Source organism: Schistocerca gregaria, chromosome 3 (genome assembly GCF_023897955.1).
Source record: "Schistocerca gregaria isolate iqSchGreg1 chromosome 3, iqSchGreg1.2, whole genome shotgun sequence".
NCBI classification, from domain to species: domain Eukaryota; kingdom Metazoa; phylum Arthropoda; class Insecta; order Orthoptera; family Acrididae; genus Schistocerca; species Schistocerca gregaria.
In genome coordinates this window covers 524,372,727-524,435,355 of record NC_064922.1, presented here as the reverse complement: position 1 = coordinate 524,435,355, position 62,629 = coordinate 524,372,727, and the positions used below count along the sequence as shown (strand labels likewise).

The 62,629-nt window shown below is 37.7% G+C and overlaps 1 protein-coding gene across 1 annotated transcript; it reads right to left on the bottom strand.

The window, feature by feature from the left end:
* Positions 1-2,167: 2,167 nt before the first annotated feature.
* On the bottom strand, positions 2,168-46,034 carry LOC126353990 (uncharacterized). The gene is made up of 9 exons (XM_050003293.1): positions 45,902-46,034; positions 43,858-44,007; positions 34,673-34,786; positions 34,417-34,582; positions 33,010-33,215; positions 22,577-22,781; positions 13,355-13,448; positions 8,893-9,060; positions 2,168-2,458 (listed from the first exon to the last, which is right to left on the bottom strand). The coding sequence occupies exons 1-9, from the start codon at positions 45,987-45,989 to the stop codon at positions 2,297-2,299; spliced, it is 1,353 nt and encodes a 450-aa protein (XP_049859250.1). The 5' UTR covers positions 45,990-46,034; the 3' UTR covers positions 2,168-2,296.
* Between the last annotated feature and the right edge of the window lie 16,595 nt (positions 46,035-62,629).

Here is a 62,629-nt window from a genome sequence, read left to right as displayed (position 1 = left end):
AGGAAGTCCGTCTGCTTACCTGACTGGTGACGTGCTTGCCTCCCATGCAGTGGGCCAGGTTTGATTCTCGGACAGGTTGGAGATTTTCTCTGCTTGTCATCATCATTTCTCTGCCTGTTCTCATCATCATTTCATCCTCATCACTGGCATGTGAGTTGCCCAATGTAGCATCAACTGAAATAAGATTTGCACTTGGTGGCCAAACTTCCCAGGATGGAGACTCCCAGCCAGCAATGCCTTATGAGTATTATTCAGTTCATTTTTTCAGAAGAAAACAGGTTTGGTTTGCCTCTTACAATTACAAAAGGAGTGAAGTGGAAAAACAGTTTCTTGAATAGTCTTCCTACAAAAGCAGTTACCAACACTGCCATAATTTATTATGCTAAAAAATTAGGACTACCTCATTTTCTTGTAGTGTTTATAAGAGATTTTTCACTGTGTAGCAAGCATAGAAGAAAATAAAGAGTGCATAATTTCATGACTTTTTCCATTATTAATGTAATGAAAATTGCATATATGTAGGTGCAAACTGAGCAATATTGATAACAATTATGAAAATTACTATGGAAGTATTAAAGAGAAAAGATTTGCTATGGAAGACACACCCACAAGTTTCAAATAAGAACACTTCAGTGATGTGAAAATTCTAAATCTATGTATTTCCATAAATGGTGTTGTTTGATACAACTCTATTCTACACAAACATTAGACAGAAGTAAATAACTCCCATTGCTCCACATGTTTGATGCAAATTGCACATTTGCAATTGATATTTCATTTGCTATCTATTATTGATGACAGGCACTGTGTAATTTATGTTATGCTACAATTTTTCGTATGATCACTATTGTTTATTTAAATTAACTTAGTGATTGATACTTAAATAAGCAAAATTGTGATGGCAGTCCATAACCAAATACAACTTCCTTCAATCTTACATACTAATATGTTACCTCTTCTTCAAGATTATACAGGTTGTTCAAAAATTACCATTACATACTTCTAGGACTTGTAGTGAGCAGTGAGTACAGCACATTTTGAATAGGAACCCATGTCTGGAAACATCATCCATCGATGCTATAGAGCATCCAAGTTATAGGTGCCAGCACCTGTAGATGTATGTATATATGGGGTTATTCTGTGATGCTGTTACAAACGTTGTAAGATGATGGAGAAGGATAAAATTATCAGTTTGAGGCAAGAGTCCCTGCTCTGGAAATGAATGAGTTGAAAGTTATATACAAAAACCATTGTGATACATCTGACAGTGGAAGAGATGTACCAGTACTGTTGCTGACTGTAGGGTAGGCAACTGTCAGAGGAAAAATTGCCAGTTAACATGGGTTCTTAAATGTATACCAGAGGAGCTATGAACACTTGTTCATCTTTGCTACTGTGAAACACATCTCCTTTAGTCAACAAGTTGTCATAACTCTTAAGGTATGCATTTTAGAGCCCATGTTTACTGGACATTTTTTTCCTTGTTTTGGTCCATACTACTAACTCTGAAAGCTGCCTCCCTACAACCTTAGCAACAACAGTACTGATACATGTACTCTACTGTCAGAGGTGTCAGAATGGTTTTCGCTTATAACTTTTGACTTGTTCATTTCCAATACAGTGACCCATTTCTCAAATTGATGTATTTGTCTTTCTCCATCATCCTAGGAAGTTTGTAATATCATCACGGATTCACCCAGTACATACATGCGTTTACAGGCACTGGCGTCTTTAACTTTGAGGCTCTGCAGCATTGTTGGATGAAGTTTATGGACATGGGTTCCTATTGAAAATATTATATACTCACTGCCTTCCACAAGGTCTAGAAGTTTGTAACAGAAATTTCTGAACACCTGGTATATGGCCCTGGAAAAAAAAAAGTAAAATAAAAAAAGAACAGCATCGCTGTACTCCACACTGTGTGGAAATGTACTTCCTAGCTCCAGACCACTATACTTCCATTATCAATCACTAAGTTACTTTCAGCCTTTTGTACACAAGGTATTGTATTCTACTATTTCATTACATTGTCAGTGTGTTATTTTGTTTTTGTTTTCAAAAAGTGAGAGCAACTGCACATTTATTTTCGTGAGACTAAGATTTATAAATTGTCCTGTAGCTGACATTCCAGTAACATCTGTATGATTTATGTTAGTGAGGCACAAAGTTAATTTTTACCAATTTAATTTTATTTAGCTAAGTTTTTGTAAACATCAAGATAGAGAACTAGTAAAAGAAGAAACAAGCTTGTGATTTTACAAATCTATATTGCTAACATCAAAACTGATATATGAAACTACACATATCTATTGAAAACAGCTTCCCAGTGCTCTGTCCTTCCAGATGTAAACACTGTTTCACCATGAGTTTTCCGAGCCTGATCTTCACAGTCTTCAAGAGTAGCTTCACCACTTGCTATGCGACTCCCAAATCCCGTATGAAAACTCAGGTATCTTTGCTGTAAATTAAATAAATTTTAATAAGTGCGATTAAGCAGCTACGTAAATTAGTTTTGTAACAAAAGGATTGTTTCTTTGTGAAAATATCATAAAAATTAAAACAATATTAAATTTTAGGTTATTGTGATTCTAAAACATATGAAAATGTTCCTAAGTGTACTTGATTAATGCTGTGTTAGAAAAACTTTTGGCAATCATATGCACACACTATTTAAAGATCGCATATTTGCCACTCTTATAGCTGGAAGATTTTACACTGCATGTAAATTGTGGCATTTATTACATTTCAATCTATAAATCTTGAACTGTTATCAAGTGTCAATTCTGAAGTGTTAAACCAAACAACAAACACAGAAATTGGTATCATTCAATTTCTGCCAGCATCAAAGGCTATTGCAGTCTAGGAATGAAATGTTTGCCATACTGTCTAGTAATAATTCAGTTTATGAGCAAAAATGAACAAATTATTGAATACTCCACTGAACTTCAGAAAGAGGCACACTATATAATTTCCTAGGCATCATTTCAATGAAAATATTTGTGACAAAGATGTGTTTCTCTTCATGAGCTAACAAATAAGAAAGAACTGTAGCAGGACAAACTAACAAAAATGTTATGTCAAAATAGAATGTCTATAATTAAACTTTTAAAAATTTATTCTTAGTGAGAAAGCAGACAGAAAACAGCAGGATATTCTGCCAGGGGTATTCTGGGGAAAAGCAGACAAATCAAGAGGCTTATATAAATTAAGACCAGCTTGCTTGTAAGAGCAAGCTGCTATTTCCCACTTCTGGAGCCAAGAGGCTGGAAGATGACATGTATGGTCAATCAGTTATGGATGTCACTACTGTCATGTTAAGCTATGTGGTGAGAAGCAACTTTCCATCTCATAATATTGAAAAAGACAGTTTGCTATTCACCACATAGAGAAGGCATTGAGTGACAGGAAGGCACATTGAATAATTATTTCCAATATTATTTAGCTACTGTACTCAGTTCTTTGTCAGCTGAAGATGAAATACACACAAACATTGTCATCCCAGATGCTAAAGCCCCCCGCCCACCCACCCACCACCCATGAACCATTGGCCTTGCCGTTGGTGGGGAGGCTTGCGTGCCTCAGCGATACAGATAGCCGTACCGTAGGTGCAACCACAACAGAGGTTATCTGTTGAGAGGCCAGACAAACATTTGGTTCCTGAAGAGGGGCAGCAGCCTTTTCAGTAGTTGCAAGGGCAACAGTCTGGATGATTGACTGATCTGGCCTTGTAACACTAACCAAAACGGCCTTGCTGTGCTGGTACTGTGAACGGCTGAAAGCAAGGGGAAACTACGGCCATAATTTTTCCTGAGGGCATGCAGCTTTACTGTATGGTTAAATGATGATGGCGTCCTCTTGGGTGAAATATTCCGGAGGTAAAATAGTCCCCCATTCGGATCTCTGGGCGGGGACTACTCAAGAGCATGTCGTTATCAGGAAAAAGAAAACTGGCGTTCTACAGATCGGAGCAGGGAATGTCAGATCCCTTAATCGGGCAGGTAGGTTAGAAAATTTAAAAAGGGAAATGGATAGGTTAAAGTTAGATATAGCAGGAATTAGTGAAGTTCGGTGGCAGGAGGAACAAGACTTTTGGTCAGGCAAATACAGGGTTATAAACACAAAATCAAAATAGGAGTAATGCAGGAGTAGGTTTAAGAATTAATAGGAAAATAAAATTTGGGTAAGCTACTACAAACAGCATTGTGAATGCATTATTGTGGCCAAGACAGATACGAAGCCAATGCCTACTACAGTAGTACAAGTTTATATGCCAACTAGCTCTGCAGATGACGAAGAAATTGAAGAAATGTGTGATGAAATAAAAGAAATTATTCAGATTGTGATGGGTGACTGGAATTTGGCAGTAGAAAAAGGGAGAGAAGGAAACGTAGTAGGTGAATATGGATTGGGGGTAAGAAATGAAAGAGAAAGCCGCCTGGTAGAATTTTGCACAGGGCACAACTTAATCATAACTAACACTTGGTTGAAGAATCATGAAAGAAGGTTGTATACATGGAAGAAGCCTGGAGATACAGACAGGTTTCAGATAGATTATATAATGATAAGACAGAGATTTAGGAACCAGGTTTTAAATTGTAACACATTTCCAGGGGCAGATGTGGATTCTGACCACAATCTATTAGTTATGACCTGTAGATTAAAATTGAAGAAACTGCAAAAAGGTGGGAATTTAAGAAGATGGGACCTGCATAAATTGACTAACCTAGAGGTTGTACAGAGTTTCAGTGAGAGCATAAGGGAACAATTGACAGGAATGGGGGAAAGAAATACAGTAGAGGAAGAATGGGTAGCTTTGAGGGATGAAGTAGTGAAGGCAGCAGAGGATCAAGCAGGTAAAAAGATGAGGGCTAGTATAAATCCTTGGGTGACAGAAGAAATACTGAATTTAATTGATGAATGGAGAGAATATAAAAATGCAGTAAATGAAGTAGGCAAAAAGGAATACAAACGTCTCAAAAATGAGATCGACAGGAAGTGCAAAATGGCTAAGCAGGCACGGCTAGAGGACAAATGTATGGATGTAGAGGCTTATCTCACTAGGGCTAAGATAGATACAGCCTACAGGAAAATTAAAGAGACCTTTGGAGAAAAGAGAACCACTTGTATGAATATCATAAGCTCAGATGGAAACCCAGTTCTAAGCAAAGAAGGGAAAGCAGAAAGGTGGAAGGAGTACATAGAGGGTCTATACAAGAGCGATGTACTTGAGGACAATATTATGGAAATGGAAGAGGTTGTAGATGAAGATGAAATGGGAGATATAATACTGCGTGAAGAGTTTGACAGAGCGCTGAAAGACCTGAGTCGAAACAAGGCCCTGGGAGTAGACAACATTCCATTAGAATTATTGACAGCCTTGGGAGAGCCAGTCATGATGAAACTCTACCATCTGGTGAGCAAGATGTATGCAACAGGTGAAATACCCTCAGACTTCAAGAAGAATATAATAATTCCAATCCCAAAGAAAGCAGGTGTTAACAGATGTGAAAATTACCGAACTATCAGTTTAATAAGTCACAGCTGCAAAATACTAACGTGGATTCTTTACAGACGATGTAAAAACTGATAGAAGCCAACCTCGGTGAAGATCAGTTTGGATTCTGTAGAAATGTTGAAACACATGAGGCGATACTGACCCTACGACTTATCTTAGAAGCTAGATTAAGAAAAGGCAAACCTACATTTCTAGCATTTGTAGACTTGGAGAAAGCTTTTGACAATGTTGACTGGAATACTCTCTTTCAAATTCTGAAGGTGGCAGGGGTAAAATACAGGGAGCGGAAGGCTATTTACAATTTGTACAGAAACCAGATGGCAGTTATAAGAGTCGAGGGACATGAAAGGGAAGTAGTGGTTGGGAAGAGAGTGAGACAGGATTGTAGCCTATCCCCGATGTTATTCAATCTGTATATTGAGCAAGCAGTGAAGGAAACAAAAGAAAAATTCGGAGGAGGTATTAAAATCCATGGAGTAGAAATAAAAATTTGAGGTTCGCCGATGACATTGTAATTCTGTCAGAGACAGCAAAGGACTTGGAAGAGCAGTTGAATGGAATGAATAGTGTCTTAAAAGGAGGGTATAAGATGAACATCAACAAAAGCAAAATGAGGATAATGGAATGTAGTCGAATTAAGTCGGATGATGCTGAGGGAATTAGATTAGGAAATGAGACACTTAAAGTTGCTATTTGCGGAGCAAAATAACTGATGATGGTCGAAGTAGAGAGGATATAAAATGTAGACTGGCAATGGCAAGGAAAGCGTTTCTGAAGAAGAGAAATTTGTTAACATCGAGTATAGATTTAAGTGTCAGGAAGTCATTTCTGAAAGTATTTGTATGGAGTGTAGCCATGTATGGAAGTGAAACATGGACGATAAATAGTTTGTTTCAATCAATGTCTTTCAGCGCTCTGTCAAACTCTTTACGCAGTATCATATCTCCCATTTCATCTTCATCTACCTCCTCTACCATTTCCATAATATTGTCCTCAAGTACGTCGCCCTTTTATAGACCCTCTATATGCTCCTTTCACCTTTCTGTTTTCCCTTCTTTGCTTAGAACTGGATTTCCATCTGAGCTCTTGATATTCATAGAAGTGGTTCTCTTTTCTCCGAAGGTCTTTTTAATTTTCCTGTAGGCAGTATCTATCTTACCCCTAGTGAGATAAGCCTCTACATCCTTACACTTGTCCTCTAGCCATCTCTGCTTAGCCATTTTCTGCTTCCTGTCAATCTCATTTTTGAGATGTTTGTATTCCTTTTTGCTTGCTTCATTTACTGAATTTTTATATTTTCTCCTTTCATCAATTAAATTCCATATTTCTTCTGTTACCCAAGGTTTTCTACTAGCCCTCGTCGTTTTACTTATTTGATCCTCTGCTGCCTTCACTATTTCATCCCTCAAAGCTACCCATTCTTCTTCTACTGTATTTCTTTCCCCCAGTCCTGTCAATTGTTCCCTTTTGGTCTTCCTGGAACTCTGTACAACCTCTGGTTCTTTCAGTTTATGCAGGTCCCATCTTCTTAAATTCCCACCTTTTTGCAGTTTCTTCAGTTTTAATCTACAGTTCATAACCAATAGATTGTGGTCAGAGTCCACATCTGCCCCTGGAAATGTGTTAGAATTTAAAACCTGGTTCCTAAATCTCTGTCTTACCATTATATAATCTATCTGATACCTTTTAGTATCTCCAGGGGTCTTCCATGATTCTTGAAACAAGTGTTGGCTATGATTAAGTTATGCCTTGCACAAAATGCTACCAGGCGGCTTTCTCTTTCATTTTTTACCCCCAATCCATATTCACCTGCTATTTTTCCTTCTCTCCCTTTTCTTACTGATGAATTCCAGTCACCCATGACTGTTAAATTTTCAACTCCCTTCACTACCTGAATAATTTCTTTTATCTCATCATACATTTTACCAATTTCTTCATCATCTGCAGAGCTAGTTGGCATATAAACTTGTACTACTGTAGCAGGCATGGGCTTCGTGTCTATCTTGGCCACAATAACGCGTTCACTATGCTGTTTGTAGTAGCTTACCCGTACTCCTTTTTTTTTTATTCATTATTAAACCTACACCTGCATTACCCCTATTTTATTTTGTATTTATAACTCTGTATTCACCTGACCAAAAGTCTTGTTCCTCCTGCCACCGAACTTCACTAATTCCCACTATATCTAACTTTAACCTATCCATTTCCCTTTTTAAATTTTCTAACCTACCTGCCTGATTAAAGGATCTGACATTCCACGCTCCAATTCCACGCCAGTTTTCTTTCTCCTGATAATGACATCCTCTTGAGTAGTCCCCGCCCAGAGATCCGAATGGGGGACTATTTTACCTCCGGAATATTTTCCCCAAGAGGACGCCATCACCATTTAATCATACAGTAAAGCTGTATCGTTGAGGCACACAAGCCTCCCCACCAACGGCAAGGTCCATGGTTCATGGGGAGGCTCAGAACACTATTAAATGTTTATTGGCTGTTGTAGTATGTGTGATGTAAGTGTGCAGAACAAGCCTAAACTCAACCACCATCATTCATGACACCAACTATAGCCCCGTCCCCCGTGTGTCTCATCCTCTTCCCTCCTCCTCCTTCCTCATGCCTCCTACATACACCCCTAGCCACCCCAGCTGCTCACCTCAGATGCAGCTGCAGTCAAGGTCATCACTGAGCCTTAGCAGCTGGAGATGAAAGTGGCCATGTGTGTGTGATTTATGATTCTGTGAATGTGTGTTTGTTTTGTCTATGTCTGACAAGGGACTTAGTCTGATAGCTAAATAATATCAGCAGCCTTTACTCAATGTTCCACCTGCCAATGAAAAGTCCATATAGTAAGTAGCAATCCATGATTACATATTGAAGCCATGGATATAAGGAGAAAAATTAGAGATTTCAGAGTCCAAGTATATTGTGCAAGTTTGGTGTATAGCAGAAGGTTCTTTTGTAGGGGATAATTATATTTGTGACATTTCAACATAATGTAGAAATTGTAAACTTATTTCTAAGAATAAAATATTTTCTCAGAGAATATGTTATCACGTGTATTTCTTGTAGTTATACTTTCATTAATCAAGGTTTTCAACAATTTGTTAAGGAGTAGTGACTGTGATATGATTCTTCTATGTTCTGTGGAGTATATGCTATATTATTAGAAGGAAAAATGATTTTATGTTGTATTTTAATTTGTCAACACTTTCACACAGCAAGTTCTAAATAAGGAAATTTGGCAGATAACTGAGTTTTGGCGTTTAGTATTACAATTTCTAAAGGCTACATGTTTTGTTTGTTATTTTATATATTTCTATAATTTATCAGAAATAATGGCATTAATTTAAAAAAAGCAATAGGAAAATGTGCTTTACCTGCAAATTTTTGTTAAATAAACCATCTTCAACTATTTTCACAGCATTTCGTAAACCTCTTGCCAATCTGTCTATTTGTTGAACATATGCTATGAAGAGGTCTTTGGTTTCAGTTGATTCACGGGCCAGCGAAACTCCAATATTGAGGCCACCAGGCTGTATTCCTCCCTTGGCAATAAATAAAATATGGTTACAAATAAATCAAAACAAAAGTTACACACATTTGTCAATGGCATCCAGGCTACACAGTGCTAGTCCTTCTTGAAAAACACTAAGACTGTTCTGATTTCATCTATTCGACAAATTCTGTTCTCTCTGGAATCAGTGTTAATGATAAGAGCAGTCCTGTAGCAATGATAGGTTTTTTTGTCTGTCTTTCCTGCTCATAGTTATTTTCTATTACACAAGTGCAAATAGCTCTCTGTCTCTGATAATTGTATTTACTGACAAGTGATGTTGTAAGTGGTCTTCTACTTCAAAATATAAAAATTATTGGTATTTGATTGTCAAGTTAAAGCAGATGCAGGTATCTCTTAGAATCACAGGATTTCTTTGCAAGCTGCCTATATTAATTCCAGGTGGTTTTAACTTTAGCTTATGTTAGTTTTATCACATCACACTTGACCTATAAAGTAAAAGAGGCTGTGATACATAGTTTCTGATCATTAAATAATATGCAATTAACTTTACTGTTAATTGTTATTTGTCAAATGTTGGACTTGGTGGCTGGCATGTTTCATTTCACAGAAATGGTAATTTTCATTCCTTTCATTGTATTTGACCCTCTTCTTATGAAAAATTAAACTGCTGCTTCACTGTTCAAATAACTTATGGGGCTGCAGCTGGGTAATGATCCAGTAAGTTATTTGATATTTCAATATGCCAAAAGAAGCTCAAGTTTCAATTGCTTAAATATATTTAACATGGATTTTTGACAGTTAGCTGGAACATACACTGAAGTACTTGCTTTAGGAAATATTATTTTCTAGATTGTATACAAAAAGTGTCAGGTATCTGTCTTAAACTTGGAGGTGTTTTTATTGCTGATGACTGGAGAGAACACAGTTCATTGACATACATTTTCATAATTATATCTTTTAATTTACACTCTTATATCTTCAATACTGCTTGTCTGTGTAGTAGAAAGCAATTATTCGTTGGTTATATAGTACTGAAATGTATAATATCAGGCCCTTTTAAAATAAAGAAGTGACAAGATCAATTACATAAAAGAAAAAATTAAATTTTTGAACAAAATTGTGCACTGGGCAGTATGATAAAAAAATCTCCTATCCATGTTTGTAACAGATGTATAAGTATGTTTCATTGCTTGTACATTTTGGTGTAAATTATGGAATGTTACTTAATTAATTTGACACTAAATTTTTAATGAGGTATATCAATCAACAAAGACAGAAGGATAATAATTACTAAATTATGAAACTGCCATCAATTAACAACAGGAAAGAAATATTTCACCAGCTCTAATCCTTTCTCTGTAAAAAAATTATCCCTTCTATATCCTCAGTTTACTAGACATTCGATGTATTTATTAATTACACTTTCTTCACTTTTATTCTGAGGTGTATACCTAAAAAGATGGTAACAAAGCACGTATGCAGATATAGTGATTAGATTCAATGAAGTCCTACTTATAGCTCTGTTCATTTGACCTGTTGTGTTAGTTTGTCATGGTTACCAGATTTCTGATACTTAAAATGTTGCTGTTTTTTGCCTATTACTTTATCATTATGAGCTGAGCTTTCAGAAGATAGTGATTGATGACTACAATGTAATGTATGTGTAAGCAGATGGATGAGATATGGATCACAGCATTCTCTGCTTGTCTAAACATATGATTCACTTCACACTTGTTTTATTTCATGTGTAATTCTCCAGAATGAGTGTCCTGGTTCTGACGTATGTACCTTCCAGTTTCTATAAGATTATTTCTCAATGGAATCAGTTTATCTTTCAGTCAGACCATATATTTTCTGTCATCAGTCTTCTGACTGGTTTGATGTAGCCTGCCGTGATTTCCTATCTTGTGCCAAACTCTTCATTTAAAAGTAGCACCAACATCCAATGTGCTCAGTTATTTGCTCTACATATTCTAATATCTGTATTTCCCTACATTTTTTGCCCTCTGCAGATCCCTGTAGTACCATGGAGCTCACGCCCAGCTGTTTTTAGATGTCAGATGTTAGTGTTTTCTGTTATAGCTTTCCTTGTTGATTCTGTGAAGAACCTCCTCATTTCTTATCTTATGAGTTGATTTAATTTGCAGCATCCTTTTGTACACCAAATCTGAAACACTTTGATTCTCTTCTTTTCGAGTTTTCCATCAATACATGATTCACTTCTATACCATGCACTACTGCAGATATACATCCCCAGAATTTATTATTATTATTATTATTATTATTTTCAAATTAATGCCTATTTTTGAAACTAGGTGGGCATCTTTTAGTGAGGAATGTTATCTTTGCCTGTCTTACTCTCTTCTTATAGCCTCCATGCTTGACCTGTCATGCAATATTTTACTTCTCTGATAGCAGGATAGCTTGTGATCATCTGAAGTATGATTTGCAGTTTTGATGCTGAGTTTGTTGATAATCTCTTTTCCAAGCCTATATCCCCCAGTAATGCTGCCTTCTGTTACTTTCCCTACTACAGCATTCCAGTCCCCCATGATCATTAAATTTTCATCTGCATTTTTACATTACTGGCCATTAAAATTGCTACACTAAGAAGAAATGCAGATGATAAACAGGTATTCATTGGACAAATATATTATACTAGAACTAACACGTGATTACATTTTCACGCAATTTGGTTGCATAGATCCTGAGAAATCAGTACCCAGAACAACCACCTGTGGCTGTAACAATGGCCTTGATATGCCTGGGCATTGAGTCAAACAGAGCTTGGATGGCGTGTACAGGTACAGCTGCCCATGCAGCTTCAACATGATACCACAGTTAATCAAAAGTAGTGAGTGGCGTATTGTGACGAGCCAGTTGCTCGGCCACCATTGACCAGACATTTTCGATTGGTGAGAGATCTGGAGAATATGCTGGCCAGGGCAGCAGTCGAACATTTTCTGTATCCAGAAAGGTCCGTACAGGAACTGCAACGTGCAGTCGTACATTATCCTGCTGAAATGTAGCATTTCACAGGGATCGAATGAAGGGTAGAGCCACAGGTCGTAACACATGTGAAATGTAATGTCCACTGTTCAAAGTGCCGTCAGTGCGAACAAGAGGTGACCGAGATGTGTAACCAATGGCACCCCATACCATCACGCTGGGTGATACGCCAGTATGGCGATGACGAATACACGCATCCAATGTGTGTTCACCGTGATGTCGCCAAACACGGATGCGACTATCATGATGCTGTAAACACATTCATCTGAAAAAAATGACGATTTGCCATTCGTACACCCAGGTTCATTCTTGAGTACACCATCGCAGATGCTCCTGTCTGTGATTCAGCGTCAAGGGTAACCGCAGCTATGGTCTCCGAGCTGATAGTGCATGCTGTTGCAAATGTTGTCAAACTGTTCGTGTAGATGGTTGTTGTCTTGCAAACATCCCCATCTCTTGACTCAGGGATCGAGACATGGCTGCATGATCCATTACAGCAATGTGGGTAGGATGCCTGTCATCTTGACTGCTAGTGATACGAGGCCATTAGGATCCAGCACGGCATTCTATATTACCCTCCAATTCCATGTTCTGCCAGTCATTGGATCTCAACTAACACTAGCAGCAATGTCGTGATATGATAAGCCACAATCGCGGCAGGCTACATTCCAACCTTTATCAAAGTTGGAAATGTGATGGTACGCATTTCTCCTCCTTATACGAGGCATCACAACAACGTTTCACCAGGCAACGCCGGTCAACTGCTGTTTGTGTATGAGAAATTGGTTGGAAACTTTCCTCATGTCAGCACACTGTATGTGTTGCCACCAGCGCCAACCTTGCATGAATGCTCTGAAAAGCTAATCATTCGCATATCACAGCATCTTCTTCCTGTCAGTTAAATTTCACATCTGTAGCAAATCATCTTCATGGTGTGGCAATTTTAATGGCCATTAGTGTAATTACCCTCTCAATACCTTTGTATACCCTTTCTATCTCATCATCTTCTGCTTGTGATGTCAGAAAGGATACCTCAATAGTAGTTGTTGGTGTTCATTTGTTTTTTATTCTAACAATACTAATCTTATCACTGAAATGTTTACAGTAACTCACTCCCAGATACAGCTATAAAGAAATTTTACTTTACTTAGTTATCTCTATTCAAAATTCAGTGTTTTGTATATGAATGTCACTCTTTCTGCACTTACAGTTCTCCAGCTATAAACATCACATTTTTATGGAAATGTTGAACTGTTGTTTTTCATAGCTATGTATCATTTACATTTAGGAGAATACAAAAATCTCAGACATACCTGTTCAATCACAGTTTTGAAGAGTAATGTGGCTTCAGAAATATCTGAAAGATGTTTCAAGTTTGTTGCATCGATTGAACCCAAAAATCCATACCTAAAATTAATAAGGTAAATTAATTATTTTGTATAATTATCATCCTATTTTCAAACCATTATCAAATCAAAAATAATGGAGTGCCAATTAGCAAAACAAAAGTAGTAAAGCAGATGATGGTTTTAGTTCGCTATTAGGTGTTGTATACAGCAGGTATACTGAAGATTCCCATTTATACATAAAAACTGCTAACTTTAATGAGAGATATATCAAGAAAGAGCTGAATCACATGTCCTAAAAACCTTTCATCAGTGAATCAATGTGCATTATTATGACATTTATGGGCTGTTTGAAACTGGGAGGGCTGGAATCAAGGGCTGAGATCAATGTTGAGACTGGGCACGGCAAACTCTATCGATGGTTATTAAGTTGATATTACGGGAGAGGAGCATAGTGAAAAAGTGAAGTAAGGCAAGCTCTATTACAGCTGTCAGACACTTCTTACATAAACCACAAGCTTACAGTATGAGAACAACAATAGTTCATTACAATAATGGTGCATCCACTGTTGACGAGGAAGAAGGATACATTAGGATCCATTGCACAGTGTGAATAGAATTTGTTGCAGTCACCATGAGGCGTTATCATGGGGAGGGGGTGTCTTAAAGAAGAAGGGTGACACACACACTTAACCAAACACTGAGGGAACCTCAAAGAAGTTTGTTTACTTTTCTCCCATTGAAAGATTTTCTGTCCTTGTGTACCAGCGTCTTCTGGCATTCTACATTTTGCATTTAGACACACATTCAATTAGCGTGTTCATGAGTATCATTGAGATGCTTGCAAGGTTTCAATATCAGATTCTGCAAGAGATATTTACTATTAAAAATTCTGAGAGTGTACACGTTGGATTGCATATACAGTGATTTGGATCAATAACCATTATTGTTGCTGTTGTGGCCTTCATTCCGGAGATTGGTTTGATGCAGGTCTCCAAGCCTCCAAGCTACTCTACCCTGTGCAAGGTTCTTCAGCTCCAAATAACTACTGCAATCTACATCATTTCTGAATGTGCTTACTGTATTCATATCTTGGTGTCCCTCTATGATTTTTACCCCCACAGTCCCCTCCAGTTCTAAATTAGTGATCCCTTGATATCTCAGACTGTGTCTTACTGCTCCCTTCTTTTAGTCAAATTGTGCCACAAATTTCTTATCTCCTCATTTCTGTTCTGTATCTCCCATTAGTTACATGCTCTACCAATCTAATCTTCAGCATTCTTCAATAGCACCACATTTTGAAAGCTTTTATTCTCTTCTCGTTTAAGCTGTATATTATCCACATTTCCATACATGGCTACACTCCAGACAAATATCTTCAGAAGTGACTTCCTAACACTTAAATCTATACTCTACTATAAAAGATTTCTTTTCTTCTGAAATGATTCTGTTGCCATTGCCCATCTACATTTAATATCCTCCCTACTTTGACAATCATCAGTTACTTTGCTACCCAAACAGCAGAACTTGCCTACTACTTAAATGGTCCCATTTCCCAATCTAATTCCCTCAGCATCACTGATTTAATTCAACTATGTTCCATTATCCTTATTTTGCTTTGTTGATGTTCATCCTATATTCTCCTTTCAAGACTGTCCATTCCATTCAACTTCTGTCTAAGCCCTGACAGAATTACAGCTTCATCAAATCTCAAAGTTTTTTATTTCTTCTTCTTGAATTTTAATTCCAAGTCCAAATTTTTCTTTGATTTCCTTTACTGCTTGCTCAGTGATAACATCATGGATAAGCTACACCCCTGTCTCACTCCCTTCTCAACCACTGCTTCTCTTTTATTCCCATCTACTCTAACAACTGCCACCTGGTATCTGTACAAATTGTAAATAGCCTTTCATTCCCTGTAATTTACTCTGCTATCTTCAGAATATAAAAGAGAGTATTCCAGTCAACATTGTCAAAAGCTTTATCTAAGCCTACAAATGCTATAAATGTAGGTTTGCCTTTTCACAACCTATCGTCTATGATAGTATTGCCACATGTATTCCTACATTTCTCCAGAATCCAAACCGATCTTCTCCAAGGTCTACTTCTACCAGTTTTCCTATTCTTCTGTTAAAAATTCATGTTAGCATTTTGCAACCATAACTTAGTAAACTTATAGTTTGGTAATATTCAGACTGTCAGCACCTGCTTTCTTTGGAAATGGAATTATTACATTTTTCTTGAAGTCTGAGGGTATTTCACTTGTCATGTATATATTTCCCCCACCCCCTTCCCCCATGAATTGCAGTGGGGGGGGGGGCGGGGTGGGGGGGGGGGGCCGTTGGGTGCTTCAGCGATACAGATAGTCGTACTGTAGGTGCAACCACAACAGAGGTTATCTGTTGAGAGGCCAAACAAACATGTGGTTCCTGAAGAGGGCAGCAGCCTTTCCAGTAGTTGCAGGGGAAATGGTCTGGATGATTGACTGATCTGGCCTTGCGACATTAACCAAAACAGCCTTCCTGTGATGGTTCTGTGAATGGCTGAAAGCAAGGGGAACTACAGCTGTCATTTTTCCCGAGGGCATGCAGCTCTTTACTGTATGGTTAAATGATAATGGCATCATCAGATTCCCGGGTGGGGACTACTCAGGAGGATGTCATGTGAGATCCCTAAATTGGGCAGATAGGTTAGAAAATTTAAAAAGGAAATTAGTGAATTTCAGTGGCAGAAAGGTGGAAGGAGTATACTGTGGGTCTATACAAGGGTGAAGTACTTGGGGGCAATATTATGGAAATGGAAGAGGACATAGATGAATATGAAATGGGAGATATAATACTGCATGAAGAATTTGAGAGAGCACTGAAACACCTAAGTCAAGACAAGGTCCAGGGAGTAGACGACATTCCATTGGAACCACTGATATCCTTGAGAGAGCTAGCCACAACAAAAATCTACCACCTGGTTAGCAAGACGTGTGGACCGTGAAATACCCTCAGACTTCAAGAAGAATATAATAATTCCAATCCCAAACAAAGTAGGTGCTGATAGGCGTGAAAATTATTGAACTATTGGATTAATAAGTCATGGCTGCTGAATACTAACACAAAGTCTTTACAGATGAATGGAAAAACTGGTAGAAGCTGACCTCGGCGAAGATTAGTTTGGTTTCCGTAGATGTGTTGGAACACATGAGGCAATACTGACCCTATGACTTATCTCAGAAGATAGATTAAGGAAAAACAAACTTACATTTCTAGCATTTGTTGACACTGACTGGAATACTCTCTTTCAAATTCTGAAGGTGGTAGGGGTCAAATCCAGAGAGTGAAAGGCTATTTACAATTTGTTCAGAAACCAGAAGACATTTACAAGAATCAAGGGGCACAAAAGGGAAGCAGTGGTTGAGGAGGGACTGAGACAGGGATGTAACCTATCCCCAATATTATTCAATCAGTATACTTAGCAAGCAGTAAAGGACTTGGAAGAGCAGTTGAGTGGAATGCACAGTGTCTTGAAAGGAAGATATAAGATTAACATCAACAAAAGCAAAATGAGGATAATGGAATGCGGCCAAATTAGATCAGATGATGCTGAGGGAATTAGGTTAGGAAATAAGACACTTAAAGTAGTAGATGAGTTTTGCTATTTGGGGAGCAAAATAACTGATGATGGTCAAAGTAGAGAGGATATAAAATGTAGCCCAGCAATGGTGAGAAAAAGAGTTTATGAAGAAGAGAATTTTCTTAACATCGAATATAGATTTAAGTTTCAGAAAGTCTTTTCTGAAAGTACTTGTATGGAGTGTAGCCATGTATGGAAGTGAAACATGGACAATAAATAGTTTAGACAAGAAGAGAATAGGAGCTTCTGAAATTTGGTGCTACAGAAGAATGCTGAAGATTAGATGGGTAGGTCACGCAACTAGTGAGGAGACATTGAATAGAATTGGGGAGAAGAGGATTTAGTAGCACAACTTGACTAAAAGAAGAAGGGATTGGTTGGTAGGACACATTGTGAGGCACAAAGGGATCAGTAGTTTAGTATTGAAGGGAAGTGTGGTGGGTAAAAATCATAGAGGGAGACCAAGAGATGAAAATGCAGATCAGATTCAGAAGGATGTAGGTTGCAGCAGTTACTTGGAGTTGAAGAAGCTTGCACAGGATAGAGTAGCATGGAGAGCTGCATCAAACCAGTCTCTGGACTGAATACAACAACAACAACAACAACAACAACAACAACATACATCTCACACACCAGATGGAATATTTTGTTATGACTGGCTGTCCCAAGCTACTTCAGGAGCTTGTTTGGACTTCGGTCTGTTCAGTGCTCTGTCAGTTTCTTATTGTATTATCATATCTCCTGTCTCATCTTCACCTACATCCTCTTCCATTTCTATCAGATTGCCTTCAAGCCCCTCTCCCTTGTATAGACACTCTATGTATTCCTTGCACTTTTCATCTTTCCTTTCTTTGCATAGTACTGGTTTTCCATTTCAGCTCTTGATGATCATACAGTTGCTCCTTTTTTCTTCAAAAGCCTCTTTAATTTTCCTGTGGGTGGTACCCATCTTTCTCCTAGTGAGATATGCTTCTAAATCCTTACATTTGTCCTCTAGCCACTTCTGGTTAGCCATTCTGCATTTCCTATCAATATCAGTTTTTTATATGTTTGTATTCCCTTTCACCTGCTTCATTTGCTTCATTGGTATGCTTTTTCCTTTCATCAATTATATTCTGTATATCCTGTGATATCCAAGGATTTCTATTAGGCCTTGTCTTTTTACCTACTGGATCCTCTGCTGCCCTCACTAGTTTAACTCTCAAGGCTACCCATTTATCTTCTACTGTATTCTTTTCCTCTGTTCTAATCAATCACTGCCTAATGTTACCTCTGAAACTCTCAGCAGCCTCTGGTTCTTTCAACTTACCCAGGTCCCATCTCCTTAATTTCCTACCTTTTTGCAATTTATTCAGTTTTAATCTATAGTTCAGAACCAATAAATTGTGGACACTAGAAATGTCCTACAATTTAAAATTTGGTCCAAAATCTCTGTCTTAACATTATATAATCAATCTGAATCCTTCCAGTGTCTCCAGGTCTCTTCCACACATACAGCCTCCTTTCCTGGTTCTTAAACCAAGTGTTAGCAATCATAAAATTATGCTCTGTACAAAATTATACCAGGCTGCCTCCTCTTTTATTCCTTTCTCCCAGTCCATATTCACCTACCACTTTTCCTTCTCCTTGTTTTCCTACTATTGAATTTGAGTCTTCTGTCAGAATTAAACTTTTGTCTCCCTAACTATCTTAATAATTTTTAATCTCCTCATACATTTCTTCAATCTCTTCATCTCCAGAGTCAATTGGCATATAAACTTGTACTTCTGTGGTGAATGTGATTTTGGTATCTATCTTGGCTATGATAATGCATCTACTATACTGTTCATGATAACTTACATGCATTCTTGTTTTCTTATTCTTTCTTAAAACTACTCCTGCATTACCCCTATTGGATTTTGTATTTTAAACTTGTAGTCACCTGAGCAGAAGTCCTGTTCTTCATGCCAATGTACTTCTCTAATTCACGTACATCTAACTTCAATGTACCTATTTATTTTTTTATTTTTTTTATTTTCTAAGTTACTTTCCCAATTAAGGGATCTAGCATTCCACCTTCCAACCCATAGAACACCAGTTTTGTTTCTCCTGATGACAACATTCTCCTGAGTAGTCCCCACCCCGAGGTTCAAATGGTGCTCTATTTTATCTCCAGAATTTGTTACCCAAGAGGATGCCTTCACCTTTTAATCATACAGTAGAGCTGCATGCCCTTGGAAAATATTGCTGCAGTAGTTTCCCTTGCTTTCAGCCATTTGCAGCACCAGCTCAGCAAGGCCATTTTGGTAGATGTTACATGCAGGCCCCCTGCAACTATTGGATAGGCTGCTGTCCCTCTTCTGGAACCACAAATTTGTCTGTCCTCTCAACGGATAACCATCTGTTGCAGTTGTACCTACAGTATGGCTATTTGTATTTCTGAGGCACCAACAGCGAAGTCCATTGTTCATTACCACATAGCGGACTGTAGATGATTCCAGCTCACAGAGTCACAAATAGGTGAAATATCTTATGTAACAAATTTTTAAAATGAAATCATCAAATGAATTATTTAAAAAAAAATGAGTTACACGCATTCAAATAACAAGTTTTCAGTCATATTCAATAACAAGTTTTCAGTCAAATCTTGAGGAATCTTATGTAGTTCTCACTATATTGCTCTTTTAGGCATCATGAAGAAAAATTGGATTAAATTTAGCTCATAAAAAAGCATCTCAGTATTCAGTCTTGTCATGCATCTCTGTAAATATAATGTAAAAATTCATAAATATATTGTACAATCAATTCTGTTATCTACCATGTAATTTATAGTGTTTTGTAGAGTATATACAGATATGTTGTGAAGCACTACATGAGCACATAGATATGTGAGCATATAAAAATATATTAAAAACAAAGATTCCAAGACTTAGCAAGCGGGAAAACGCCGGCAGACAGGCACAAGAACAAAACACACACACAGAATTACTAGCTTTCGCAACCGATGGTTGCTTCTTCAGAAAGGAGAGGGAAAGACGAAAGGATGTGGGTTTTAAGGGAGAGGGTAAGGAGTCATTCCAATCCCGGGAGCGGAAAGACTTCCCTTAGGGGGAAAAAAAGGACAGGTGTACACTCGCGCGCACACACACACACACACACACACACACACACACACACATATCCATCCGCACATCTGGATATGTGTGTGTGTGTGTGTGAGTGTGCGCGAGTGTACACCTGTCCTTTTTTTCCCCCTAAGGGAAGTCTTTCCGCTCCCGGGATTGGAATGACTCCTTACCCTCTCCCTTAAAACCCACATCCTTTCGTCTTTCCCTCTCCTTCCTGAAGAAGCAACCATCGGCTGCGAAAGCTAGTAATTCTGTGTGTGTGTTTTGTTCTTGTGCCTGTCTGCCGGCGTTTTCCCGCTTGGTAAGTCTTGGAATATTTGTTTTTAATATATTTTTCCCATGTGGAAGTTTCTTTCTATTTTATTTACATGAGCATATAAAAATATATTCTACTGTAGATGCTACATGGCTAGGTACCTTCTGAAATTCTGTATGTTGTTACAAGCTTCAAAGCTTTGTTATGTGTGAACTTTCTAGACAGAACTATTCAGCTGTATGACTTCTCAGTTAAACAATACAAATTCCAGGTTCAAATATCAAAAATGTAAGGAGAAGATAGATTGCTACTTATGGTCAAGATGACACATGAATTTGCAGACAGGCACAATTAAAGTCCATTCTGGTCCAAGCTGCTGGAGATGACTGACATGTGTGTGTGAGGTGTGATTGCTTATGTGCATGAATGTGTGTGTTTCTCTTTCCTGTCTACAACTTACTGTGTCATCCTTATGGTAAGTAGCAAACTATCTTTTCCTTAAATTGTTGACTACTCAGTTATTCAGAATGCATAATTAAACAGAAATAGAGAAAGAATTCTACTTTCATAATCAAATATTGACCCGGTAATGAGATATAAATATCAAGTATAAAATACTGAAAGATAGATTCACAAAAAAGACAAATAACTACAACTGATGCAAACCACATATTTCATTTTTTTGGAAATTGAGAAAACAGTTCATAGAACAAAAAACACTCAAAATTTAATACATAGCACCTTGAACTGAATGAACAAATGAAATCTGTAGAAAGAGTGGGTAATATGAAGCCAAAGCAAAAAGTCACTCAGCCTAGCAATTTATGCTATGCTATGCTTTTTGGGGAAACATGCACTTATTTTTCAAGGTAGGTCCATTTTAGGTCTGCCCTTTGTTCAATATTTTTCCAGTGTGTAGATTCCATCCTTGTAGTACAGTTCTGGAATTTCTATAAAGTATCCTATATTTATTGGGCTCAAAATGTTTTACAGCCACTAATTTTTTATATAGGGAAGTCACATGGTGCCAAATCCGGTGAACAGAGTGAGTATTCTGAAAATTTCTACTTAATCCCCTTCAGTTTTCCAACAGCCAAATCACTTTTGTGGGCTGGTGTATTGTCCTAGTGAAATACAAGTTTCTTATTTTGCAACCAGTTTCTCTTATCATTTGTTGTAACATCTAGTTGGTTCAGAAGATTTTGAAGGTCTGCCAGTTAGTGGTTTACTCTTTGCAAAACATTCAATATGAATAATTCTGTTTGCATCCCAGGAAACACTGGTAGGTGAAATCAACTTCAGCTTTATTGGTTCAAAGCCACTTGATTCCACATAGACCTTTCATTAAAGTTTCATTTCTAACATGAAGTTGATTAATCGCATCTCACTCACTCAACCAAATTAGTTTGTGCAATCAGTTAAACCATCTTCTAGATGTATGAGACAATTGATGACTCATTTTCTCGAAGTTAATTCTATATGTAAAATGATCTCAATCTTTTCTTTTGATATGCATATGTTATCAGCCATTTCATACATCTCTAACTGCTTTTATTGAAAAAAAAAGAGTACTTCTATGAGCTTCATTTCTACCATTCAATCATATGACTATTCTATATTTTTTAACTAGCCCTGAAATTATACTGATCTGTCACAGAAGAGAGGGAGGGTATACATGAGACATTATTTATGGATTTTGAATCTCATTGATTATTAGTATCCTGCTGAAAATTGGCTACAAGCATCTGTCATTGGCCACACAGTTACAAAGCCAGTCCTGATTGTTCTGTTTGTTAACACAGTTGCAGTGGTGACCCATGAGGTCATTGCCCAGAAACCACTCATGACATGCCATACACATATTATGTGACCCCAATCACACACAGTGTTTGTGCTCTGGTAGGTGGCACTATCAGGTATTTCAGTATTTTATATTATCAGATGGTAGCACATCCATGAGGATTTTAATGAAAATAGATGCTGCAATTATTAATTTGCAGTCACATTTGCTTAATTATTAATTCTTAAGATAGCACTAAGTGCTGCAAATAATTCAACAGGACCAAGTTTTTTAAGCTCTGTCTGTTGAAAGTTAAATTGCATAATGTAATTACACAGTAGTTACGCAGCATCAGTTACAAATGAGTTCTTCAAATTGTCACAGGAAAGTAATGCAAAAATAAACAAATGTTGAACACTTACGCTGCTGCCATATAAAGCTGATCTCCTGGGGGCACACTGAGCTTATAATGTCGGTCTAAATTATAATGTTTTAGGAAACTCAGTGCACTTGTGATGCTATGTATGTAGTTGTGTTGAAGAAAATTATCATGGTTTTTACTATTATCATAATTATAGCATGGTTCCAGAAGCAACTGCCCTCTATATCCAAGTCTTTCTTTATAATCTGGAAAATAAAGCATGGTAAGTTATCTTACTGCTACTGAATACTTAGAGCAATGGAAAAAAACAGAGGTTTTATAATATTGTTTTCACGTCACATAATCTAAGGTATATAGCCATAGAGTCACCAGATTCTTAAAAATGTATTAGTCTCCCAATTAACATAGCTGCTTCTGAATATATCATTACCCATGATTCAACAGAATTATTTTTCAAACCATATTTACAGCAAGCAAAAAACAACATCTGACATTGTGGGCCTGGCTTTTGTACAAAATATCACACTGAAATATTCAGAACAAAATAAAATAAAGATAAATCTCCTTTTCTCAATGATACATTTGTCTCTCTTTGTCATAAGGGATAGGTTTCTCACTGATCATAAAACAGCAGATGAAAAATGTTACAACTATAATGAATAGTATGAACACTCAGATTCAGGAGATTTTAGAGAGTTCATTCCCTGGCAGTAGTAGTGAAGATCAATGAAAAAGTGCAGTTTTATTGAAGAGGAGACAATATAAGGTAATATTGGGCATTTTGCAAGAAGAAACCAAGAGAAGGCAGCAAAATTAAGTCCATACAGTTGGCAATGATTATTATCAAAAGTAAGATAGTATGCTCACACAGTAATGGAAAATTATGGTAGCAGTGTGGTTGGACAACACTGTGTGTGTGTGTGTGTGTGTGTGTGTGTGTGTGTGTGTGTTTTAGCTTCCATGAAAACTAAGTGATTCTTTTCTTTGAAATTTAAGTAGTTTTCCACATTTTAAGTGCCTGGCTGCTGCACCTCATCTCCTGCATTTTTTGTCCAATGATCTAATGTCTTATAGACAGTTCAATTGTATCTTTCCTATTGCAGAAGAGAGAAATGAGAAGTTTCGAACATTGTCCTAACACTATAGAATAAAATTACAGTCCCGTTACTGATGTTAGTTATACAGGATGTTTCTGAAGGGATTGTAAATATTGTTCAAAAATGTGCTGTAATAATAATATGTGTTGCTCACCCATGATCATCTTCTAGACACCTGTTTAAGGAGTCAGGCATTTTGACTACTGCTTCACAGTATATTTACTCTCTCATGTAGTTTGTTGGAAATAATAATTAGGCATTTTGACTATTACATTGCTTCACAGTATATTTTTTTCCCCTCATGAAGTTTGTTGTAACTAATCCACTGCAGTTCAAAAGGAACAATGATGTACATGACAAGAAAACCAGAAGAAAAAATGGCATTCATTACTCCACATTAAGGTTGTCTTTAGCACCAGAAAGTGTTGCACAATGCTACCAAAAAATCCTGATAACATACCCAATTATATCTCTGAGAGACAGCAAAGTTAAATTTGAAAACAAACTGAAAAAGTTTCTACTTGACAACTCCTTCTACTATATAGAACAATTTCTAATTTTTTAATGTGTAAAAGGTGATGGGTTGAAATTTCTATTTCACAACAGTACTACAATAATAATTTGTAGATAATCAAAATGTAGCTATATTTACATATCAGTGCATAATGTGAATGTAAAATGATTTGTTCCACATCAATATGATAAGTCATACAAATTATTAATAGAATATGAAACTAGCTTACTAGCTAATTAATAGATTCATTTGAATAAACGTTCCATATAACCCATGCTCAATTTTTCTTTGTTACAGAGATACAGCTGGTTACAGAGATAAGTTATCATTTCACATATTGATAATCTGGTTGCTATAGTGTATATATCAAACACAATTTTTGTTTTAAAGTTCATGTTGTTAGATGTTTTGCCAGTCCACTGCATTTTTTGACTGTGCTGCACATAATCAAATTCTGAGTCTGGCAATATGGTATTTGTGTACAGTTTTGTAATGGAAACACTGTTGCTGTTGCTGGTAGAGAATGCAGGAGATTGTTTCATAACCATAGAGTACCAGGTTCAAGGGTGTTTACTCATGAATGAATTGAACTGAATTGAAAACTGTGTAAGATAGGTGCAGTGTCCAGGAGTTATATTTCATCTTAGGGAGCAAATGACCAGAGTGGGGGTAAATTGGAAGACACTATTCACTTGGTAGAAAATAGTCCTTCAACAAGCACACACAGAATTTCTATACCTATCAGTATTCCACACACAAAAGCATGGCAGATATTATTTATACTTGGCCTTTATCATTATCATTCTGGATTCACCACCTTCAAGGAGGAGATAAAGCTAGATGAATGGAATTTTGTTGTTGAATAATTGGAGGTTGCCAAGAAATCTCATTAATACTATTTCCTGATGTTGCCATTTTCACCCATGATGGTATCTGTATCACTCATAACTTACATCATCAGTCTGATGGAAACCCATGTGCCTTTGTGGAGACACATTTTCAAGGACACTTCTCCATAAGCGTGTGGCGTGGTATGATGGATAATCAGTTTATTGGGTCTGTTGTGTTACAGCATGAACTTACTGGGCTCTGTTATGTAGAGTTTTTTGAAAATGAGTTTGCAGCAACATTGGAAGAGGTTCCTTTTGCTACAAGGATGGAGATATTCTTCCAGCATGATGGGGCCCTGTACATTCTAGTCATCAGTTGACACATCATCACACTTCCCTGGGGCACTTCTGGTGATACCTTTGTTTTCAATTAACACTCACTGTTGAGGACAATGTGCTGAGTTCTATTATTTACAAAATCCTTAAGCCACTCACATATCTGGGAACTTATTCCATATGTTCAGACTTCCATTAACAGTCTGCAGTGGGGCACTGTGTCAAACACTTTCTGGAAATTTAGAAATATGGAATCTGGCTGTTGCCCTTCATCCATGGTTCGCAGGGTATCATATCAGAAAACCAGTGTACTTTTTCTATTGCTCAGTGCAGATTCCCTTTGATAAATAATGCTTTACACAGTGTAAGTAATGTAACAAGACAATGTTATTTCGAGTCATGGCCAATTGGTTTATGGTAACCTTAACAGACACAAAAAAAAGTTTCTACAGGTTAATGGAACAAAACTGTTAACAGAAAGATTTTCACTTGGGTACTAAAGAATTGTGTCCTTTTCAGGAATGCAATGGAGTTAAAGGAAGATGAAGACATGATTATTGAAAATGAAGATGATGCTGATGATTGTGGTGATCGTGATATTCTGAAATAATTCCATGTGAACATGAGAAGTATTCAGTCTTTTCTTCAGAAGCTCAGTGAAGTTGGAGTAAGTTGAAGAGATGATGTTCAAAGATGAAGATGATGCTTATGGTTGTGACAAAGGTTGATAACCTATAAGTTGACTAATTACAGCACAGATACCATAGAACACAATTACCAGTTACCAACACAATGCTGATGTAATACACATACAGTAAATTTGTGCACTGCAAGTGATGCTAATTGTGTTGAAAACCATGATGAAAATTAATACATAGTACTAGTTCAAGAGTACTGCAAAACGAGTAGTGCAAAACCACAAAAATGTATTACTTTGTGAAGCACTGTTGTCCAAAGTCATCTGAAATATTGGGAATGTTTTAGGAGAAGCTCAGAGTAAAGCTGGCATTACAAGATTGAATAGTTGGTATCATGCAATGAAAATAATTTATTTAATCTGAGAAAAATCTATGCAATTACAGACATCTTTGAGTTTAAAATTTTTTATAAGAGACAGTTTGACTACATGAAAGGGTTTATTATATGTTATACCCTATTGCTGAAGCTCTGAATACACTGTGAGATGGAAAATGTGTAATGTATATGGACTTTTAGCACCATCCTTTATGGCTCTATTTAAATTTTATGAAAATTGGAGATCAGTTTCCTTAAATACTACAGAGCAATGGAAAATTCCCACCAAGAAAGTTCTTTTTATATCAAAGGTGTAAATGTAGGTGGGTATACAGCAAATTACAGGGAGAAAATAAATGGAAAAATTAAATGTGGTCTGGACTGATTTTGAATAACAACATGAAGTTTTCAGAACTAAGCTTCCTACAAGTCTGAGAATGAAAATGTACAATTTAGTGTGTAAAACTACTTTTGACTTGTGGTAGTGAGATATTGACATTTAAACACTAATAAAAGCTGACTGTTGGTGTGTGAACAATGGATAAGTGGGTTTGCTAGTACAGACTGTAAAACAAATACATGGATCAGGGAAAAAACTAGAGTGGGAGATATAAGTGTAATGAAAATGAAATGCAGGTGGGCAAAAACATAAACTAGGTCAATGATTGGTAGACAGGCCAAGGAAGTTCTTAGCAGAATTCCAAGAGATACAAAAAGGCTGAGCTGATAATGAAACAAAAGGTGGGTTGATGACTTATGACAACATATAGGAGCCACATAGATGATTATATGAAAAACTTGGATGGCATGGAGAGGTCTGGAGAAGGTCTTTATCCAGCAGTGGATGTCAAATGACTGCTGCTGCTGTTGCTTCTGTTGATGTTGTTAATGATGATGATGATGATGGGGATATGAACAGGTAAACTTAAATCATGTTTATGTTAAATTCTTACCTTCCTCTGTTTCTTTAAACAAAGTCAAGGTATAAAAATAACTAGGTTTATCATAATAACACATATGCAAATCTCAAGCATATGGAAAAATTTTCAACAGTGAACAACAAATAGTTCGGAAATTGTTATGTCTCTTGGGTCTCATGATTAAGAAACAGAGATAAATTTTAATATATTTTATGGCTTTTCAACGTCTCTCTCATTCTTGCTATCCATCTTTGCTCTGCAGGAAAGGAATTATAATCTGTGAAACCTTGACATTTGAAATTCTTCCAAAAATTCCTGCTGCTTCCTCTGAATTTACATTTTTATTTATATTAGAAAAATTGAAAGTGTGGACAGCTGGTGCAATTATATGAATAGATAAATCATTCATGTTTAAGTAAATGATTGCCTTTTCTGAAGATTCCTACCCCCAATATGTATTAGAGCATCAATGGAATGCTTCTTCTCCTCATTGTCAGAAGAGAACACTCAGCAGCACGATTGTTGTTCTGCACACACACCCTCTTTTCTATCTCTTAGGTAATATCTTATCTTATATTAAAAACAAAGATTCCAAGACTTACCAAGCGGGAAAGCGCTGGTAGACAGGCACAATAAAATAACACACAAACATACACACAAAATTTCGAGCTTTCACAACCGGCGGCTGCTTCCTCAGGAAAGAGGGAAGGAAAAGGAAAGATGAAAGGATGTGGGTTTTAAGGGAGAGGGTAAGGAGTCATTCCAATCCCGGAAGCGGAAAGACTTACCTTAGGGGGAAAAAAGGATAGGTATATACTCGTGCGTGCGCGCACACACACACACACACACACACACACACACACACACACACACACACACACACACACACACACATATCCATCCATACATACACAGACACAAGCAGACATATTTAAAGGCAAAGAGTTTGGGCAGAGATGTCAGTCGAGGCGGAAGTGTGGAGGCAAAGATAATGTTGAATGACAGGTGAGGTATGAGTGGCGACAACTTGAAATTAGCGGAGATTGAGGCCTGGTGGATAATGAGAAGAGAGGATATATTGAAGGGCAAGTTCCCATCTCCGGAGTTCGGATGGGTTGGTGTTGGTGGGAAGTACCCAGATAACCCGGACGGTGTAACACTGTGCCAAGATGTGCTGGCCGTGCACCAAGGCATGTTTAGCCACAGGGTGATCCTCATTACCAACAAACACTGTCTGCCTGTGTCCCTCGTATACCAACCTATTTATGGGTCGCTTAGAGGAAGCCTTCTTGGTTACCCAAGCCTGCCAACCCAAAGTTTGGTACAGATTTATTGATGACATCTTCATGATCTGGACCCACAGTGAAGAACAACTCCAGAATTTCCTCTCCAACCTCAACTCCTTTGGTTCCATGAGATTCACCTGGTCCTACTCCAAATCCCATGCCACTTTCCTTGACGTTGACCTCCATCTGTCCAATGGCCAGCTCCCCAGCTCCACACATCCGTCCACATCAAACCCACCAACAAGCAACAGTACCTCTATTATGACAGCTGCCACCCATTCCATATCAAATGGTCCCTTCCCTACAGCCTAGGCCTTCATGGCAAACGAATCTGCTCCAGTCCTGAATCCCTGAACCATTACACCAAAAACCTGAAAACAGCTTTTGCACCCCGCAACTACCCTCCCAACCTGGTACAGAAGCAAATAACCAGAGCCACTTCCTCATCCCTTCAAACCCAGAACCTCTCACAGAAGAACCCCAAAAGTGCCCCACTTGTGACAGGATACTTCCCGGGACTAGCCCTGAATGTGGCTCTCCAGCAGGGATATGACTTCCTAAAATCGTGCCCTGTAATGAGATCCATCCTTCATGAAATCCTCCCCACTCCACCGAGAGTGTCTTTCCGCTGTCCACCTAACCTTCGTAACCTCTTGGTTCATCCCTATGAAATCCCCAAACCACCTTCCCTACCCTCTGGCTCCTACCCTTGCAACCGCCCCCGGTGTAAAACCTGTCCTATGCACCCTCCCACCACCACCTACTCCAGTCTTGTAACCCGGAAGGTGTACACAATCAAAGGCAGAGCCACGTGTGAAAGCACCCACATGATTTACCAACTGACCTGCCTACACTGTGACACTTTCTATGTGGGAATGACCAGCAACAAACTGTCCATTTGCATGAATGGACACAGGCAGACAGTGTTTGTTGGTAATGAGGATCACCCTGTGGCTAAACATGCCTTGGTGCACGGCCAGCACATCTTGGCACAGTGTTACACTGTCCGGGTTATCTGGGTACTTCCCACCAACACCAACCCATCCGAACTCCGGAGATGGGAACTTGCCCTTCAATATATCCTCTCTTCTCATTATCCACCAGGCCTCAATCTCCGCTAATTTCAAGTTGTCGCCACTCATACCTCACCTGTCATTCAACATCATCTTTGCCTCCACACTTCCGCCTCGACTGACATCTCTGTCCAATCTTTTTGCCTTTAAATATGTCTGCTTGTGTCTGTGTATGTATGGATGGATATGTGTGTGTGTGTGTGTGTGTGTGTGTGTGTGTGTGTGCACGCACGAGTATATACCTATCCTTTTTTCCCCCTAAGGTAAGTCTTTCCGCTCCCGGGATTGGAATGACTCCTTACCCTCTCCCTTAAAACCCACATCCTTTCATCTTTCCTTTTCCTTCCCTCTTTCCTGATGAAGCAGCTGCCGGTTGTGAAAGCTCGAAATTTTGTGTGTGTGTTTGTGTGTTATTTTATTGTGCCTGTCTATCAGTGCTTTCCCGCTTGGTAAGTCTTGGAATCTTTGTTTTTAATATATTTTTCCCATGTGGAAGTTTCTTTCTATTTTATTTACATTAGTAATATCTTATCTGTATGACTATTTTTATCAAATGCCTTCAATAGCAGTTAATATCTCCCCATACCATTTGGTCACTGATTAGAGAGGTGTTGAGCAGGAGACAGGTATATACAGAATGTCCCAGGAGGGATGATCAGTATTTAGTGATATGACAGGAACAATTTTTTGAAGCAAATAAGTCTAGTAAATGTGGGTTCTAAAGTGTAAACCAAAAGAGCTGTGAGTAATTCTTCATCTTTGATACAGTGAAACAAATGTGTCAAAGTGCAAGCTCATTGCTTTGCATATATTTGGAGGAGATAGTATGCACCAACCAAGAAGCAATTGTCTTGTAAACATGGGTTCTAAAATGAATACATTAAGAGCTACAAGCACTTGTTCTGTAGAAGAGGTGTACAGAGTGCGGCAGTCAAATGTGCATTCATTATTAGTGCGTGGAAGCATTGGAAGTAGTGGGGGGCGAGTAACCAAGGTCACCACATTGCATTCCCTAACACAAACCATTTCAGTAGCCATGGATCAGTGGACTAAGCAACAACAGTCATTTGCAGTGAAAGCATTCTACCAAAGTGGTAGTTATGTAGCCACTCAGCATCATTTCTGGGTGCATTTTCAAATTAATCATAACAGGACGATGCCTTCAGTTAATTCAATAAAAACTTGGGTCAAAAACTCTGAAAATGTCAGTGAAACAACAAGGAAAAGAGGTGGCAAAGAGAAGACAATGCATACTCCCAAGAATGTGGAATGTGTAAGTATTGCTGTGGGAAGAAGCCCCCAGAGATCAGCATGCAGACAGAGTGTTGCACTTGGAATTACTGACAGGACTGTCCAAAGGATATTGAAGTAAGAATTACAGCACTACTCATACAAAATCCAGGTGATTAACTCTTTGAATAATAACAACTTCAAGGTCCAACAGCATTTCTGTAAAAGTCTTTTGCAAACGACTGAAGAAAACGAGGAGCTTGTTCACAACCTCTGGACGAGTGATGAGGCAAAGTGTCACCTCAATGGATATATAAAGAAACAGAACTTAAAATACTGGAGTGATCAGATCCATCACCAAATCCATGAAAAACCCTTGCACTCATCCAAGGTAACAGTTTGGTGTGCAATGTCCTCATCTGGAATAATAGGCCCTTACTTTTTTTTTAGACCAAAAGAGGACATTCTGTTACCATGAATGCCGAGAGCTATTCAACAATGTTAAGGACATTCTTCATACCTCAGCTTTGTCAATATGCAGTGAATGATGAAACATTATTAAGATGGAGCAACAATTCACACAGCCCACATGAGCATTATTGTTCTCAATGAAATTTTTCTTAACCAGGTGATTTCCAAGAATGGAGTGATTGCTTGGCCTCCTGTTCAACTGACATTACAGCATCTGATTTTTTCTCATGTGATTACCTTAAGAGAAAAGTGGACAAAGAAAGATCTCATAATGTTGATGATCTCAAAGTTAAAATCTGCCTGGAAATTGAGAGAATTGCTCAGGTTATTCTGTCAGGTGATGGACAACTTCGTAAATTGCCTGTGAGAATGCTGTGATCAAGAAGGACACCACTTGCTGATATTATTTTCAAACAATGAAAAAATGTGTTGATGTTTCTTAAATGCTTTGTAACATGGAATTACACTGTATGAATAAAATTTTGATATCTGCATCCATGTTTATTTTACACTCATTTAAAAAATGCAGGTTTGACTGCTACACCCTGTACTTCAGAGTTGTGAAGATGAACAAGTGCTCATAGCTCTTAAGGTATGCACATTAGAACTTATTTTTACTGGAAGTTTTTTTATTTTGCTCCTACTACTGCATCTCAAAATATGGAAAACAAAGTGATTGCTGTAGAAGAATTTTTTTCAGAGTATCGAAGATGAAGATCTGCTAATAGCTATGCAGGTATGTATTTTAGAGTCCATGTTTACTAGACTTTTTTTCATTAAACAATCATTCCTGTCATATCCTTTAACATTCCCCATTTCTCTTGGGACATCATGTATACAAGGATGTTTACCATTGAGTATGTGCTCCCCCCTCCCACAAGCTCACAAATACACATGTTAGTTCTCAGAACAAGAACTCTTATCTTATTCATCTGGTAGTCAACCTTTTCTACATGCTTCCCTGCTGCTCTATGTCTCTTCTGTTACATCATTAGGTGAATAATGATCCATCTTTGCAGATACCTCTTCTATTCAGTAAGTAATAATGTATCCTCATGCAGACATTCGTATCAACCTATCCAATTCTCATTTACGAACCTAACAGAAACTTAAAAATTACTGATGGTTACCTGCTAAAAGTGATGTTTAAATGACTGTGAGTGATGCAGTTATCCAGAAAATTTTACAGTCTGATTGATGTTTAGTTACAATAAGACTACTAACAGACACTAATTATACTATGAAATTAGTTGCCAAAAATTATATTTAATCCTAATATTCTTAGTTCAAATGGCTGACATTTGCAACTAATTGAAGAGGATAGACTGCAATCAGAGGAAGCACTGAATAGCACACAATGAAGAAAGTCTGCTGGATATTACTAGCAATCAGTTTAATTTCTTGAATGGTCATGTGTCTTTGAGTTGTGCTTGCTTGTGCTGTCTACTTTAAAAGAAGGCCGTTTGGCTGAAAGGTCACTTGTTTAGCAGTCATTTTGTTGTGTCTGTCTGTGACTCAACATCTCCACTGTGATGAGTAGCAATCTATCCTTTTCATAATATTGTCATTATTCCACACTGGGTGTTCAACTGTTAGATTAATTCCTTCATCATATTACAATAAAACACACACACATTGACACAGGTATGTTTTGGAAGATACTAGAACAAGAAAGTAATACAATATGTTACATCATACTTGCCTACAATCATCTTCAAAACACGTGAATAGGTGCGTAGTTCGCGAGGAATGTCTGTGTTTAGTATGCTAGTATATCCCTCATAAAACCCCTTGAAAAGAAAATTTTCTGCACCCAACTTATGTGCAATATCAAGAGCTTTCTTGAGTTGTGCTCCTGCATAGCCAGTTATGTAAGCCTCTGGGCTTGTGACAGCTCCACTCACATATCTGAAACACAGAGTTTGCCATGTATAATGTAATTTTAACTGTCATTATGTTTATTCCTTCAGGCCCAATGTTTTCACTTATTGTCAGAAGTTCAAATTAACTACAAAATGAGGTGTATGTCATACATATTCATTTGTTTCCACTTGTTTTTATTTATCTGATCTTACACACCTAGTTCCATAGGACCACACTGAGGAGCAAACCTCCATGGTCATGGAATGAGTCAGTGCATGAAAATAACATCAGAAGTTAATAACAGATAAAATAAAATTTACACAAATCCTACACAGACAATGAGCTGCAGAGTATATATTAGCATAATCAACAATGTAACACAGAGAGTGTTTATTGGATTTTTGCCTAGTATTAACTAAACAAAAGCTGCCCTTTCTTGGTAATAAGTTCACATTGTTAACAAAATTTAACATCAAAGAAAATCTTTCAGAATAAAATGCATAAGTGTGTTACATAATTGGTTTCAAAAGATTAATGTGCCATCTTCAGAAGTCAAAAAAATTTGAGATATTACAAATCATTAGAATTGGGCCATGTATGTATGTAAAGTACAAGAAGCAGATTACAGAAACTTACTTAATATTAGTTTAGCCAAGTTCTAATGATATATAACATTCCAAATTTCATGGATTACTGACAACAACAGATTAAGACGTTGAAACTGATAAACCGAAGCAATTTCCTAGCTGTGCAACTGATAATTGAATTTTATTCTTATATACAACAGCTACCAAGAAAATGACAGCTAGGTATGAAATCATTAAAGCATGATTTATAGAGTGCTGAAATTATATCTTAAATTTATCTTTTTTATTTACAGCATTTCGACCATTAATTCAAGTAAAAAGTAGTTTATGAAAAGGTTGTTGGAAATCTGTAGTCCAACATTCCAAACTTAATAGTTTATTCACAAACAAAAGTTTTAAAAGAAATATCAGATTTATGCCAGAGAGGCAACAAGAAGAAACAACTATTTAGGGATTCATGTGAACTCACCATCCCTAATTATACACCCTTTTTCACTCCTACTAATATTTTTTATATATGGGAAGCTGCATAAAACAAAATAATGACATTCTTATATGCTCTGATTACAATCAATACAGCATATAGGTAAATGGTATGTTAACTTATTAAACCTTTAAACCTTTGCATGAACTTGGTTTTTTTAATTAAGTGATCTCACCTGCAATTGGTCCTGAGGTCAGCAGCAACCCAAAGTGGTTTTATACCAGTACGCTGTTGTAGATCAAGTATAACTTGAGTGGACTCTTCTATGAAATGATGTGTTTCTTCAAGAGTGTCTCCTTCTGGAGCAATATCAGTATCATACAGTGTCCAATATTTAACACCTAAACCAATAAGATTGAGTTATTTACATATAATTCTTTGTTGTAGTATAATAGTAACACCCTCAGTAGAAACAGCAATTCAGACCTTACCAAGTTTGGAATAAAGCTCAAAGGCTGCCTTCAAACGCCGCTTGTAATTTTCTTCTGTATGAGACCCATCATCCCATGATTTACAGAGTGTTGAATTTAAGGGGTAATCTCCACCTATAATGCAAGACTTTGTCAGCATTCACTGTAATAACATTTAAACCAAACACAAAAAATAGTTGCATAAAAATTACAGGTCTCCCAAAAGGTCAAGTAGGAAAGTGGCAATTTCCACATCACATCCCATGTAAAATCTTACTGGAAATTGTTCAAGGCATAGTGCTTGTTTACTTTAAGTAATCTTAATTGTTTGTCAGTCCTGAGTGAGCCCATATCAATATCTTACATTTCTGATTATGTGCAATTGCCAAATATCAGTATGGCAGTATCCTGATGTGTATTGTGCATTTTTAAATGCTGAATTTAATATTTCTGTGTTCTATATTTTGTCTTTAGTTTCAATATCAAACTGATCAACAAGAGATTAAATGGAACATTTGGATTTGACATCGACTTCAAATGTTACCAGAACTTCCAAGAATGTTAAGATAGATCCTTCACCAGGATCTTACTGCAAAAATTATTGCAGGTTTCAAGCATGGCCCTTCTTAGAGATGCAGTAGTTGCTAATGAGTCTTCTCTATCAGTTTTCCTGCATCTCTATCAGTTTTCCTTCAGTATCTTTTGTAGTTATGTGTTGTTGTCTGCATATTTGCAATATTCTCAAAATCAGTCCATTGAACCAAGGTGAGTCCTTGCTGTCCTTACTTAGTTTAATTGTTATGTATTTATCTAGAACACAGTTTGCAACATTTTTGAGCTGTAATCACAATTATTCTGCAGCTCACAACATACAGGAGGTGTTTAGTAGCAGACACCCACATTGGAAAAAGATTGATAGCTATTAAGAGCCTGAACTAAGCCATTTATCGGAAACAGTTCAAACACACTAACCCACACATGTACAACTTGTACACCAAGGCCACGGTCATCTCTGGCCACAAAGGTAATTTTTTTTTTTTCATTTTACCAATCTTTCTCTCTATATCTCCTCTATGTGGTGAGTAGCAGTCTATCCATTTCATTCAATAAAACACAAGTGGTGCACTAGCTTCCTTGATGACCTTTCTACCTTTAGTGACTATGCTCGTGTAGTAGCATCATGTATATCTCTGATTTGTGACACTCTAGAAAAGATCAAGTTTGTCTGTAGCAATGTAGCATCCTGCGGTCAGCAAGAAAGAACTAACAGTCAATTTGAACACACTTTATTATAATTAAATAAAAATGCCTTCTTGGCATACACTAAGTTTTGAACACAAGAACAACCAGAAAATCCCACTACTCTTGTAGTGGCAAACCAAATAAGGAAACAAGACAATGGAAGAAAATACTGACCAAAATCTACTCTACAAAATACAAAATGCTACTACAATGCTATGGTGAGTGAATAGAATGATAGAGCCAGCGTAAGTACTGGCCAGTGCTGTTCCTATCGGTTGATAAACACTGCCGGTCTGATGGTCTATGCGTGCTTATAAAGCCATGTCGGCAGAGTGTTACATGAGTCATACGAGTTCTGATTGAGGGAACACTGTCACATGTTGTTTGGTGAAGTAGTTCTGTGTTTATTTGCAAAGTCTGTTATTGTTTCTGTCTTTCTGCCTGCTGGTTATGTTTCTCTCTGTGCTCCTGAAAGGGGTTCGGCAACCCATCTTACGTGTCAGCTGTGTCAGCCCTCTAACTAATAAGAGGCCGCTACGACAAGGAAGGTCTAAAATATTTCTTTTGCATGGTGGTTGTCAAACTAGTTCTTCTAGACATTTGTCTGCAATCTATTCACTTATACTTAGCAAGACTGCTTGTTCATACCACTGATAACATGCAACTTTTCCAGCTAACACTCTTGTATCCCCTGCTAATGGTGACACAGGCTCAGACTCCGATATTGATACAGATACCACATTATCACTGACCTATGTCACAGTCCATGCTAGGCTGCACTCTCAAGAAAATGCAGCCCATACCAGGGGATGCTCACAGTATGTTCAGTGGAGTTTTCAACTATGGCACATGCATTATATTTATGGACCCACATAGACCATTCCAGGCATTTCATATTGTCTAGCAGTGCTGATTGAGAAGAGCTGCTATATTCAACTTGGATTCTACCATATTGCTACATGGAAAGAGTTTGTTCATTCTGTATGATGAGTTGGTTGTGGAGTCCTGAACTTTCAGGTTAACATTTCTGGCTCTGGCCTTGCTGTACGGGACTTTGATTTGGTACAAACATGTTAAGATCTATTTTACTCATTGTATTTTGTTTTAGCTGTGAATAAATCAGAATATAAATCAAGTCTGTGTTAAATACTTCAGATACTCGACACATTAAATTCTCTACATTGTCCTACAATATGATGGTATTATTAAGTTTAGGCTTCCTTTCGGTGATCCCTCTACCAATATATCTTACTCTTACGGATGGTAGAAAATGTCAGATTACTAATCTAAATCGATCAACCATTGTTATGCTTGTCAATACTCAGTCATAATCATTCTGGACCTTGCTAGACCTAATTTTTCTTCTTGTAACTATAAGAACTTGTGTCAAGATACTTAACTTCAAATCCTGCAGACTAATCTATCTTTCTGCTATAAATTCCATCTACTGTAAAAAATTTCCCTACACCATACTTTGTGCTTGAACAAACTCTTAGTTTCCAATATTTTGGCAGGGGAAAGGGGTATAGAGGATGGGAGGAATCAACTGCATTTCACATATACTCTGGTGCCTGAGAGGCCATTTCTAGCATACAGAGCGCTCTTGACTTACAAGAGGACATTACGGACTGGCACTCTTCAAATGCCTTTATACTTACAGGATTTGAAGTTAAGTATCTTGACACAAGTTTCCAACATCAATACATGATTTCAGAGTGCTGTTAAGTTTAAAACATTTGCAGCTTATTAACACATTTGTTGGTTGCCAAGTGCTTAGTGTAAAAGCTTGTAGGTGTATCTACATCTACATCCATACTCCACAAGCCACCTGACGGTGTGTGGCGGGGTTTACTTTGAGTACCTCTATCTGTTCTCCCTTCTATTCCAGTCTCGTATTGTTCATGGAAAGAAAGATTGTGAAGTCAGTATTTCAAATCTTGATTGTAGCAATACTTTTTTTCTTTTATTAAAAAAACTTGTATTTGTTAACAAACTGAATTGTTAATTAACAAGTACTGAATCATAATTCTTCAGTAGTTACTAATCACATTAAAATGGCAGTATTCACAACCAACTGAAACTTGGTGCATAAATGCAAAAAGTCATACATAAAATCAAATAATTTTTATGTCTAGAAACTGAACTGCATTACTGATGAATGCATTTTTTTTACATGTAACAGTAAGGCAGTCTGCGTATCTGTATCAAATATTAATTTACAATTTTTGCATGAGCAGCAATTTAAAAAATTTTTTGTCAAATATATTACAATAAATTCATTTTGCAAAAAATGTACAACCCATTGAAATTTTCAAACTGATGATGCATTTTTAGAATATAAATGAGCAAACTCTATCAGCAGACCAATATCTCTCATCAGGAATTATGACATCCTCTCACACATTTATGCCATGTAGTTTGATTTTGGGACCAAATTAGTTTAAGCAGACAATACTCCAATACAAAATAAATCATTGTAGTAATAAAACAATGATTTGTTGTATGCTTTATTTTATGAAAACAATTCATTAAATTTATGTTGCAAAAATTCACTTGAAAAGGTACTTCAGCATTCATACAAACAGAGAGACTTAAAAGTAAGTACTTTTAAAGATGTAACTTGTAGCAGTAGCAGTAGCAGTAGTAGTAGTAGTAGAAGTAAAAGGAAGGAAGGGAGATTGGAGTTTAACATCATGTCAATAGTGTGGTAATCAGAGTTGGAGCACAATTTTGGGTTACAAAAGAGTGGGGCAGGAAGCTGGGTGTGCCCTATCCAAAGGAACAATCCTGGCATTTGTCTGGAGTGACTGAGGGAAATAATGGAAAACCTAATTATGGATGGCTAGATGAAGATCTGAACCATCGTCCTCCTGAATGAAGTCCTGTGTGCTAGCCACTGCACCTTCTTGCTCAGTAGTAATAGTAGTAGCAATAATAGTAGTTGTTTGCTTTTTTTATCTTTTGTCTGAAAATTATTTTGATGGCGTTCTCTCTCCTACTGTATCCTATGCAAACATCTTCATCTGTGTACAGCAATTTCAGTCTACACCGCTTGAAGCTGTTCACTGCAATCAAGCCACTCTCTCTAAATTCGAGATTAGATGCTACTAATTTGAAAACAAGCTACTGCTTGCTCAGTTTTATTAAATAGCTGCTGTTCATCTTGCAGTGACTGCTTAATATTTTTCTCCTCTATAAATTTAGTCCTATAAGAATGATTGTATCCTTTTGTGAGTCATCACAGACATAGCTGAAATTATGCAAAATGGAAACTTGATTCCTTTGCTGTTATTCAAAGAAAATAATTACCTGCATTTGTAGCTGCAGAGGATTTTTTACAATAAATTACTGCTTGCCAAGTAGTTTCACAGTGATCACCATCATATACCATGCAGCTAAAAGGAATCTAGATAATCAAATAATTTGTAGAAGAAGTTGATAATGAGGTACAATTTCTTCAAAAAATTCCACTCTGAATTCTAGATAAGAAAGTGAAGTCTACATGAAAATATTTTTTGTGACTTTCACTGTGGTTGTTCAACTTATAGTTTAGCTGAAAATGTTTTTCTTATCATCAGAAAAAAAACTGATCAAAGAGTAAATAATACAAGAAGTGATCATAAGAATTTCCAGATCCTTCAAGAGACCTCTACAACAGTTTGGATTATCTACTCTAAGTAATGGCTTATTCAGTACTGTGATAAAAGAAGATAACAGCACCAGACTGATGATGAAGATCTCATGACCAGAACTTCCACCTGTGAACAGAACTATCAGAAAACCTAGAAATATTATTAAAGCAGGCTGTGATGGAAGAAGCAATTTGGTTATTAGTTGTATGATAATGGGCAAACACATTGGAGGAAGAATAAGAGATGTAAAAATCATTGTAACAGAATCATTGGATAATGATCAAAGGTTCTTTATAGCTGATCTGAAGGAAAAAATGACAATCACAACCTGTTCAAGAAGTACAACTAAGATAAAAGAATGGATACTAAGGGAAGCAGAAATGAAGACCATCTATCAGTCTGATAAAAGCAAAGTTACTAACAAACAAACAGGTAGTGCAAATGAAGAGTGGGGAGCATTTAAGACGAGATTAATTAATTGCACTGTACAAGTCTATGGTAGAACAAATGGTAAAGTAAAACAGAAGGAAACCAACTGGTGAAGTGACAGATGAAAGGAAGCTATTAAAAAATGGAATATAACAAAGAAAATCAAAGTGTGCAGAATCAAAAAGAAACCCATGGAATCAGGTCAGTAGATACTAAAGTACTATAAACATTGGACTAGGTATATAGGTAGAACAGACTTAAGGTTAAAAGTTTGTGAAGGAAGAAAAGGAGAGGAGTAAGGAAATATTCACCCAAAAACTAGAGGAGGTCAAAAGTTGAAACAAAAATATGCTACAGGGATTGGTAAAAGGTGGAAGATCAGATAGAGAAGCTATAGCACAAGATACAGAAAGGATCACAGAAGAATGAAAAAATACTTCAAAACATTACTGAATGGCAAGAAAATGATAAAAGAGGAACAGGAAATAAGTAATTTACTATAACCTGAAATGGGACAATTGCCTATTATGTAGGCAGAGATGTAGAATGCTTTGAAGCAGATGAAAGGAAGCAAGTCAGCTGGGCCAGATGAATTGACAGCAGACTAATAAAGGCTGCAGGCATCCAAGGAATACAATGTTTACATCAAACACTGGGAGTCTTGGGAGGGAAATAAAGATGACTGGAAGAAGGCAATTATAATACTAGGAGAATGTTCTAATTATAGAGGAATCAGCCTGTTATCTTACTGTCTTAAGAAGTTGGAAAAGATTATTCAGAGAAGATTAAGATCATTGCCAAAAAACCAGTTTGAAGGGGAACAACATGGAGTCAGAAAAGGCAGAGGAACAACAGACCTCATATTTCCACTAAGACAGTTAATGAAAAAGCATATGACAGTGTGCCAAGGTGAGCAATCTGGGAGTGTTCAGGAAAACTAATGGTTCCAAACTCCTTAATAAGGAGAGTGCAAATGCTATATGAAGGCTGCAAAAGTTGTGTACCAGTGGGTAATGGCAGGTCATTCAGGACACAGAGAGAAGTGCTATAGGGTAGTGTTCTTCCCCTGTTACTTTTTATTGCACTTGTGGATGTGACTGTAAAAAATATCAAGATGATAGGAAATTGTGATTTCAGAGTCTTAGTCTTTGGTGATGTAGCTGTTTTTAGGGAAATGGAACTAGAGGTACAGGGAAGATTGGATGAATGAAACTCCAAGTTTAATGAGTACCGGTTGATGGTAAGCAAGAGCAAAACTGTAGCAATGATAATGATCAGGACATCTGCCCAGAGCAGCCTGATGCTAGATGAAGAGAAAATTGAATGTGTGGAAGCTTTCAATTACCAGGAAAGTACAATATCAGGGACTGTAACTACCAGACCATAAGTGTAGAACAGAGTAACAAAGGAATCTATTTTTTTATGAGATGCAGAACCTATTGTGAGACAAGGGTGTTCCTATGAGAGCCAAACAAACTATGTTTAAAACATATCTCCTGCTCATGATTACATACAGCTTGTAGTGGTGCATAATCAGAAAGGCAGATACAAGCAAGTTACAAGCATTCAACATGAAGTTTCTGTGGTCAGCCTTGCAGAAGACTAAACAAGATAAATTTAGGAATGAAGACATCAGAGGAGAGGTGCAAGTAGAATCCATCAATAACTGAGTGCTGCATGACTCAACTGGTTTGGACATGTGAAGAGGATGACACATACAATAGTCTGTAACGAGAGGGGGGCTAGATCTTTATTTTTGATATTTTGGAAGATGAATGGCAACCTGTAAGTAGCCATACTAAAGTTCCAATTATGACCTCATTGAAAACCTGTGTAATACTGATTTTTAAATAATTTTATTGAAAGAAAAACTCCTGGCTACACCATAGTTTTCTCTTTCCCCAGGAGCTGGAGGGGGAGGGGGGGGGGGGGGGGGAAAGATCCCCACACTTGCCCCCAGGTATGGTGTCTTTAGAATGAATGATAACTGCCTGCCAAAATAATACTTGAATACTTGCACAGAAATGTGCAGGAAAAAAATCCATAACACAATCCATAAAAATGGCTAGCTCACATTAAGGACAATTTGTAGACAAGAGGAAAGAACTGAGAAACAATATCAAGACAAGAAGAGTATCAAGATCAGGCAAAATGAAGGCAAATTGTTCTTAAGTATCTCACCCGGCTCACTGGAAGGATACAAATATGATGACTATTACAGCAGCAGTTCACTACTTCACTACTTTCTCAGGTGTGATTCACATGTAGCTATTGGTAATTAAATCTTCCAGCAGAATATTCCAAGTGTACAGCATTTTTTGTAAAACTGAAACTGTCTTGACATTTTAAAATATTTTGATGCATTTTCACCTTTCTTTTGTAATCTGCACAAAGTAAATAAAAAGACTTACTATTGTTTATAATGCCATAAGCACACACAAAGAACATTGCCCAAAAAACTGCATTTATTATAAGATGCATAAGAGAAGCTTCAATGCAGTTTAAAGCATTATGTTAAGAACATGGTTGCAAGCACATACTGTGATGGGCTGAGAAGTTCCCATTTTGTAGAATATCAGCAAAAATAGGGATTATTTATTTGGATGGCATATATTTGTGAAGGCAGATAATAAGATACAATCCTTTCTTACAGGATATGTATTACCCCTACAACAATTTAATTACTTGCATGTGATGAAAAATTATCAATGTCTAGAGTAGTGCATATAAACAAAGGTAGGAAAGACTGCAATGAGCTCTGCAGTGTCACCAATTTAGCTGTCTTTGTCACCAACTCTATCACCTCATCATCAAACTAGCCACTATCTCTTAAAAACTAGTAATACTGGGATATGCTTCTTGGAGAGACTACGATTATGCTTCTCATGCATTCTTGAAAAAGTGATACGCAAACAAGCAAGGTAGGTAATATTCATATGTAACACTAGGTTTGTTTCCTTAATGTGACCTGTAATAAATATTATCACATAATTGCTGTCACTAAAAAAAAAGTAACTGTTCAACAGCAGCTATGAAGTGAGCATGACACATATGAACAGCAAAATGCCCAATTAGCTGACATGTCACTTTGTAGAATCCGTTTTACTACTAAGCAGATTTCCCTTAACCACCTTCGTCTCAAAGTGTGGGATTAGATTGATTAATACCCTTATAAAGGATTAAAAATTCATTGCAATAAGTGTATCCAGAATACGGTCAACAAAAATCTATTTCCACCCTTAAAAATGGTTTGCCAAAACTCTGGTAAAATTCATATTATTCTTATCTTCAGAGGATGAGTATGAATAAATAAAGGCCTATGGAAAAGCGATACCTAGGACATACAGTACCAGTAGTTACATAGAGTCAGAATAGTATCCCATATTATGATATGAAAATCGTTAACAATCTCCAATCATCTTCTACAAATTACTCCATTATTTATGTTTAAGTATTGAAGATTCCTGTGTACTACATGTCAAGTAGAAATGCTTACGGTATTAGACTAATATTTTTAGAGAATGTAGAATCAGTTTACTCATGTAGATACTAACAGAATGGTGGAAAGTAAACAGAGAAAGTATCACTTTTTTGCACTCTAGTAGGTTTCCATTAACCACTCTATGTTAAGTTTGATCCAAGAAAATACAAATAACTACAAACAGTTAAAAATAATTATTTAGTAATGCAGTTTCTGACAGATGCTTCTCTTAATTAATTTATACTCAGCACACATCAATGAAGGTTATCCTTTATCATGAGCTCCTACGTAAAGCACAAATTAATCAATCATACTTTACTGCCATTTACCTGGGCACCCACATTGACAAAGCATGCTGTATATTATTGTATTTGTTGTTACTTGTATGCAAATATCAATACTCTTTTTTAACAGATACTTGCCTGAATGGCAGAATGCATTTCTGAATGAAATACATGGCCGAAGCCAATCTTCCATAGCTCTCCCATGAATTCGCTCAGTGGCATTATAATACTGATATGTAAGTGTATCTTCATATGCAGCATCTGCATGAAATTCTACTCGATTCAACCCTGTAAAATCAAATGTAATGTGACATGTAGACATCTGATGAATGGCTAATAAAAGAAAACAACACAACTACACATATAAGTCATCATCTCCAATGAATGAAAATGAGTTAATTTAAGATATTTATAATGTTAAACCAGATATAACAATACCACATAGGGTTAAGCTAAGCAGGCAAGCAACTGAATTTATGGTTCAAGAACTGTCCAGAGGTACAATCATATCCACCATGTTATACTTTATACGAGAGGACTTCAGTAAGTAAGCTACATGTTACACCATGCTGTGGCCATTTCACAATAAGAGTGTTACATTGTCAGAAGAGATGACATGTTTAGGGTTTCCTACAGAGACAATTCTGCTGCACTATGGACAACAGAAGCATCACAGTGTGGGAATGAAATACCATAGCAACTGGAAACATAATAAAAAGTTGAAGTATGCAGGATAGTACAATTCTTGTGAACAAAATGTCTAAATTGCACATAGATTCACCATGAAATTATTGCAGTATGTGGACCAATTACAATGTCATGTTCATAGTGACAACAATCTGACCAAAGGTACACAGGCATGGGATATGCTGATTGGGAAGGAGGCTATCAGTGTCAATCACAGATGACAACATCCAGGCAGTTGAGGAACTGATTTGTGACACTCTCAGATTCCCTGACAATGAGGGTGTCCACACAGTGGCTCTCAAATGACTCCATGACAATGAAGTGAGTGTCTATTGTTGAGGAATTGAATGATAGATAGAACATTCTGACCATTGTTTGCAGAGATGATGACAATGCTGAAAAATAGTGTCATGTATCTGTGTCATTTAGAAGTGCAGTGGAGTATTAAATGAAAGTTACTTGGCCTGCCATAAAATGTGTAACTTATTTTTTTTAACTTGTAGTTGTTATTTCATTGATACTATCATTACCTGCATACTGTGTGCTTTCTTACTCACAATTTGAAGAAAGTTTACCACTACTTTAGTATAAGTGTGAATATTTAAAATGGAACTGTATTTTTAATTTTTGTTTTTCAGCTGTGTTTCAGTAATTTTGGTTTCAGGCTTAGTATGTGGCCACCCTTCCTCTGTCAATATTATAAAACTAAATGGCTTATGAACATTAAATATGTGATTCGTAGAGTTTGGTGAACCTGTCCATAAAAGACCACACCCACTGGCAGACACACACTTGTATATCACATTCTGAAATTACCAGCCTTCAGAGATGTAAACTAAGGGATTATGCTGAAGCACATGGTACAGAGACTGCAATGTTAATTTAAATGATCACATATAACAACAACTGTGAGCAAATATTTGCTTATCACTTTGACTAGGCCTACCATGATAACAGCTATTACACTAATGAAGTCTACAAATAGGTCCAATATGTTTCATTAAACAGCTCCATACATCTAAGAGTAGGAGTTTTTTGTAGTATTTAATTTTCAAGGAAACAAAAATGGCTAATTTTTTCTGGCAAATCAAAATATAAAAGAAAAAAAGACAATTTGGAAGAATTATTTTGCTTAAAATGGCATAAATTTCAATGATAAAAAGAAATAATTAATAGGGGCAATTTCTTGGTTTATTTGCGCTACTTTGGTGATTTTAATGAAGCACAAAAATGAAAACAAAAAAGCAGTCAGGAACATTTGTCTGACCAATACAACTGAAACCGAATCTAAAAGAGGACACTTATAGCTATGAAACAGCACATCCACTAAAAAGAGAACATGACTTTCAATTTGCTATCAACTGTTGATAGATTGTAATAAAATGGTGTGTTATTGTTAAAAAAAGATGAATCGTTGCATCATAATAATATTAAAAAACAAAAATTTGTTAAGAGGGAGAGAGAGGCACACATTAGTTTGAAGAAGGACTCTTACCAGGAAAGTAGTCATTGGCCTCCAAGTTTCGAGCTGTTTCTCGACTGTTGATTGTCTTCTGGCGCTTGTTTGTGCTTTGTGCGTACATTGCTAAGGCTTGCTTCCTACTGAGGAGAGTAGCAGGAGAATGAACGCACAATCTCTCGCCTGGAGCAACCTGAGAAACTTGATCCTAGGTCTCAGGTGTCGAGAGGTATCACCCCATTGTCATGGATATCGCCTTTCTCCACACTCTGTAAACAGTATCAAAAGAGACATGTTGTACAAAGATGGTTTACTCCAGTATTTTAATGTGATTTTGAGCTCTGTTTTATTAATGATATCAAGAATAATAAATTAGAATTCAATGGATGGGGAGAGGAAAAGGGGGGGGGGGGGGAGTCCCTTAAATTGTGTTTTCTTTCGATGTAATTATATGATGCCAATTAAATAACACTAAATTTTGTCTGCCATATTAATAAATAAACAAACAAACTGCATTAAATTTACCTTCGCTGTGTATTCTGGATATTTGGAAATTCACAAGAGTAATTTATTTATTTATTTATTTAGCATCCAATAGATCACACATGTGATATAGGATTTGTCATTTGATTACACGTAACACATAACAACACATACGCATAATAAATTGACAAAATATACAAACAGCAAACAAATTACATACACATAGTACATAAGTAGTGTACAAGAACTTATTACCCAAAAACAATGTACGTGCTCATGATAAACAATTATAGATCATTCACTATGTCTCATACTCAAAACATATTACAGATATTTAACAGATTTTTCCTAAGTACCATAATTAGGAAATTGAAAACATAATTAAATTAGTTTGAATTTTTTTAAAAAAGTAAGCACAGGTTTCAATCCACACTCTGAGACAGGTATTCATTTACACTGTAGTAGCATTTTTCCATCAAGTAATTTTTTACTTCACACTTGAAATTATTTTTGCCTTTCAATTCTTTAATTTGAAATGGAAGTGCATTTAAAAGCCTTATTTCTAAATGGCTAACATGTTTCTGACTTCTAGTTTTTGCTACATAGGGAATGTGGAAGTCTTTACAATGCCATGGTAGCTTGAGTTGGTTTGGAGATCGCAGGTACTTTTACTGATCATTTCCAGGCATTTAAAAATATATATTGATGGTATTGTAAGTATCTTTAGTTGTTTGAATAAGGGTCTACAGTGAGTTTATGGTGGGCTGTGTGTCATGATATGAGTAGCTCTTTTTTGCATAATAAAAATGTCATTTAGTCTTGACCTGGTTTTTCCCCAAAAACTTATGCCATAGCTTGCAACTGATTGGAAATAACTAAAGTACACTGCTCTAATACATTCTTTGCTACATACCTTGGATATTATTCTTAAGGCGAAACATGCTGAGCTAAGTTTCTGAGTAAGATATACACTGTGTTCATTCCATTTTAAATCTTGGTCAATTCGCATTCCCAGAAACTTTGTGGTGCACACTTTTTATATTTGTTTGCTATCCAGCATAAGGCACATATTTTCCCCTTGACACTTGCTTCCATACTGTATATAGTTTGTTTTGTTTGTATTTAATATCAGCTTATTTGAATAAAACCATGACTGTATGTAGGAGATCATTTTTTCTGCTGTAGTACACAATGATTCTTTTATATCACTAATTATGATGCTTGTGTCATCTGCAAATAGTAGAATTTTGGCTGAGCTGTCTGGAGTCTGTATATCATTAATATAAATTAGAAATAACAAAGGGCCCAGAATGCTGCCCTGTGGAACACCTATTTCAATTTGTTTCGGTTCAGATATGAGTTTAAAGTTGTGAAGATTGTTGGATGCCCTCAGCTCAACAACTTGTGACCTGTTTTGCAGATAAGATTCAAACCATTTTTTAACAGTGCCCCTGATTGTAGATTGTATTTTATTGGTCCTGTTCTCTACATAGCAGCTTATGCATAAGACATTGGACAAGTCAAGTTATAAATATACAGGCTGAAAGTAATTTCAAGGCATACATATGTAAGCTTACAATAATACACTTTACACATAAGTAAGTATTTATATAACACATTTCATAAATTTAAATATTCTGCAATGGAGTAAAAGCAGTGATGCTGTAAATATGACTTTAGAGATTTTCCAAATGTATTGACCTCAGTGATAGCTTTTATGTTTTCAGGAAGTTTGTTATAAAGCTTAACTCCCTTGTGAAAAGTACCTTTTTGGCACAGTGCTGTGCTGATTTGAGTCATATGTAAGTTTCTGTTTTGTCTGGTAAAGTGCTCATGTATATCACAGTTTTTTTGTAGTCTCCGGTCCTTGCCTATTACATTTAATTTAAAGAACAAAAGGGTTTCCATAATGTATACACATGGTAATGGGGGAATACCAGATTTCTTAAACAGGGGTTTGCAAGAGTCTCTAGGCTTGCACCCAAACAAGATTCTAATGGCCCTTTTTTGTAGTTTAAAAGTGCTATTAGCTGTTTTAGAGTTTCCCCAGAAGGTGACCCCATATCTAAGACGAGAATGAAAGTACGCATGATATGCATTCAATACTGTTTTCTCACTACAGCATGATTTTAATGAACAAAGAAGATAACATGTTTTGCTCAGTTCAGCATTGAGATATTCAATATGCTTATTCCATCTGATGTTACTCTGCAGCCAAAGTCCTAAGAATTTGGTTTCAGTACTGTTACCAACTGGCTCATCATTGATAGAGACTGATGGGATAAACATGTCCTTGTTAGGAACATTGTAGAATTTTAGAGCAACGGTTTTCTTACTGTTTATTACAAGCTGATTACTCTGTGCCCAGTTTCTAAGTTGTTTCGTAACCATGTTTACTGTCTGCTTTAACTGTTCATCGTCGCCTCCTTTTAGTAGAATCGTGGTGTCATCTGCAAATATGATTGTTTTGTGAGCATCAATATTTAAGCTTAGATCATTTATGTACAGAAGAAATAGAAGGGGTCCCAATACGGATCCTTGGGGTACACCACATTTTATTTGTTTATAGTCAGATAAGTGATTAGATACAGTTTTTAGTTGAATATTTGTGTGCTTGACGCACACTGCCTGCATACGATTTGTCAGGAAGGAACTGATCCACTTGTTGGACAGACCTCAAATACCATATCTTTCAAAGCTTTGATAGCAGAATTTTATGGTCCACCATGTCAAAAACTTTTGACAAGTCAATAAAGACTCCTATTGTTTCCTGTTTTTTGTCCATCAGGTTTAGAATGGAACTGATGCACTCATAGATAGCAGTTGCTGTTGACCTCTTATTTCTGAATCCATGTTGTTCATTACATAGAATGCTGTTTTTATTAATAAATTTCATAAGTTTCTCATACATCACTTTTTTCCAGTCCTTTAGAGATGCAGGAGGAAATTGTGATGGGTCTGTAGTTATTTACATTGTCTTCATCCCCTTTTTTAAATACAGGAATAACTTTTGATGTTTTCAACACATCAGGGAAAGTGCCTGCCTGAAGTGAGCAGTTGCATAAATGTGTGAGTACTTCAATCAGGTTTTGATGCACTCTTCTTTAACATAGTTGCAGGTATACCATCAATACCTGCCGATTTGGAATTTTTTAGTCCTTTTATTGCTTTAGCTACTTCATCTTGTGAAACAGAACTGATGTACATTGATCCTCTACATGCACTTATTTTATATTCATTTGTAACCCTGGTTTTCATTAAATCTTCAAGTATTTTGGAGAAGGCTGTGAGGAGAGAGATAGGTCAGTAATTTTCTATTTTATGTCTGTCACCATTTTTGTATAGAGGTATCACTTTAGAGATTTTAAGTTTATCCGCAAATACCCCTTCACTAAGGGACAAGTTTGCTATGTGCACTATAGGTTTGACAACGCATGGAGCAATAACTGAGTACTTCCACCTTTACTTTGAAATGCGTCTTCAGAATACTAAAATCAAGCACTTTGATTTCAGATAGTTCAGAAATATAGTAATCTTGACACTGTCAAAAATTCTGCAAAATATAAATGCATACAAATGAGATATACAGTTTTTTAGTTTGCTGACTTCAACAATTTATCTGTGTGACTTGTATATCGTTGCTGATGCTAAACATTGCAACCCATTACAGGAAACTGGCATCGGAAATTGTACAAACATTTTTTTAATCAAATGAGCATCATTTTTCTTCTACCATCTGGTAGTATGGATATTCCAAAATTCCTATGAGAGACTTGTGTAAACAGTGGTATCTGGTGAACCACAACATCACTTTTCTCTATCATTATTAATTCACCCTCATTATGTGTCCAACTACGCAAAGATTACTCATAATTATATCATGTAATTTCACTTGCAATATAATTACTGTTGAATTCCAGGCACAAGACTGTTGTTTGCCTTTCTACAACAGAGCTTTATTTTACTTATTCATTTCCAATCTAGTTTTCTTAATAATTTTCTCAGTCTTATTGAAACATGCTGAAATGGTAATCACAGGTTGCAAAATAAAAATGCATATACTGTACATCACATTCCTTTATTTCTAAGAGGTGATACCAGTCCTGTTAATGAGTGCCCATGTCACACCTATTCAAGATGATCTGGTGAGTCCAAGGTGTCAAAAAATCACCACTATGTTCACATATGTACTCTTCATAAAATTTGGGAAATTTCCTTCATAAAGAAAATGCATTACAGTTTACAAGGTTACTTAGTGATTGTGGTTGTTTCTGTTTTCAACGGAAGCCTCTTCCTGATTTCACGTTTTGTCACAAAATAATCCATGTTGCCCGCATCTCGTGGTCGTGCGGTAGCGTTCTCGCTTCCCACGCCTGGGTTCCCGGGTTCGATTCCCGGCGGAGTCAGGGATTTTCTCTGCCTCGTGATGGCTGGGTGTTGTATGATGTCCTTAGGTTAGTTAGGTTTAAGTAGTTCTAAGTTCTAGGGGACTGATGACCATAGATGTTAAGTCCCATAGTGCTCAGAGCCATTTGAACCATTTTCATCCATGTTGACAGTAGTGTAGCCTGTAATACCTGTTCCTTGCCAGTCTAATTTAAGAAGAATTAAAGATATATACAATGTAAGTGATGTTGGTTTTACAATACAATGAAAAAAAATGAATGTATAAAATACCTAAATTAAATTTTGTTTAATCAAAATTACTAACTTAATTTTTGATAAGTTTTCAAAAAGCTGCTTAGTTACTGCAATGAACGTCATGATAGGTGTGGTACTACACAGAAATTATGTTAAGTTAACTAAGCTTGAAGTGATTGGGATATATGACCCACCAAATCTACATCTACATCTACATTTATACTCCACAAGCCACACAATGGTGTGTGGTGCAGGGCACTTTACATGCCACTGTCATTACCTCCCTTTCCTGTTCCAGTCGCGTATGGTTCGCGGGAAGAACAACTGCCGGAAAGCCTCCATACGTGCTCAAATCTCTCTAATTTTACATTTGTGATCTCTTCAGGAGGCATAAGTAGGCAGAAGCAATATATTCGATACCTCATCCAGAAATGCACCCTCTCAAAACCTGGACAGCAAAGCTACACTGGAAACCTGGACAGCAAAGCTACACCGCGATGCAGAGCAGGTCTCTTGCAGAGTCTGCCACTTGAGTTTGCTAAACATCTCCGAAACACTATCACGCTTACCAAATAACCATGTGACGAAATGCACCACTCCTCTTTGAATCTTCTCTATCTCCTCCGTCAACCCGACCTGTACGGATCCCACACTGATGAGCAATACTCAAGTACAGGTCGAACAAGTGTTTTGTAAGCCACCTCCTTTGTTGATGGACTACATTTTCTAAGGACTCTCCCAATGAATCTCAACCTGGTACCCGGCTTACCAACAATTAATTTTATAAGATCATTCCACTTCAAATCATTCCATATGCATACTCCCAGATATTTTACAGAAGTAACTGCTACCAGTGTATGTTCTGCTATCATATAATCATACAATAAAGGATCCTTCTTTCTATGTATTCACAATACATTACATTTGTCTATGTTAAGGGTCAGTTGCCACTCCCTGCACCAAATGCCTATCTGCTGCAGATCTTCTTGCATTTCCCTGCAATTTTCTAATGCTGCAGCTTCTCTGTATACTACAGCATCATCCGCGAAAAGCCACATACAGATGTAATGTGCTTTATGGATAGACTTAGTAGGGTAGCTGGCCAGACTGGTCCCAATGATCTTGCTATATTTTACACAGACACAAATTTAAATAGTATAGTAAACTGGAAGCTCACATAACCTTCTAAAAATAGTAAACTCAGACACTAGTGTAATGGACACATGCTCCACTGGAATAGATTATGCTACAATTAGCTGAAATGTTATAGATAAGATAAATTAGTAGGTTAGATTTTCTTTATTGTTACCAATTTTGTCTGGTGATAAGAATATATTTCAGCTATGCCAAAAAATAACAAAGGTTGTTCTGAAAAAGTAAACTTTCAATAGACCAAATTATAATGCCTTTAAATACAAACCAGCAGAGAAGAATAGAGTTTGAGGATCTGACAACAAACGAAATAAGTTCTGTTCATGGTCCTGTCAGAGAAATCCAAAAGGTAGTTAAACACTGCCAAAATGGAAGTAATCCTAGACTGAAACTGTCACCAAATCAGATGAGGCTCGTGTACAGTACACATTATCTAAACCTGCTTTATAAAGCTGCTGTTCTACAAATTTTAAGGAAAAATGCAACTAGGCAAAGAAAACTTCTAAAACTTAAATTGTTAATCTTTGAAGCAGGCTAACAACATAAATAAAGTGTTTTAGGAGGTCTCAAGATAATGATAATGATCATGGAATCATTCAGCAGAAGACATGATGGTAACATCGTGAAAAACCCAAAGACTACATGTAATATTTTAAATAGCTATTTCAATATCCTTATTGACCAACCAAACCATATTATAGATGCAGTTCAGGCGAAGTTTGAATTTACGGAGGTATATGAGTTTTGTGTTGTCTTGTTGTCACTGTTGGCTTCTTCCAGCAGGAAGCAAGGAGAAGATGTTGTTTGGTGGCCAGTATCATCTTTCTGTAACACAACTGCATGCATGTATTAATAGGGTTCTTTATTCATAAGCACAAGAAGTTACTTAATTTAAGATGGTTCAGGTGTTGTGGTACAAGCCCTTCCATAATAGTCCATGTTAGCCCCCCTGCTGGTGAAGTATAAGTCCACTATGTACACTACTCCAGTTGCTGTGTGCTGCCTGCGACTGAGACTCTGTCTGCAACTGCAAGTGACTATATTGGTGGCTGAGAGGACCTTTGCGGCACATTTCTTGCAAGTCTGTCTTTGGCCTCTATCAATCTTCTCACAACCTCTTTGCTACCTGGTGTGCTGGTGACAGCTTATGCAGGGCATATTCCTCCTCTCCGAAATTCAGCACTGTTATCATGTAGAGAGCCTAGGAATGGCAACAGGAAGGGAGGCAGGACATTGGATGAAGAGATGAGCTGGGAGCCATTGCTGTGGAAGATGGTGTACTTCTGACCATACCCTGCCATCTGGCTTGTGAGGTAACAGGAATATGCTCTGGAAAACTGCTGCCAGAGCACATATCGTGGCCTGAGGGCCTGTCATGGGGCGATGACGGCAACGGTGATGGTGATTGTGGGTCCAGGTCCATTGGGTCAGCGAACAGGGATGGCAGGGGTGAGGGTGCATCATCCATCTGCTCCTCCTGGTGTGGGCGGATGTGTCTGCAAAGGTCATGTGGTCCTGTGGGGCCGAGAATCTGGGAGAATAAAAGCAGCAGAATCACGGGGCAAATGACATGCATGAATTTGGTTCTGTTGGTACCACTGCAGACCATCGGGACCTGCAATCAAATATGTAGAAGAGCCAATATGTTCCTGGAGCATGCCTCTTTCCAAGTGCCCATGGTTGCTGTAAACCCTGAAAAGAACAAGATCACATGGTACAAAGTGATAACTTGTGTACCATTGTTGGCACCAGATGCTGCAGTGCATGTAGCAAGTGGAGCAGTGTTTGATGGTGGGGGCCATTCAGAAGTTCTGCCGGTAACGGTCTGTCTCATGGGTGGGAGCAATGGGAGGTGAGAAAGAGTTGCAGCACCTGTTCCCTTGTGTGGGTGGTGTGAAACTTGGCAATGTGTTGTTTGAAAGCTCATACAAAGTGTTCTGATTATCCGTTGGACTGCAGGTGAAATGGAGCACTTGTTAGATGACAAATATCATTGCGTTCACAAAACTGTTCAAAATCACGTGAAGTGAACTGTAGTCTGTTGTCTGACCCAAGTACTTCCGGCAAACCTTTTATGCAAAATATGGAGGATGGTGCTTGAATGGTGTTATGTGATGTGGTAGAATCCCTAGGCACTGCACATGGGAACTTGCTAAAAGACTCTACCCCTCTGAGCCAACGAGTGTTCCAAAATGGTCCTGCAAAGTCAATGTGCACTCGTCGTCATGGCAATCGAGCCTTAGGCCAAGCTGAGAAAGTCTTTGGGGGAGTTAATTGGTTTTCCATGCACGCAAAATACTGTGTCATCATCTGTTCAGTATGGGCATCTATGCCCTGCCAAGTACAGTGCCACTGCTCTAAGTGTTTAGTGTGAACAATTCCTTGGTGGAGCAATTGCAACACAGGCTTCTGCAACACTTTAGGAATAAGCTCACACAATTGTTCACTGTCATTTTGAACTAGAATCATACCCTGCTCTACTGAAAGGTTATGCTGATGTGCAACTGAGTTCTGGATATTTTTCAATGAACGAGCCCAAGTCATGTGAATGTAATGCAACAAAATCTTGAGATCTGGGTCTGCTTCCATGGCCTGTGCTATTTTCCTGCAGTGCAAGGGAAAAAAAAGATCCCAGCAATTCAGAATCCTGTTCATAAATTTGGCAACAAGATGTGGCAGAGGCATCAAAATCAGAATCTGGGCCAATCAGAAGGCGAGATAGGGCTTCTGCATTGCCATGCTTTGCTGTAGGTGTGTATGCAATTTTATAATGATACTGTGAAAGAAGCAAAGCCCATGAATGCAATTTTTGAGCAATGCATGTAGGAACTGGTTTGACAGATGAAACAAGGACTGCAAAGGCTTGTGATCTATCGCTAAATAGAACTTGCGACCATACAAATAGTGATGGCATTTTGTCACACCATATACAATAACTAGAGCCTCTTTTTCAGTCTGAGAATAACTGCACTGAGTTTGCGTTAGCAACTTTGAGGCAAAAGCAATAGGTCTGTCTTGTGCACCAATTCTGTGTGAAAGCACAGCACTGATTCCATAGAAAGAAGTGTCAACTTGCAAAACTACTGGCTTGGCAGGATCAAAATGTACTAAACATCTGTCATTGAGCAAGGCATTTTTGTGTTTCTGAAATGCATCTTAACAGTCTTTAGCCCACAAAAAAGACACATTTTGACAATGCAAGTGATGCAATGGAGCCGCAGTCTGAGAGGCATTCAATATGAACCGAATGTAGTACATCATCTTGCCTAGTACTGACAGCAGTTCAGGTACATTGCAAGAAACAGGCAGGTCACAGATTGCAAGCAAATGAGATTGGAGGGGGTACATGCCCTGACTGTTTATCACATGACCTAATTACTGTAGTTCAGTTTGAAAAAAGTCACACTTTTCCAGACGACACTTAAGTTGTGCTTCTGACAACACTCGAAAAATAGTATGCAAATTTGCAATGTGTTCCTCAAGAGTATGATCTGAGATGACAATATTGTCAAGGTAGTTTGAATAAAATGGCACTTTGACAATCAGCTATTCCAAATAACATTCAAAAATGGTGGGTGCAGAAGCACTGCAGAAGGGAAAACACAAATACTAGAACAATCCTAAGTATGTACACTCCTGGAAATTGAAATAAGAACACTGTGAATTCATTGTCCCAGGAAGGGGAAACTTTATTGACACATTCCTGGGGTCAGATACATCACATGATCACACTGACAGAACCACAGGCACATAGACACAGGCAACAGAGCATGCACAATGTCGGCACTAAGTACAGTGTATATCCACCTTTCGCAGCAATGCAGGCTGCTATTCTCCCATGGAGACGATCGTAGAGATGCTGGATGTAGTCCTGTGGAATGGCTTGCCATGCCATTTCCACCTGGTGCCTCAGTTGGACCAGCGTTCGTGCTGCACGTGCAGGCCGCGTGAGACGACGCTTCATCCAGTCCCAAACATGCTCAATGGGGGACAGATCCGGAGATGTTGCTGGCCAGGGTAGTTGACTTACACCTTCTAGAGCACGTTGGGTGGCACGGGATACATGCGGACGTGCATTGTCCTGTTGGAACAGCAAGTTCCCTTGCCGGTCTAGGAATGGTAGAACGATGGGTTCGATGATGGTTTGGATGTACCGTGCACTATTCAGTGTCCCCTCGACGATCACCAGAGGTGTACGGCCAGTGTAGGAGATCGCTCCCCACACCATGATGCCGGGTGTTGGCCTTGTGTGCCTCGGTTGTATGCAGTCCTGATTGTGGCGCTCACCTGCACGGCGCCAAACACGCATACGACCATCATTGGCACCAAGGCAGAAGCGACTCTCATCGCTGAAGGTGACATGTCTCCATTCGTCCGTCCATTCACGCCTGTCGCGACACCACTGGAGGCGGGCTGCACGATGTTGGGGCGTGAGTGGAAGACGGCCTAACGGTGTGCAGGACCGTAGCCCAGCTTCATGGTCCTCGCCGATACCCCAGGTGCAACAGTGTCCCTAATTTGCTGGGAAGTGGCGGTGCGGTCCCCTACGGCACTGTGTAGGATCCTACGGTCTTGGCGTGCATCCGTGCGTCGCTGCAGTCTGGTCCCAGGTCGACGGGCACGTGCACCTTCCGCCGACCACTGGCAACAACATCGATGTACTATGGAGATCTCATGCCCCACGTGTTGAGCAATTCGGTGGTACGTCCACCCAGCCTCCCTCATGCCCACTATACGCCCTCACTCGAAGTCCGTCAACTGCACATATGGTTCTCGTCCACGCTGTCGCGGCATGCTAACAATGTTAAAGACTGCGATGGAGCTCCGTATGCCACGGCAAACTGGCTGACACTGACGGCGGCGGTGCACAAATGCTGCGCAGCTAGCGCCATTCGACGGCCAACACCGCGGTTCCTGGTGTGTCCGCTGTGCCATGCGTGTGATCATTGCTTGTACAGCCCTCTCGCAGTGTCTGGAGCAAGTATGGTGGGTCTGACATACCGGTGTCAATGTGTTCTTTTTTCCATTTCCAGGAGTGTATTTACAAAAAACATTTTCTGCGATTTTTCATCAAGTGGAATTTGCAAATAGGCATTATGCAAATCTATCTTAGAAAGGTAACATCCTGCACCAAGCCTGTCCATGAGTTCTTCAGGGTGATGTAACAGATAAGTGTCAGTAATGTCTGTGGGTTGACTGAAGACTTGAAGTCAACACAAATGCAAATGTGACCAGAAGGCTTAGGCAATAAAACAAGAGGACTTGTCCATTAATTAGCTTGAATCAAAGCAATTACACCATCATCTTGCAAATCTTTCAATTCACTGGCTACTTTGTCTCTCGAAGCAATTGGATTGGGGCAGGCCTAAAAAACTTAGGTTGTGCATTGTCTTTCAACGTAACATGTACAACAAAGCTATTAGCCTTTCCCATTCCTCCTGAAAATAGTTCAGGAAATTCTTCAAGAAATATAGCAACATTGTCTTTTGGATCACAAGCCGATATGGAAAGTAGATTGTCTTGGATGCTAAGGCCAAACAAATCAAAGTCATCTAAACTGAATGTTTTCTCACTGTCTCTTGATTTCAATACAGTAAAATTCACTGTCCTAGAGCGATATTTCTGAGTGGCAGGCAAATCAGGCTCTCCAAGCACTGAAATTTCCTGTCCATTGTAAGCAGCAAGCTGCTTGTCAGATTAAGAAAGGTGTGGTGAGGCTAACTTTTCGTACATGGCACAATTAAGCAAAGCTACTGAGGCACCTGTGCCTAACTGAAAGTTCACACAATGCCCAAAAATTCGTAATGAGACAAATAATGTGGCAGAACATCATTGCATAGCACTAGGGTGAGAAGAAGGCACATTCTTAATCTTACTTTTTTTAGAACCTGTTGTAGGTTTGGAAAACACAGCATTCACTGCATCTACAGGAGCCTGCCTTTACTTGGAACGAGCAAAATTGGCGTTTTTGTGGCCTTTCAAACAAACTGCTTGGACATGGCCTTTTTTCCACATGTGTAACATATTGAATTACATGATGGGCAATCCTGTCTTCTATGGCAGCAAAACATCTAGGGCAAGACTTCACTAAGTTCACATGTTTGTTTACCTGTTATGTGGTTATTCGCGTGACTCTGTATGTGCTTGTTGTTGTGGTTACTTGTGGTGGTCATGAGCAAGAGGTCACTTGACATGACAAATCAGGGCCTAGTTGAAGTTATCGGTCGCTATGACACCTGAATCATATTGCTCTAAGATTTGCAATACTTGAGGAAATAATGGATCAGAGTACTTTAAGATCTGTTCCCATATTCTGCTATCAGATCATTGAATGTTACTGCGTCCCTTATCATTAAGTCACTGTAAAAGTAGCCACAACTACACTTCCTAGTCATGCCCGTTAACTCTGTATACCACTGATGATATGCCTGTTCTGACTTTTTCTTCAAGCAAAAGAACTTATATCTGGCTGCAGCCACTTGCCCTTGCTGGTCATAGTACTTGGTTAATGCAGTGATTACTTCATCATAACTGAGTTCATCAGGAGATGAAGCTGGAAATAGTTTTTTTTTATTGACCTGAACACTGGGGACCCCAAAATCAAAAGAAAGTATTGTAGCTTTACTGTATCTTGAACTTGATGAGCTTCACAATTTGCTTGGAACTGTGTCAGGTATTATGTGATATGTGGTTTATTCATCTCATTATGTACAATTTTCAGATGATTTGATTTGATGTACAGGAGACATGTCAAGGTTTACAAAAGAAACTTTTTTCACTTTTTTGAGAGAAATACAAAAGTTCACTATATTTTACATTTGTAAGTTGCAGCTACACATGTACATAAAATAATACATGTAATACAATCCCCGAGTTGTTAAATTGCCAGAATGGTGGTATGCTGGTCAGTGGCACTTGTTGGGCTAGGGATGGTCTGTTGTTGTTGTGCACCTGATGCAGCTTGTGTAGCCAGAAGCTGTTGTACTGTCAGCAAGGTAGCAAGCTTTTGGTTCTGGAACTGAAAAGCTTTCATTAGATTGATCACATTGGCCATCTGTGGCTGTGGCACGGGGGCAGCGGGTGTAGGGGGTGAGGTAGCCATGGTTTACACAAATATGTTATAGCAAAAAGAAAGCAAAGCCTCTAAAAGAGAAATTTGATTAGTTCTGTGGGTCCCCACCTGGAATACATGCAAGAACACAAGAAATGATCAATTAGAAATGAATGCCCTTGCAAGCTAAAACACAACAGAAGCAAGCAAAACCTGCACTGAATTATTCTCATCACCATTTTTTGTGCTGTCTCATTGTCTCTGTAGGCTTGTATGAAGGGTAGCAAGAAGAGGATGTTGATTGGTGGCCAGTATCCTCTTTCTGTAACACAACTGCATGTATGTATTAATAGGTTTCTTTATCCATAAGAACAAGATGCTACTTAACTTAAGGCAGTCCAGGTGTTGAGGTACAAACTCTTTCAGAATAGTCCACATTAGCCTCACTGCTGGTGATGTACAAATCGCTTTGTAAACTACTCTGGTCACTATGTGTTGCCTGAGACTGAGACTCTGTCTGCAACTACAAGTGACTGGGCTGCGACTGAAGACTTGACTTGGTGACTCACTGGATGACTGACCAACTGGATTTGACTGGGCCCTCCGGCCCACTGCAGCAATCTAAATACTGGCAGCTGAGAGGGCATTGGCAGTGCATTTCTAGTGAGTCTGTCTTTGGCCTCTATCAATCTTTTCACAACCTCTTTGCCACCTGGTGTGCTGGTGACAGCTTACACCAGCACAATGAGCAGGAAGTTTTCAGTGTAATATGTCTTGTAAAGAAAAATACTTTTGTCTGGATGGGATGGCATTCCAGTGCAATAATTAAAGTGTACCCAAAAGGAATCTCAAAATATTTTACCTATATGATTAATTACAGCATGAGAGAAACCATGTATCCATCTGACCTTAAAATGAGTATTGTGAAGCCAAAAAGAGAAGCAAGGAAGATGTCTCCAACTACAGAGAATTTTCACAAAACACAAACTGCTTATAGAGTATCGGCAAGGTTTTAGAAAAGTGCTGAACTTGACAATGACAGTTACAAAGTTCTTCCATGAAATGTACTGTCTGTTGGGCTAGAGGATGCAAACTACAGCTATATTTTTAGACCTGGCAAAAGCATTTCACGTAGTATACGATACGTTACTTATTAAAAAAAACTGACTGATATCATTTTGGGGGTCCTCCTCTGCATTTTATAATAACATACCTCTTAAATCATAAGCAGTGCACTGAACTTATAAACAAATTAGATGAAAAAATTGTAAACTTTCAATCCACCACTGAAACTATAATACGAGGTATACCTCATGGCTCAATGCTTGATCCCTTTCTCTTTCTCATATATATTAATGACACAGTACAAACTATTAACTCACTCTTTATAAACTACAATGATACCTCAGTCTTATTCTATGGTAGTGAATACAAGGAGCTAGAATTTTTGCTACTAGTTGGCTAACAAAATTAATGAAATATTTCAATGACCAGAACCTCAAGGTAAATGTCACCAAATCTCAGTTATTGACATTTAAACAAACAGTTATTACCACACCATTGTAAATAATGTATGTAACGTCTCAGAATCAGAAACTGGCAGCCGTAAATTTCAGAGTGTGTATGTCTCTGAAAATCTGGGATGAACAAACAACGTCAGCCATGAACATAAGAAAGTCATTAGTGGCTGACACCTCCTTAGCCACATGCCAAAGACAGTTCCATTAAAAGTAGTTCACTATGGAACAGTTGATCCTTTTCTTAACTATGGGTCTGAATTATGAGGCTGTGCAGCTAATGTCTGCTTAAATGCTATGTGTGCTAAAAAGAATATTACTGTTACAGAAATGATCAATATTGTGAAATGTTTGTACAACACAAATACTTAACAATATATTCTTTACATATATTTCAATTAATTACATTTTGTACAAGCCAACCAACTGAAAGCATCAAGTGCAGTGATGTACATGATCACAACATCAAAATATAATTAGTATCAGAAAGGAAGAAAATCAAAACACACAGATCAAAGCCCATACATCAGTATTTGATCTGGTTCAGTAACCTACTGTAACATTGAATCCTGAGATCAAATCACATGAGCTGTCTAATGATCAGCTTGAAAATAAATTAGCACAGTATTTTGATTCTCAAATTCATGTGGCCATTGCTTGCCACAAGTTCTTTAGTCAACACAGAAAAAATGGTCAAACCTACCAGCAATGGATAATGCAGTTACAGCGTCTTTCTCAGAACATCTACATCTATACACTGCAAACCACCATGAAGTGCATGGCAGAGGGTACGTACCTATGTACCGGTTATTAGAGTTTCTTCTTGTTCCATTCATGTATGGAGTGTGGGAAGAATGATTGGTTGAATGCTTCTGTGGTCGCACGAGTAATTTGTAAGGCTGTTTGCACTTCGCCAATATTCTACCAATAAGCCAAAGCCTACCACCTTCTTTACCCATGACTGACACTATGTGATCATTCCATTTCACATTCCTACTGGGTAGAGGTGGGCCAAACGGTTATTCTGGAGTAACCGTTATCACAGTTCCAGTTATTCTCTGATAACCATTATTGTTAATGGTTATTAATAACTACCAAGTTATTTTTCGCTAGCGAATACCAAATACTCCGAGAGTTAAATAACGACGTAGTGATAGTTGGAATCTATCAGTTTAGTTATCAGTATCATTGCGAGTAGTGTGAAATGGCAGGAATGTCATACGAATCGTGTCATAACCTTAGCTTATTAACTCCGGGTACATTTTAGTTGATGTTAGAACGATTATTAGTGTTTCATATTATATGTTTGTAGGTTATCGATCGCTATTAGAAATATTATCTTCACAGCTGCATCAGAAAGTACACAGAACTTCGCCACAGCACTGTTTAAGTAAAATGTTAACAACGTGCATTTTTAAGTATGAAGTAATATGTAAACTGATTACTGTAGGTTAAATTCGAAGCTTAATTTCTTGTGCTGCTCACATAATAAAATAAAGTGTACAGCCTTGTAATACAACAAAAAAATCTACGTAATATGACAGATTCGTTTACTCCTGTGCTGTAAAAGATAGTCCTATTTAGGAAAGTGTGAGTACGCTAATCCAAGTTTTACGTCAGATTTGGAAACTGCTTGGTTTCTCCAGCTACAGCATGTTTATAACATATGAAGACATGCAAATCTAAAAGGTTGACAGTGTTACATTTCTGAGACTACAACTCGATAATAAATGCAGTTGGGAAGGGCATACCACACTTTTTTCACTCTATTATTTCATAAGGGAGCATATTCTGTGGTAACTCATCAAACGTAGCAAAAGTTTTTTTGGATGTAAAAGCGTGTAATAAAAATCGTTTGTGGTATAAATTCAAGAACATCATGTAGGAACCTGTTCATGGAACTTTGTATTCTAACCACTG

Bases quoted from the DNA above. Each gene is read 5' to 3' on its own strand.
- LOC126353990 (XM_050003293.1), bottom strand. From the start codon at position 45,989: ATGTACGCACAAAGCACAAACAAGCGCCAGAAGACAATCAACAGTCGA. The intron at 9,061-13,354 runs GTATGTCTGAGA...TTTATTGCCAAG, and splicing joins TCAAAACTGTGATTGAACAG to GGAGGAATACAGCCTGGTGG. The intron at 2,459-8,892 runs GTAAAGCACATT...TTTAATTTACAG, and splicing joins TATTTAACAAAAATTTGCAG to CAAAGATACCTGAGTTTTCA.